At 43.9% G+C, this 71,841-nt stretch overlaps 1 long non-coding RNA gene across 1 annotated transcript; it reads left to right on the top strand.

Annotated features, from left to right (window-relative positions):
• The first annotated feature begins 40,039 nt into the window (after nucleotides 1-40,039).
• On the top strand, nucleotides 40,040-71,120 carry LOC116486275. Its single transcript, XR_004252941.1, has 3 exons — nucleotides 40,040-40,124; nucleotides 41,007-41,128; nucleotides 70,959-71,120. It is a non-coding gene; the product is annotated as an uncharacterized LOC116486275 (long non-coding RNA).
• The last annotated feature ends 721 nt before the right edge of the window (nucleotides 71,121-71,841 follow it).

The raw sequence follows: 71,841 nt of genomic DNA, 5'->3' as shown, positions 1-71,841 counted from the left end.
CGGTCCCAGCATCTCTTCACAACACCACCAGAGAACAAAGCTTAGCCTCTGATTTTGCAAAATGCCAGCTTCCATCTTCACTCCTCTGCTGTGACTCAAGTCTGCTCTGCAAGGACAGTGTCTGAGGCTAGGAAAATAGTCTGGCTTGTCCTATCTTCAATGTGTTCATCCCTGAAATAGCCCTGTGGGTAGGGAACTGCTACATCTCTAGCACAGAGCTGGGCAGCTAATCACATAGGATGTCTGTGGCAGAGACAGGACTCAAACGTGCATTTCTCCAGGGCAAAGCTGGCCCCTTGCATGGAGGTGGCTTTTGTGTCTTTGCTTGTTGTTCTTGCTGAAACTGCCATTTGGCCACTGAGAGGGGGGAGAAATGCTCACTTTTGGACAGCCCTGCTCACAGCCCTCCTCTGAACATCCACTTCAAAGCGTTTTTGTTTTTTTTTTTTTCTTGCTTAGTGTGTCTCCCTCCTGCCTGTTCAGAGGCAGCGCTAATACTAACACCTCTCATCAGACGTTCATCTGTAGGTCGTTTTTTGCCAGCTGAAGCACGGGTAGGTTGCACAGATCTGCTCAGCAAACAAGTGTTCCCTTCAATTGCTGCCCAGGCTCTGGTCTGGCTGTTAGCAGCTGGCTGTTGGGGTTGTGTTTTTGTTCAGCAGAGATCCTATTTATAGGTGGCAGAACACATGCACGTCCTTGTCTGTGCTGCTGCAGATCCTGGTTAATCTCCCCCGCTACCAAAGCCTAGCCTACCAGCCAGCATCCTGTGTCTTAAAATTAGCGTGGGAGAGCCGTAGAGGGTTTTTTCTTCCTCCCCCTCTTCCCATCACTATCTTGACGCTTTGGAGCAGGCTGATAACGCAGAGACAGGCTGCTTGTCTAAAAGCTGGGGGCAAATCTTTCCCTCCCGGCCAGCCCCTTCCAGGTTACGGAGGAAGCGATCTGTGACGGTGTGAGGAAATGTCATTAGTTAGCGAGCGCTCCTGTGTCAAAGGATCCCATCTGCAGCGAGGTATTTAATGAGCCTGCGCTACACCCCGTGCTTTACCCAGAGGAGGGCAGAGTTGGATTTTGTTTGCTTCTTGAAAACGAGATGGCAGGCGAGCTATCCGTGCTGACAGGAGCCTGGCAGCTGCCTCATTCCTGCTCAGGGGCTGGGGGGAGAAGAGGGTGCTGGTTAACACCCCGCAGAGGAAAACCTATCCATGTCTGCACACTTGGTGCTGCCGGAGGGATGGGGAGATGACCCAGTGCCTTCCCAGTGCCTCCAGACCCCCGAGGAGCCCGTCTGTGGCACTGTGCTCTTTAGAGGCGCTGCTTGCTCCAGTCACTCGCGGCGCTGCTCGTGCCTAAAATGAAAGCAGTGATCCTAGCACAGCGCAGAATGAAGGTCCTAATTGCAGAAGGGGAAACAAAGGTAAAAAGAAGTGATTGCAGCACACTTCTAGATGATGCTTAGCAGCAGGTTTGTCTTCTTAACTACTTCAGTGGCTCTGATGTTTAAGGGATTATGAGGGGTTACGGAGGAGGCTAGGGAACCAGCCCCCCCCCTTTCCGTACTTGTTTCTTGCAGGGTTCACACAGCTCTGGGCTGCTTTTCTCTCCTTTTGTTAGAGAAGGAATTTCCCCGATCTCGCACATCTTCACTGCTCCCTTCCTGACTCACGCTGCTGTGTTTCACATGTAGAGTGTCATCATCTCCCATTGCTCCTGGCCCTAGCAGCTCCTCTGCCTTTACAGTCACGCTGTAAGCCTTATTCAGCACTTTCTGCACTGCTGGTTACACTATTTTCAAGGAGTGTTGCAGCGTTTTAGGAACCCCAGACCAAATGAAGCCATTGGTGACACCTAAATCTTATTGAATGCCATACCTCTGGCCTTTGTAGATCTGTTTCTAGGCTGTAAAGACTGTCCTCTGATGTGTGGCCTGAAACTGGGACGAGTGTGGTGCTTCTCCCACCTGTGCACAAGAGTTTTCGGCCCACGGAAACCAAGTGTGAGTGTAAATATGTCTGGATCTTACCCTGTCGTGGCTAATATATGGGCACAGGCCCAACAGCTGAGCATCACTCCAGGCTACACTAGAAATGCAGCCATGGGCCCATAGGTGAAGGAGTTGTAATACAGGCTGGACACTTGGCATTTAGAGGGTTTTCATTCTGTTTAACAGGTTATCTCTGTTACCTGGTCAGCATTTGCTAAACAGGGAGCACTGGGCAGTTGCATCAGCCTGTCCTGGTCAGGTTCCAGCTTCTGCATGGACAAACTGTGGAAGCTGAAGGAGTTCCTCTGTGCAGCCCTGAGCTCTGTGTCCTTGCTGGGGGCAGGCCCCAAGGGATCTTTCTCTTGTTCAAGTGATAGAGTTTTATTTGTGGCCCTGACGTAGCAGCTTGTGTCTTTGTCTGGGTGTTCATTTTGAAGTACATGAGAGAGATTCCTGCAGTGGGCAGAGATCTGCTTTTGTTTGTGAACAGGGTACAGATTAGCTTGGTAATTAGTAAATGTGCAAGTGTACTTTGCTTGCCCAACTCAAAATGACTTCATCCACAAATGCTTAGGATGACAAGAAAAAAAAAAAGCTGGCAGTCTATCACTGTACTTTAGAAAAAGTGACTCATTACTGCATGGGTTGTCAGCGGTATTTCTGGGGGTGCTCTCCTGATCTCCTAGCTGAGCTGTGTGTATGGGGCACGTGTGGGTGTGAAGTCTCTGCTCCCATGTGCTGTCCAGGATCTGCCCTCCCTCTGTGAAGAGTGGCTGTCTTTTCCAACAAGAAGATTCTGGCTCTGTCTCCAGCAGCAGCCCACCCAGTCCCTGCAAAGACCTTGTGTTATGGTGTTCCTGTGCTGAACAGGTAGGAGCTGAGATGGTACAGACATCAGCTGTTTAGGGAAGAAGCATTTCTAAACTGTTAGCCAAATCTTAGATAAATCATTGTCTGCATGAATGGCTGCTGTTTTCAGCCAAAAGATATTGCTAAGTAATGTGCCCTCATAGAGGGAAAGAGAGAGATGTTCTGTCTGGCTGTCCTGCCCCGAAAACAATGCTGTTAGCTGCTCAGACAGAAAGCACGTGGATGCTTTGGGAATAACTAGAGAGCAGCAATGCTTTGGTAAGAGGATAAGGGAAAGAAGTCTACTGCAGAGAACAGTGTCCAGAGAAATCCAATTATTAACCAGTCTTAAATAGTAAGGCTGTCATAAACAGGACCTGAAGACAGGAGACAAAGAGTTGGAGCAGAAGAGTCACTCTTTTCTATATTCGAAGTGTTGTTTTCCTGAAGTTAGGAGACACTCGTGTGATGCACATGGCAGAAGTAACAATGATGGTTCACGTTGTTTGACATTCATGGGTACGTCTGTTTTAATTCTGTCCCAGAAGCTGTGCTGTGTGGCTGGGAAAAGAAAAAGACAGTTCCTGTTCTGCATTCTGCAGAACAACCTGGTTTCTGTCCCTTCATTCTCAAGCAGTCTTTTGACACACAACTTGCTGCTACAGAGAGTTTGAAAATAGGCTCGATACGTGCCTGTGCTGGGAGGTCTGTGTAAATTTCAAATCGTTTGGGAAATGCCACGTTACAGGTATTCTTAAACAGGTTGAATCAAACTGTGGATTTTCAAGCTGTACGCAGGCAGATTTTCAGTGCACCTTCCCTGGGAAGACCTTGAAAGCAGGAGATGAGGTGGGTTCGTTGCAAAGTGTTTAAGCAGTAAGCTGGGCAAAATGGGGGTTGCAGCTTCGGTGGTGGAAGCATGAAATGTAGCCCGAAATCTGTGGCCTCACAGCCATAAGGTGGCTCCCCAGTGCTCCTGGCTCTCCTGCAGGGAGCAGCAGGCCCAAGCTCCTTTAGATCAGGTTACAGAGGGGTGGCGTGGGCAGCTTGGCTTGACATGGCTGTGACCATGAAAAAGCACTGTTTTAATGAGAAAAATTAAGCTAAAGCAGGAAGATGAGCCCGGGCCTGGACAGCGGTGCTGGCTGAAGAGGAGGCAGAAACTGCTTGGTGTCGGCAGCTCTCTCTGGAGGACCTGCATTTATTTTCTCTCTCCGTGCAGGGCTGGTAACAAGTGACTTTTTGCTCAGCTAAGTGACCTTCAGTTTGGAGGTTGGGTTGGAATTTGGAAGTCACTAAAAGTTTGTTTCTTTCTTTTTTTTTTTTTTTTTGTATTGTTTTATTCCACTGCCCTTGAATTTCTCGTAGGACGCTGCTGTTGTGGAGCTGTCTCTAGAGCAACCAGAGGACGTTCTGTGAGGCTTGTGCTTGTTCAGACAGCTAAACTAAATTGAGGGGAAGCTGTGCTCTGACATATTGGGGTGATGATGATGTTCAGATCTTATCAGAAGGCTCACTCCTCCACCCCTATGGGAGTCGATACAGAAAGCAGCCATGTAGCTAGACCACAGACTGGAGTGCAGTGTGACTTGGGGGTGGGAGAAGCACCGTTGGCACCAAACTAACCAAATTCCCTTCCCGTGGGCCCATGCAGGCAGTTCGTGACCATGGGTTTTGAGGAAGAAACCACGCAGTGGTCGGTCTCGGTGTAGGGAGGAATTGCAGGCAGGTGTGGGAGCGCTCCCAGAACAGAAGTGAGCACCCAGTGGCTTTCAAATCAGCCTGAGCTGAATTTCAATGATCAGAAGATATAAATTAAAATTGGAGCTGAAACTTCAGATCGAAATCTTCACTTTGACTGCCTGGTTTTAATTTAAATGACTTGAGTGTTCCTAGTGTTTTGATATTGTCAAAATCATTGTGCGGCAACAGGTCCCAGCAGATTACAGGAACACCTTGTAATATTGTGTCTATTAAATTAAAGCTTTATGGTAGCAGGATGTGGTTTGAAAAAAACTCTTTGAGGAGTTTGGGAGCAGGGAGGAGGAAGTGGGCTGCTGGTTCCTGGGGGGAAAGGAAAGGCAGGTAATGTCGGCGGTGCTGCAGGCTCACTGGGAAGCTGCTGCATGTCGTAGTGTTTCCTACTGGGAGCCCTGGTGGAAGTGCAGAACAGCAGAGTCCTGCTGGTGCTGCACCTGCAATTTCCAAGAAGAAATTTCCAAGAAGAAATCGATGCCACCTTCCCAAATGGTGCGAATGAGGCCATCCCAGGCTCGCTTCCCTGCACCCCCCTGCAGCACCTTTCCCAGATAACAATCTCCGTGCTTCCTTTCAAGCCTCCCCACAGTGTGCCCAAGTGATGCGAGTGATGTCCTGAGCTCAATTCCACCAAAAGGTAGCCCTTTTCTATTTTATTTTGAACTTTATTTTTCCATGTGCTTGCTTCTTCTCTCCATCCCCTTGGGTCAACACCCCTGGACATGCCCAAATGCTGGCTGGCATGCGTGGGCTCCTGCCTAGAGGCTGTGCTGCATTATGCTTGGACTCCAGGATCCAGCAGGAGGGAGAAATGACTGCACTCACTCACTAATGCGGCCTTTTGGGTGAAACAGGGTTTTGCTTTAGACTGGCTGTTGCACGCAGATAGCACTACCTGTTTGTGCAGCTGAAATGCTGGAGAGGCCAGCTCTCTAAATAGTAGAAATAAGGACCTGGATGATAATTGCCAATTTGACATCTATCCAAGCTATGAAGCACTGCTGAAGTGCAAGACCAGAGTGCCCTTCAGGAAGTCATTTAGTGCCTCACGCGGTTTTTAAGCAGGATCTGTACTTAAACTCTCCTGACAGATGAGTTTCTAACCTAAAGCTGCGCAGGGAGAAGGATGCCAGGACCCCCTGAGTAGCCCATTCTACTGTTTCATTAAACCTACTGTTGGAAAGGTTTTCCCCCTAATGTGTAACTAAATCCTCTTTCCTGCAAATCATGCTCAAGGTAGTGTGTGAATAAAGTCACGTAAATCTTTTGTTTAAAACAAAGACACCCCCCACACACACCCCTTTTATTTCTTGGAAGTGTTATCATCCCTCCTTGCTTCTTTCTCCAACTACAACAATTGTTTCAATCTTTCCTTTTCATTAATGGTTTTTAAACCCTGTCAGCATCATCGCCCATTTCTGTGTTTCCTCCAATTTCTCTACGTTTCATAGTTTGCTGCACCAAAGTGGATACAAGTACCGCGCAGTTGCCAGCATGACATGTAGTGATTATATCTACTCTGAATGCCTGCAGCACATGCTTATGAAATCATTGGGAGCATTTCTACATTTATTTACAGCTTCGTTCTTTCAGGCTGGCATCCTTACAGCAACATTTTAAATTGGAGGAAAAAATAGCAGAGCTTTTATCCCTAGATAAAACCTCTTCCTCAATCACCTTATTTCAAGTAACTATCCTAATAAAACTGAAGTGAGTCTACATCCCTTGTGTGCTGTAAAGCGTTGCTTAGGGCTTGAACAAGGCTGTCGCTGTGCAATTAGTCTCTAACATGTTAAAAAGGAAATCCTGATGTACTCTTTTCCTTCTGCATCGATAGATTAACCAAAAAAAATCTCTCTTAGCAAAGCTTACAACCGTGCGTACCTTTTGTGTGACACTTGAGGGCAAAATTACTCTCTGCTTCTGGTGAGTGCTTCATGATGTTCTCATCCCACCGATGTCCGGGCTGAGCATTCAGAGTAGCACTCAGAGACTCCTCAGTCGATAGGATCGATTGTGCACCTCACAAGTAAGCTCGCCTGCTCCCGGGCAGCAGAGGTCAAGCTGGTGTGTGTGCTGTGTGCAGGGGCACTGAGGGGGGATGTTAACTGCGTTGGAATTGGACTTTGACAGAGTCAGCAGCCCAACCTACAGATCCCAGGTAGAGTTAAATGTTTCATGGGACAGCTGAAAATGGGCTTTTGGGGCTCTCCCCTCGATGTGTAACCGGTATTTTGTTGTTCAGTCCCATGGCTGTGAGAATGTTTCAGCAGGCACAGAGCAGAGCGCTCTGCATGGCTGACCCTGCTGTGCCTACACATACACTTAAGGCATCACGCAGAACAAACACTAATACCGTACTTGTGCTTCAGCTATGGGTCATCTGCTGGCAATTTAGGCTGCTTCTGCCACCTCTGCTGTCCCTGTTCTGGTCTGCAGAGCAGGACTGCAGAATGGGAGCCGTGTGTCTGAACCAGCCATTTGGGTAGTTAATTCTTCTTCTGGCACGTTGCTGTGAAACCCACCAGGCCCAACATTTAATCGTTAACTTTATCTGCAAGTTAAAAATCTTATATTTCTGCATAGACTCTTTTAGATTAGTGATGCATCTGCCTGTTACATTCTTGTTGTGTAACATCCTTTACCTCGTGCTTTATTCTGGGTTTTGGTAACTTATTTCAGCAAATGCAATTTCTGTAACATGGAAATGTCCTGTTACTACTTCTGTGTTTTGTTCAGATGCTGCTTTCTGGGACATTCTCCACTGCAGGTGGCTTTTGAAACTTTGAATTCAGTTAATGTCAACTTGTAGTTTCCAGTTAAAATAGTTTTAGGTCTTCCATTTCTGAAATGATAGCAGGGTTTAGACCGACTAGTGTTAAACACGGACTTGCTAAGTGACTTCCTACACAGGTCAGATGCATTCAGCTTGAGATGTCTTTCAGCAGCCTTTGTTGTATGGTCTCTGAGCTTTAAAGGAGCTATGCAAGCTCCAGGGGAATCTTACCATCCATCAAATTCATACTTCAGCTTTAGGTTTGGTTTAGGTTTGCTTCAACTCTGCAGCCAAAGCAGCTGAACACACTGAACTCTCTTCTGTAAAGAGTGAGATTACCAATTAGGAACACTTTGAAATTAAAAGAATGGTAATAATCGTCCTTCCTGACACATTCTTATTTTTCTCCTTCTGCCTGAAGCTTTTATGTGAAGTTGTTGAGGGTGTGCTCTGTCCAAGTTTGCATGTCATTAATGAAGATATTAGACAGTGTCAGCCCAAGTCTCAGCCCTTGGCATATAACACTGGTGCCTTGCCTCCAGCTGAGCGTTGTGCCACTGCTGCCAGGGCTGTCACAGCCACTCAGCCCATTTGCAGTCCACCTCACTGTACCCTTATCTAACCTGTCCTTGGTCAGCTTATCTGTGATGATGTTGTGGGATCTTCCCTTTGGGCTGTCTTGAAGACAAGTGGCATTTGTTGTCTTCCTCTCTTCAGGAACCCGTGTCAGTCGCTGCGACCATTCACAGATAATTAATCACAGTGATGTTAGCCAGGTCCCTCAGCACACGTGGTCACAGCCCATCAGGCCCATGGATTTATGCATGTCCACTTTAAGTGCTCTCTCTAAGCTGGTCCTTCTCCACCAAGGCACACTTTCCTCTATTACATGATTTAGAGTTGAAATCAAAGCGAACTCAGTAAATGCTGTAATGTCACACCGTGTGCCGACAGAGCAACGTGCTCTCCCTAAACTGTTCCAGAGAGACCTCAGCCCTCATTCACAGCTTCTTGGTGCACGTAATTAGCAGCTTACGAGGCTTTCAGAATAAAGGAATGAAAGGTGTGGCATGTTCTTTCCAACGTGCAAAGGTGCAAATTCCTACTCTGTCCAAAAGCCTCTGCGAGCAACATCACAGAGCTGTTCTACACAATCCTGTGCTTCAAAAAGACGGCAAAAAGTAGGAGCGTGGTTTCTCATTGCACCAAAGTCAGCCTCTGAAGGACAGTGCTGCTCAGTAGATGGGAGGCTGAAAGATGTAGATGGAAGACAAATTGTCTGCCTGTCTACATTCATTACCAATTTTGAGGTAAAGCTACTGGGATTGCTGTGATGATGAATGATTGTGCTATAGGTGTAAGTGCTTAGCTCATGAGTTTTGCACACAAATATAGGCAGTGCATTAAATATATTGTTTTTTTGTTTTTTTGTTGTTTTTTTTTTAAGTAACATCAAATTAGATGTAATTACCTTGCTTCTATTGAAAGCTACTGCCAGGCTTCCAATGCATTGCTTTTTTTTTTTTTTAAAATATCTCATTACAATGTTTCCTGGCATTCATTGACACTTCTAAATTACTAGGAAGAATGTGATTAATCATTCACTTCCTTATGCTTCCTACCAGACATACAGAGATCATTGCAGGCAAGTTGAAATAAGCCATTTCCAATTTTCAAAACATGCTGCAACTAGTGGAAATGTAGGGGCAAGCACCCGCTTAAACAGTCTATCAACAGATTGCAGTACAAAAGGTAACTCGGTATCGGAGTGCGGCAGAGGATCTGATGACTAACAGTTGGTGAGTTATCTTTGAGGAAGGATTTCTCTGTCACCGGAGTCAATAAAAACCCCGGGTAGGAGTTAATGGAATTCATTTTTCAGTCCAGCAAAAATGCATCTCAAAGCAACTCGAGAAACCAGAGTTCAAGTGTCAGAAGCCCCGAACTCTGAGCCAAACCTCGAGAGCTGACAGTCCCGTGTTTGCACTGGGATTTATTTGAGTTTGCTGGATTAAATCAGAATTCATATCACGTAAAAGTTCTGTTCAGGCCAAAAAGAAACCGTAAACCAAAGAGACAAGTTCAAACTACAAAGATCAGAGTGTTCATCTTTATCCTACAAATATGGAGCATTTGGAAACTGAACTTCTGTTGGATTTTCAGAAATAGTTACCATCTAACGCGTCTGCGTTATATCTATTTCCTCAGTTTTTGGAAATGAGAGCTTGCCCCTGAACTGCTGCCTGTAGGGACAGAAAATGTCTTCTCAAACGCTTTGTCAACAAAAGCCTAAATTGGCTCCTATCTCCGTCCATCCATGCTACTTCACAAACTTGCATCACCCCTGGAACGAAAGCACCCCCAGCAGTCAGCAAGCAGCAGGCAGATGTGTTTATCGTGCTGCCCCACGAGGAGGGGAGGGAGCGTGCTGGCCAAGAAACTCAGGCAAGTGCGTAGCCTGATTTCTTCTGAAAGAAAGAAACGCTCCTTTTACGTCCTCGTAGGAAAGTAATGTTTTTCTGTTCTCCTTCTGCAGTCTCCTTCTCCAGAAACCAGTCCTAAAGAGTAGAGCGCAGCATCATGACTGGACCTCCAAGATTTACAGCTGTGGCTGTATGATTATTTTTGAGGTATTGTGTAGATGAACAACAGTAATAAAAACCCCCTCCTTTTCTCTTTTTAATTAAAAAAAAAAAACTTAAGTCTTTGTCGGTTAAACATTATTATTATGAGTAGTCCTGTCACTGGGTTTAACATGGCAATCAGCTACCGTGCTTCCCCCTAGATCCTGTGCTGTAAGGAATCCATGCTGCAATGCACACACATCTGCCTCAGCAAAGGCTTCCAGCTGAACACAAGTGACAGGGTTCCTTTTAAGTTGGATGTGAGCTTTTTTCCCCTCTCCCTTCCCTCCCTACCTTTGAAGCTCTGGCAGCCTGGCTGCTGGTTTGGCGCATCGGTAATAAGGTCTCTTTACCATTTGTGTTTAAACAACGTCTTCTGAGCTGCTGCTACATAAACAAAGGGGTACATTCACTGAATGCTTCCTGAAGACCTGCTTTCTCACAGGTAAATGGGGGTTGGCATTAATACTTGCAGACTAACAATACCTTGCTTTTTTGGGTGTGTGTGACTAGTTCCTTCTCATTAGTGCTTGATTATCCAATCTCATTAGGTCTCGGAGGTAAAACCTGCCATTCTGATGGCAGTGAAACCAACCAGAGGAGGGAGAGTGTCTGTCCTCACCTGGTAACTGACTGGCTGGGGAAGTATTTCAGCCTGCTTCAGGCTATGGGACTTCGACTCAGCTTGTCGGAGGCATTTGGCCCAAGCCAGTCACACCTGCGCTGTGAAGGCTGGCTGCGGAGCCTTGGCAGGGCAGTAACAGGGCACGTAGGCTCCTTGTTTAGTCCTGTTGTAGCCCAACTACGGTATTTTTCTTAGCCTGCACCCTTTAGAGTTAAATCTTCTTCCTTTATATACCTGATCATAAAGGAAGGTAAGTGCTTTAAGTGCTGCAAGAGTCCTAGAAACAGATCCAAGTGAATTTCCATATGGGGGAATTCCAAGGAATTGGGTCCCATGGGCTTTTTTTTAATATTATTATTAAAAATATATGTAATTTAATTGCAGTGTTGGCCACGATTCCTGTCCATGGAGGGCTGACTGTTGCTGGAGGGCTGCCTATCGGACAGAGCAAACTTGGGATCTGTTTGTAGTGGCAAAGGTAAAATAAACCGAGGCAAATTCCACGTTTGGCTCGTTGTGATGCCTTACTCGGGGATAATTACAGAAGGAAGACAGGAACGAAAGCTTCTCTCCGAAAACCCAATTCAAAGGAAAGCAGGGTGCAATTGGGTATCTTTTCTTCTGTCCCGTGCCTCGGCTGCTGAAAGCACCACGCCCTCACTCACCCGGCGCGGTGTGGGGAAGGTCCTATCACAAAAATCAGCTGTGAGCAGCCTGCTGTGGGATGCCGTGCGGCGTTAGGTATGGTTTGGGGTGATAAACACTACGGAGATATCCCAGCGTGGCTTCTTCTCAGATCTCCCTGATAGCGGTGCATTCCCTTGCATGTTCTGCTTGTGACCTATTTTTGATGAGTTTCACATCTGTTTTAGCAGCTCTGACAAGCAGAAAACAGAGCTGTTTACTGAGCTCACAGCTGCTGCTAATACCGATGCAACTAGCCAGAAACGAGTGCTTTCTTGGTTAGCTCATCCTGTTGAATGAACCTCTCCGCAGGGTTTGTTGCAAGTTTGTTTCAACTGGAATGCTGTCAAAAGTCCCCACATCTGTGAAATTCTCATACTTCAGCCTTCCTAGAAACCCAGAGACATATACACCCTTGCTAGTTCCAGTAACTTTCTTGTATTTCCCGTGCCCTGACCACATCGGCTTCGCTCACAGGTAGCGAAAACGCAACAACCCATCGTAAATAGGACAAAATTCCTGGTGGTGTTAGTTAATGTTAATGCTGCTTCCCTCTTGGAAGCATGAAGGAAGTCAGTCTCCTACCTAGGTTAAGGACTCCATTCCTTGGGGTGTTACAGTACCCTTTATTAGGGTATAGCTTTATTGGGGTAGCTGAAGTACCCTATTGTTCGTACTATCTCTGTGTGCGGGTGAGGGTTAAACTGGTAGGAACATAAAATACTTCAGTGAAATGTGTTTCCTTGCCTCATCTTCGGTGTTCTCGGCGGCTGCTTTGCTCGTGTTGCATAATTCCTCGGTGAGGCTACGTCCTTTAGGGCTGAGTTCCTGGCCCTGCCGTGGGCTGAGTGCCTGTGGGCAGCGGGGTACTCCTGCACTTCATTCCTCCATGCATTAGTTGCTTGTGGAACGCTTGTTCCTACAGATCAAAGAGATTATCAGACCTCTGGGGTTTAGGTGGAAGAAGTTGCAGCTGTGTGAAGGCTGGACACGTGTGTTGTTTTTTTTTGTTTCACATTTAGGCACTGATTAATAGCCCGGCACTGCAGGGAGCCTGCGTGCACTGCTGGAAACAACCAGAGGTTCCAGGCTCTGCGGAGCAATGAGCTTGTGGGCACGTTGCTTCAGCTTCAGCTACACGGGCTTGTGCCTGGAGGCTGGCCTTCCTGATGGGGAAATAGTGGTTGGAGGCTTTATTGATAATCTCCCAAGTATGCGTGCTTTTTATAAGTGTAATTCTCGAGCCTCTCCTTGGATCTCAAAAAACGTTGAAGCTTTTCTATATCTTTGTGGGATAAATGTTGCAGGTTGTAACCTGAATTACAGACGTGGAAACAAAGGCACAGAGGTTATAAAAGATTTGCTGGAGTCACGTCAGTGCATAAGAGACAAAATCTGCCCCAGAGCTTTCTGACTCTTACTGGTGTCCTACTCTTCAAATTTCATATTTAGTTCAATTTGGGAGCTTCTGCTGTCACAGTACCTCACAGATAGCTTTTATTTCTTAATGGCTTTTTTTTTTTTTTCCATTTCACTTTCAGCTGCTAATGAAACATATCTTGAATTTTCTTTGAAGGTTGTGATGGTGACTCTGAAGTATTTTGTGATCCATACCTGCATTTTCTTAGATGATAGTGGAAAACACGATGACCATCCTTTGCTTTTATTTTGTCATCTACAGCCAAAAGCAGATATCAGATATTTGTTTGGACTGTTCTTAGACAGACTCAAGCATTGAATTGGTGATCTGCTTTTTAGTTTGCATTGTTCCAGGCCAGAAGAAAAGTGTTGTGTGGTAGCATAAAAACATCAGTTGGGACAGAAAACTCTACATGATTATTTACACCGTGACAGCAAGGGGAGACACTAACAAGGTGAATTCCCGTTGTAGGAAGTGCTGTTCCAAAAAAATCTGTAATCTTACCAGAAAGCCTTTTAATCATTTTTGGTACCTAAAAGTTGTGTATCTAGCTTGCCTTTAATACCAGAGAACAACCCTCTTTAGAGCTCTGTTTATTCTACCTGTCTGAAACACTTATCCTGGAAAGTGAAGTCTTGTTCTTAGGAGATGTCTGTTTCATTGATTTGTTGTAAGGGGAGCCCAGATGAATAGCTGATGCTAAGCTTCTCAGTTTTAGGTGGCAAAGCCTGTCCATCACGAATCATCTATAGTCTGTCGACCTGACTATAAGGCAAAACATAACAGTGGTAGAACAAATGGATGTGCAGCTGCAAATGGGCAGAGGTGCCTCATGTTGTCATTACACAAGTCTTGGAATTGCCTTCTTGTGAGGTGTGAAGAACTAGAAATGAATCCAGTCAAGGTAGCTGTCTGCGTACCTATACATTCCTCACCGACACGTCGCTGCTCTGAAATCTGAAAGGATGAACAATCGCTACAATAGAGCAGCCATCTCCTTCCATGGAGAAATTCAGTCACAGACTGGCAGAGGTGGGAAGAGACCACAGGAAATCATCTAGTGCATCCTACTGCTCAAAGCAGGCTTGCCCAGAGCAGATTGCCCAGAACCTTGTTCTGAGTTTCTTCAAGGATGGGGACTCTACAACCTCTCTGGGTAACTTGTGACACAGTCTAATTATCCTCAGAGTAAAAAAAAAAAAAAAAAAAAAAAAAAAAAAAAGTTTCTCTAATGTTTAAATGGTGTTTCTCGTGTTTCAATTTGTGCCTGTTGCACTAGGAGAAGAAGAGGCAGCTCTAGGTGTGTTCCAGCAAAGCTGGGAGGAAGGAAATAAAGTACAAGCTTGCAATAAAGCAGGGAATTCAGGAACAAAAATGCTGAATTTCCATGGCACAGTACAAATCAGCAGATTCTACAGACTGGAACAGGGGAATCCTTCCAGCCCCAACTGAGATAAATGAGGTAGTTCACACCTTTCAGAACTGCAATTTAAGGCAGCCTGAAAAGCGATGGAGAGAGCCCTCTGTCAGCATATGCTCGGTGCATGCTCTCAATTTTATCTGTATGTGTGAGAGCAAGACAATTGCCTCGTTTTTTTAGAGGCATGCTGGGTTTCTCCAGCACAATTCTGTGGCAGTGGGTGAATTCCACAGGAAAGCTTTACAGCCACAGAACATACAGAGTCTGGAACATGGATAAACTGGTTGGGATAAAATAGAAACCAGCAAAACCTCTGCCAAGATCTGAAGTGAAATGAATAGAGGTTCAAAAAGAGTTCATTCAGTACGCCTGGCTCCTTGTTTCCATCATTTAGGAATAATTATATTTTTGTCACTAACATTGTTTTTAAATGTCAATAGAAACCAGACAACTAGATTTGTAAACCCTGCCCCGTCATATTGAATGTATTAGGTTTTCCACTAACAGTCCCTTTTAAGTAAGGGTGAGGAAGCATTAAAAGCTCACTAACTCTCCAGAGTGAGGAAGCTATTGAAACAGCTCGTTAGGCTTTATGACAAGTAAGCTGAAATATAATAGGCCTAGAGCTTTGTGAAGGAGCCGGCGAGCCGTGGTTGAAGAGAGGACAGTGCCCGAGAGTTTGAAGGCCAGATGATTTGTGCATAGGGGATGTTGGAAGGTTCACAGCAAAATAAACAAATGGGCCTACCCACAGGCGCAGTGTTCAGCTGAGACCAAAATGCTTCCTTTGCTTGGTTTCTAAACATAAGTTTAGAGTTTGTCTAACCAAAGAAGGCGTTTTCACTTAGCATTTCTTCCTCTCCATGCTGGGGCCAAAGAGCCATTTTCTGTTACCTAATTCACCACATTTGTTCTGAACCCAGCTTTCCTTAGCCTTGTAACTAGTGAGACTGTGGTCTTTCTGTTAGTCCCGAACAGCATGTGATTCCTTTCTCGCTCTCCTAAATGCGATCTGTTAACTTTGTCCTACCCTACTGTTTCTGTTCTTATCCCTCTGCTTTGGTACTCTGCTTAAATGTGCCTCCTCCTTTGCACCTGCCATTCATTTAGCCGGAATTCAGAAGATTTGGGGTCCTGATGTCTTCTGCTAGAGCAGCTTTGGGTACCTAGGGAAAATGTAAGCTTGTTTCTGGCAACACAGATCCAACTAACAAACCAGGCATTTTTCATGTCCTTAGATAAACCACCGTGGTTTTAGCAACAGGATAAATAAATGGATAAAAGCTTGTTCCTAGCATTTATGGCTTTGAAGGCAGATTTGAGGATGCGAGTTGACTGTTACTGGATGCAGTGGTTCTTCTGTGGCTTTTGCACACCTCCTTAAGCTGTAGCTCAGAGGTGTGTGACCAGACCCATTCACACTAGCTGAGGACTGAGAGCTCCCCAGGAATTTTCCTTAAACCAACAACAAAAAAATCCAACAGTGTCTCCAGTGGAGAGATGCACTGTAAGGAAAATGTAACTAAAGAGACAGCTTGGACTCGCTGCGTTCAGTTCCTGGAGTTTAGCTGCATATAATTCATGGACCTGTCAAAATGCAACAGAGCTTAAGTTATCTGCCACTTAAAACCTGAGTTCTAGAGGCCCTGAGCACAGGTATCACCATTAGCATATGTCAGCTCGAGAAAGAGTCCCTGAAAAGTACATCGGGAAGCTGTTACAGCTAAGGAGTTGTTATAGCTGTTGACGGCTAGCTAGAGAATATTACATTACGCTAACTCAATTTTTCCCAAAGGACAGGAATATTTTACGCTTATTTCCTTTTTCACAGATATGACAGATCTGGGATATGTAAAACAGAAGAGAATAGGGAAGCAGAAACATTTTGAAGATCAGTGTTTTGAAATCCTAGCTTTCTAATACCTTCTTAAATTATATATTTATTCTCTCTTCCTTTTACATAACATAGCTGGCTGCAAAGGAAGCGTCTTCCCTGTAAGTCTATAGATTACCAGCGTTTGTTACTGAACTTTCCAGATCATCCATATCAACATAAAATCACTGCAGCACCTTAAGCACATCACCAGGCATTCACCAAAAAAAGGTTAGTCCTGTCTCCCTGTGCAAGCACTGTTTCTCTCAGCCCCTGCAGACATTCCTCTCGTAATCCCACAGTCCCTGAGCAGTTCAGAATAGGCCGACTCGTTCCAGTCCCACCAACATATTCCTAGATGAGTCAGGGAGGACATAGAGCCTTTATGTAACCCTGCTAATGTGCAGAAATGTCACTGTCCATGAACAATACCAAATGACAGTCAACAGATCTTCATGTGAAAAGGCACAATAAGGCAGGAAAGCAGTGTTGTCACCAGCCTTTATGGAAACTAGTCTGATCTGCCTGCTTTGTTGTACCACATAAAGCTCAGTCTGAAGGATGAAAGGGATTCATGGAAGAAAAACAAACAAACAAACAAAAAGAACAAAACTAAAATGTAACAAGCTTAGTCCAGAATTCAAGCAACCTGAAAAATGCCTATTAATCAAACCTACATTCCTCCAAAGCCCCATACTGCGGAGCCTAAGGAACCATCCTAACAACACAGGGATGGATTTCTGTACTTCGTGTTCCTATATACCATACTTCTTTGCATGTTTTCTTTTTACCGAGCACTTTAGCTAGAAAGTAGTTGTGCTGCTTCATTATGTGCTGATGGAACAGCCAAGAGTCCCAGCTTCAGAAACTGCATTGCTGAACTTGCTAAGCATCGTATTCTCCCATCTTATGGCTCAGGAATTCATATTCTGATACTGAGCCACTCACTGGCTTTTCTGTAATCACAGTTCTGCTATAGTAAGTTGAAGTCTGTGAAAATCTTGAACTGTCTTTATATTTTCTTTTTCACATGACATATTTCCCCAGGCTTCTTTGAGAATTGTATTTGCAGATAGTGAGGCAGTCTCAGAATAGCAACTTACTTGCTGATTGCATTGTAATCATCGTATGCCCATCACAAACTGCATAATCCTCACTTTACTAATACTCTCTTAGAACAGAAGTTGGAGTCAGGGAAAACTCCAGTGTAGCTAAACTTGGCAGTATCCAATGTGTCCAACAGATGCCAAGTGGAATGTTCTGTAATAAATCATCTCTAGCTACATCTTTTCTAATATAGCGAGTAAAATATATGAATATGTCATTATGTTAGCAAATGCATACTGTGCAAACCCAATTATGGTTTCTAGCCTCTAAAAATGCAGGTGGTGTATGTTAGTGCTGAAGGGAATGATTTGAGAAAGAAAGAATTTAAAACTGGAAGTACTGTAAATTCAGGTTGCTTAGTGTAAACTGAAACTGCTGTTTGTGAGAAAGTTTTCATGATCTTTTTCCTTTTCCTTTTCCTTTTCCTTTTCCTTTTCCTTTTCCTTTTCCTTTTCCTTTTCCTTTTCCTTTTCTTTTTCCTTTTCCTTTTCCTTTTCCAGTCTGCTGCAGACCTGTTTCTTCCTCTTTTTACTGCTGCTCATCTGTGGGGAGAACAAGACCTTGGAAAATCAGGAAAGCAACTTGTATTTCTGTAGAACTTTGTGTAGCTCTCCTTGGGACGTAATTTACAGTCTTAAATACTCACATATAAAGCAAACTGTTTTCAGGAGGTAATGGGGCTTAGATTAATCAATGTTACTGCACGTGTTCAAATCAATACTCAAAGGAAATATAAAAAAAATATATTTTTAACTCTTTAAAGTACCCAAATATAGTGTAAATAAAGCACTGATCTGCAAAACTTGGAGAAGTATTTCCCTCAGCAGGATTAAATGAGTTCATTTGATTTTCTTTGAAGGACACAAAACTAGCATTCTGGCCCTTCTCTGATCTTTTTCAGGGTATGATTTTCAAGATGAAATTTGTTCTTTATAAAAAGAAAAAAAAATGAATGGACTCACAACTAAAGATTAAAGTAATTTTCTTTATTTGATGTGCAATGATTTGTTTATTTTTCACACAGATAAATTTTGAGGTAAAATGATATATCTGCTTCCAGTTTCTCTTCTTAGGGATATTCAACAGTAGAAAGCGGATCAGAAAGAACTTGAAGGCTGGGGAGGATGGGAGGGAAAATGAAGTGAACTTTAAGGTCAGTGTCATAAAGATACCAATCTAACCCGATTATTGTCTATCCTCTGGAGAGGGGAAAATCTTACAGAACTGCATTAAAGTTGGGAAAAATGAGACGCTGAAAAGAAGAGGAAATTGTGGTACTCTCTGAGGTAGATTATGTTGTACAGTTAATAAATGATCACCACTTAAATTCCTTAAAAAAAAAAAAAAGCATGAGTTGTTGAGTTGTTGATGCCATGTAACTGAACAAAAGGCAAATACAAAAAAGTCTTGCATTGCATCCAAAGAAGTGAGGTGGATTATTACTTAATGTGCAACTGGTTTCTCTTTCATGGAGAAACAACCAAAGGTCCTACGCTAACAGGAATGTGCTACTTACAAGTTTGCAATGGTCTGTTCTGTATCCTAATGACTGCTCAGTGATCTTTTTATGGTGATGGCATTGTAAAATTGTGATTGTGCCCCACCAGTCGTCTTTAGTGACTCTACAGCTTCTCCTCCCTGAGCACCCAAGGTTATTTCTAGGCTCACATCCAGCTCAACAAAGAGAAAATCTTTGGGAACCGAAGAGCAGGTCTGTCTTTCTGTCATTCTGTGTAGCTGTCATTTTCTGAGTCGGCACATTTTGAGCCTGGCTGGCTGGTTCATGCCCTGGATGCTCAGCATGTCTCTCCCTTGCTGTTGGGCAGTGCCTGGGCATTTTCTCTGTGGTGCTGAGACGTGGAAGAGTCAATGGGAGGGCTCCTTCACCTGATCTCTGTCACAGGGGCCAGGTGCAAAAGGACCTCGAATTTTCTACGGGGAGCAGGCTGACTTTTTTCCTGTAGTATGCTGGAAAAATGGTTACAAACCCTGTTGAAACATGCATACTAACAGCATTTAACTTCCTCATCTGTTGCAAATTTCAATAAATGCATTTAAATTACCAGTTGTTGGTGCGCTAACTACACTGTTTTGTCTTTCACCTGTGCTTGGATTTGAAATGCAAAACTGCAGATGACAATGCTAATTTTGCCTACTTTATTTGTGAAGTAGCATGTACATTTCTGGAATTTACCTTAAATGTTAAGTATAATATTTAGTGCATCTGTTTGCCTTAATGATTAGAGGGACAGGTGAGAGAGGTACTGGACTCAGTACCATGGCTGCCAGCTGCTTTGATGGGGTGCTTCAATGGGCTAATAATAATACTTTTGGATTTCTTGAAAGTTTTTGGTGCAGGATGCTTGAAAATGATTAAGTAGAAATGTTACAGTACAAGCCAATGTCATCTCTTAGCCAAGCCTGATGTGAAGAAAAATGGCTTACTTGCTGCTACGCTGCTTTGAAATGTGAGAACTTAAAATACAGGCATGAGTTTACTTTTCCTTTTGTTAGCCCGAGAGCTTGAGAAATGTGCAGAGCTGAGAACACAGACTTTTTTTTTTTCCCTGTAACAACTTAAGGTTTCGAGCTTCTGCCGACGCAGAAGGAAATACCATTAGGTAGATACAAGAAAAGCCAATATTCCACGTTATTCGTGCAGACAACTAATGTTTGAAACTTGCATGAACTGCTTCCACTTAAAAGCTGTCAGTCACGTTGGTTATAAAAAGCCCGGAGCACTTAGGGGCTGTCAGTCATTTCTCGAAGAGAGAGCTGACATCTTAACATTTACTTTGCCAGTATTTACCAGAGGCAGAAAACCAAAGGGTGAAAATGCAAACGGAAACACACGTTCTCACCGGTCGCATGGTGCAAGGGAAACATTTGGATCAGGTGTTGTAGTTGCTCACCTAGGAGCCTCCAGTCCTGAGAAGATGTTTCTCTTTTGCTCCGTAAATCGGACTGTTGCAGGCTGGCTCTGTGCTGCTGAAGGAAGAAAGGCTCTTGCAGGCAGTGGCTGTAGAGTCTGCAGTAGCATCATCGGGCAAGGAGATAGGTTGACTCTGGGCTATTATGGCTAGAGGAGCAGCAAGAAACGTGCAGAAGACTTAAGAAGGGCACCTTGAAGGGCATCCACCTTTCTTTTTTTTTTTTCTTTTCTTATGCTAATAAGGATGTGGGTGTTGTGATTACCATAGACTGATGATATTTTCTCTTGCAAGAAGGGGATTGGCAGGGAAAGATATAGGTGGGACTAGTTAATTCAAATATGTCTTCTACTCTTTACACGTAGGTTTCTAGATGCAGTTATCCCTGGACTGCTCTGAGAACTGGTCCTGGTGCTTTGGTGGAACTGCAGCTGTTGAAGCACTGCTCAGCACCTCTGGTCATGACCGCTGCAGAAGGTCTCACTGCAACAGTAAGTGAGGTGCAGAGCTGCTGTGTACACTTATCACAGGCCCAAATGCACTGTGCTACTCAAATGCTGAGCCCTGTTTCATGCAATACCACTCTGAGGTGTACACATGAAGGTGAAAGTGATGTTGTCCTTGAGGCTGCCTCCAGAAATTCAGTGAGGTCTTTTACTGGACCTGAGCAGCAAGTCTCATATTCCCAAAACGTGTGCTTGAAGCAGTCCATCTGTGGCTGGTAGCTGTTTTTCTGATCAGACTGTCAGTCTATTAGCTAGCTCAGCCAAATACAGCAACTAAGGAAATGCTGAGGAACTCTGCTTTAAATACTTACTGCTATGAGTGCCTTGTAGAGTCTTCTGGAAGGTCCAGTCCAGCAGTGAGCAACTTCCCCCATTCACTCTTCTTGGACTGGTGCAGCCCACCTCTGCAGCATGTCATTCTCTGGTGAGTCCAGAGGTTTCATTCCCTGTGCACATCCAAATGTTAATGGTCTTGTAGTCCTGACACACCCTCTGGCTCAGCAAGTCATCTTCCATGCAGGGTTCCTCAGGTAAGGAGTATGGATATGGAATAAGGATAATTATATAATATAATACAGATAAGGAATAAGGATACGGAATTGTGCCCCAGATTAAAATCCCTAAATGAGGTTTCTGGAGACATGTGTAAGTGTAGATACTTGTGTATAAATTCTTAGAACCACAGAGTCATGTTCCCATTCAGATTCTCACTGTAGTCAATGAAAGTCCAATCCATGCAGATGTTGGAACTAAATGCTCTAATTTACTTTGGAGTAGACACCTCTCAGATATCAGCCGAATAGTTCTCTAAGCATCACTGACTATCTGGAGTAGGTTTCCCGTGGCCATTATAGGAATTCAGATAATTACTGCATATTAAGTTGCGTAATCTGCAACCAAATTCCACCCTGGGAGCCAGCTAGTGACTGATCTCTGGGGGACTTCTGCACCAGGTTTATAGCCTGGACTTGAAACTCATGTTCCCACATGTATGGAACTACCACATTTTCTTTAGTAGTAGGGCTGTCTGATGTGGAATATGCATGCTTTAACCTTCCTGCATCTTTAGCTTGGATATAGGTAGTCCTACAGCTCCAGCAGCCCAGAGTTCACTTTGGATAAGTAGAGCAAGTATTTAGCAATTATTTTTGATCTGTGTGTGTGCGCGTATGTATGTATCCGAGTTGTATATTAAGCAGCGGTATGGAAAATATCAATTTAGGTTATGGATATGGATAAACTAATTACCTGTCAGTCGGGAAGGTCTTGCTGCTGAGTGCACAGAAATGCCTACATGCACCTGTGCTTAAGGAAGCTGTGTCACGTCACAAGCAGATTACAGTAGGGTTCAGGTAGTACAATGAGATCAAAGGACGGATACCAAGGAAAAAGCATTTTTCCACCATTTCTTCTATGCCATGTCCCTCTATCACCTTATAAATGCGTCAGTACTGTATTCTCCAGTACTTTATTTTCATATTAGGGATTTCTTTCTTCCCTTAGGGAGACTCTTTGTCTTCCTTTCAAGGGTAAATAAAGAATGCTCTTCACCATAATATATGTAAAAAAAAAAAAAGGAACAGAAAACATCATGTCCCTATATACAGCTTGAATACCTGATAGATGTTTACATCAATTCTCCGCTTAAGTCTTAGAACCAAAAAAAAAGAGAAAGGCCATGTTTAGCATGGATCAGAGGTCGAGGGTAAAGGAAAGTTCAGTAGTTTAATATAAGAAAATTTGGAGTGAAGGTAGATTGAGAGTTTTCCTAATAGAAACATCTACTAGTATGGGTAATAGTCTCCTATGGTCCATGTATGTGAAGAACACAGTGCAAAAGAGAGCTGCTGTTCCAGCCTCTTCTCTCCTTTGCACCCTGTGGTCCATATCTTGGGGCCCTCTCTTGTGCTACTGTTGAAGTGCATGGCTCACAGGGTTAGGAAAACAGGCCACAGCTGCATGCACTGATTATCCCTCTATTGGTACAAAAAACTAGAAATCTCTTGAAGTTGCAGCTTGGAGCTCTACCAAACAAAGAGATGATTGCAGCTGAGCGTGTCGAGGACTTGTCTGCCTCCAGCCTGCTGCATAGGTGTGGGCACCACGTGTCATTCCCTGGAGGGCCGATTCCTTGTCTGCAGATCGTGAGCTGGAGACCTGTCCAGCTGCTGCACTGGTTACTCTTACTGGTTGAATGCCAGTGCGCAGTGTGGGGGATCTAGAGGGATCTTGGGATGAATTAAACACAAATTCCATTCATTCCTTCTTATCAGAGAATTTGAGGGTTAACTTGTTTTGTGCCTTAATTTGTAAAAGTCCAATCTTAAGCAGTTGGAAGAGACCTAATAAACTCAAGTCCCATCACCTCAAATTTGGACTGTTTAAGGTAAATTTCAGATCTTGTCATCAGTTCCTTTGGAAAAGTGGATTATTCTAACCTAAGGGAACAGCTTCCCTACTTTTATCTTACAATCATAACTAGAATACAAGAGGAACCCCACCAAAATTATCCAGGCGAAGGAGAACAGTAACTGACCTAAAATATTGACTTTGTTGTGGGAAAATCATCAGCTATCAATGGCTGCATGTACTTAAGATGACTTCTATCTCTGAACAGCATCCAAGCATTTAGACATGATCTTAAAAAAGATACTGAAATGACTTCTGAAATTGTCATTGTGATTTGATGGTTTTTGAGGCTTAACAGGTTTAGGTAACATACCTTTAGGAAGGCCTTTTTCCTTACAACTCTGGATGTTATAGGAAAATTTACTACAATTCTTGTGTGCCAATAATAAAAAGGGTTAAACTGTGAAAAAAAATCCACTGTAAAAAGCTGATTTTGTCGTAAAATGACTAATGGCATGGAATTCTAATATGCATGGGGATTTGAGAAAAGCAAACATTGAACATATTACCAAGTATCCTTGGAGCAGGACACAAGGCAAGTGCAGGTATTCCTTTTGCAAATTTCAGGCAACTTGCAGGACTGTTGCAAGAAGGCAGAGCTGAGTGTTGCTAGTGCCAAGCATTTACGAGTCGGGTCCTGAAATGTCATGAGCCTGGTTTGGAGAAACAAACAAACAAACAAACAAAAAAGTAAAAAAAAAAAAGAAAGTTGCAGTAATTTCTGGCTTAATTTTATTTGTCTTTTGACGTATTTGTACCTTTTTTTTCTTTTTCTTTTTTTTAAGTCTTTAGGCTTTCCACTTTCTAGTTTTCTCCACCACAGCATGTTTTCTTCAGTAAGAGCTGAGATGACTGGAGCACTAAATGACTTGAGAAAAAGGGTCTTCAAGACAAACACTGAATCCTGTGAGATTCATAGTGAAGCTTTTGGTGTTGGCAGCATAAAAGGAGGGGGAATTTGCAAAGGCTCCCCAGAGAGAGGGGAATAAAGGGAGAGGGAGCTCTGGAGGGCCACCCGGAGAGTTCAGCCAGGCTTCTCCTCTGGATCACCGTGTTCTGCACTGGAGCTGCTTCTCCGCTGGCTGTAGAGAAAGGTAGCTTTTGTGAATAGCTCTTCGAGTGCCACATGAAGAGAGGCTTTTAATGTAAGGAGCTGCATGTGGCTGTGCTGATTTCCAACAACACGGGGGCTGTATATCTGCCCTGACCGACACGCGGCGCTCCGGCCTCCCCGAGGGGCAGCGTTTGCGTGTGCACGTGTCCGTACTGAGCATTTGCTGCCGGATACCTGCCTGAGTTTGGGAAAGGGGTGATAAACAGGTTTGTGACAGCCCGTTTGATACGCTGTGACGCTAATAGCTTGAAGGAGCACTCGGTAGGTAGAGAAGCGCTGCGCGGGGTTAGTCAGTCACCAGCATGCTCACAGCGCCGTGCCAGCAGTGGGCTGCGAGTTGGAGCCAGACAGTTGGTGAGCTCTCCTGTAGGCATCCAGACAAGCCTGCTCCGAGATGACATTTGCTTCGCCACAGATCTGTCACGGCTCATTTTTCACAGCCCTGTTGAAGTGGCTTATTTATTATCGTCTGTTCTGGTGTTATATCCTGGACACGGGAGAACTGTTTTACCGCGCCGCGGTGCCAGGAATTCCTCGTCGCTGCGCAATCCGACGCCGGGAGAGCGCTCGGGGTAAGGCTGGACGCTTTCCTCAAGGCTGGTGCTGCTAAGGAAGGGCACTCCAGCTGGAGCTGACGAGGCGGATCCCAGGCATTGCAGCACAAGTTAGTGGTTTGGTTCGTAAGTGACCTCTGAGCGAGGAGGTACCAGATTTGTCACACTTCCACGAGCCCCAGCTCTGGAAATCAAATCCAAGGCTGTAGTCAGTAGAACAACTTGACCTTGGATTTAGGCAGCCCTGTCATTAGCCCATGCGGGATCTGTCGGAGTCACGTTATCAAGAGCAGCGGTTCTCAGCTGTGCTCCCCGCGTCCTGCAAAGCCAGGCTGCCTTAAAAGGTTAATGTTTTAAGGCACTGGGGTAGCCCACAGTGCATTCAAAAAGCTGACAGTGATCCATGAGCAGAGTGCTGGGGAATTACTGCCACTGCTGCCCTAGAGCAAGAAGTTTTCAGTGCTGCTGTTAACAGGAAAATGAGCTAATCTGTTTCAGGAATGGCAGCAGAACCTGGCTGCTGCGTTTTCCAGGCTTACTGAATCATTCTTATAATCTTCTTTCCTTGCCCTGTATCAAAATAACTCTCACGGCGCTTGAATGCTTTAAAACCACGTTTTTAGGAGAGCCGCTCACCTTTCTCTGGGTCTGCTCTTCTGATTGGATTTGTGTTGCTATGCTGGAATAATATTTCCCCAAATCCGTATCAGTATGATCAATTAAGTTAGTGGCTAAAATCTGTCATCCAAGTTGACTCTCTGTTGTTATGAGGAAGGAATCAGATTGATTTTCGTTGGAACCAGGCTAGTGCAAAATGTCAATTGCCATGGGAAAAAGTATCCTGCTGTATGTGCTGCAGAAAATGAAGCTGAGCCCATGGGGGAACACTTACGATCAGTGCATGTAGGTTTTAAAGTGATCCAGCACAAGAATGCATTTGTTTCTAATTGTTTTTGTTGTCTGTACAGGGGTAGAAGCGGGCGGTGGTGTGGCCCTGTTGTGCCTTGCACAACCACATGCTTGCAGTTGGAAGAATTTGAATGAAGCAGCAGATAACAGCAGTCCTTTCTCTAGCCTGCAGTGAGGAGGTAGGACTGATGGATTGCACGAGTTTAGGTGGAGGGGAACCAGTGCCTGTTCTCCTTGGGCCAACAATTGCAGCCATTTCACCCTACTGCTTCCCCCACTGGGCCCAGTTTAGCCCAGTCCAGCAACTGGGACAACACAGGGTGGGACCTTTCAGGGAAGAGGGCTTCACTGCCAGCTTCCAGCTGCTGACACAAAAGCCCATCCCTCCACCTAATGAAGGACAGACGGACAGAAAGGCAGACAGGGGAGGCCCATAATGCTTTTTTTTTTTAAACCTGAGGTTGTGTTTTATTCTTGCAGTGGCAATAGCAGGAGGCTTTTCTGTCAGAGTAATCAATGGTGGGGTTAGAGCAAGAATTCAGCTAGTTAGCTAGAATAAATGACCGGGGGCTTGAAGCAATGAAGGGCTATAGAGTGTTAAAAAAATGGGCAGAAGACTATCTAAAAAAGTGTTGTCACTTGCTGAGAAGGTTGCTTTGCCAGCTAGTCTAAGTCCAAATATTAATGTTGTTAGTATTTTTTTTTTTTTTTTAAGAAACTGTAGCATGAATGGAAAATTTATGGAAGATTTTGAGGCTTCTCTATTTTTAAATAAAATGGAGCCTTGTTACTTCATTAGGGCATGCAAAGTGGCTAGAAAGAAAACTAAAATTAATCTATTATAATCCAACAGAATACAAAAGTGAGCATAAAACAATGATAGGAAAAATGAACCCAGATCTGCTGCTGAAGTCTAATAAAAGAAATGTAACAAGTAACAAAGGAAGCTCATTTTACTTGTTTTTGTGAAGTTGGTTGGATTAGCAATGTTCTGTGAAAATACTGTACCTCGGGCAACGGAGTGCAGGTTTTTCCAGAACGTGTTTAAATGTTCTCATTGCTCGTGTGCTACTAAAAAGGGAAAATTATAACACACGGTTCTCTGAATTCTAACCTGATGTTTTAATTCACCAAAAACAAGCGTGGAGTTGTTCAAAGATTTAATCTCTGCTGTCCCCGTCGTTGCACAGAAACGTGCAGTTACCTGACAGAGAACCACAGGAGGTAGGTGATGAGCTTGTGCCAGCCTGGCTGGGCACTCTGCATTATCCTCCATCGCCACCAAAGCGAGCTGATGAATCAGAGCAATTCTGGGTTTGCAGCTGTACAACCAGGAGCAGAAGTTGGCCTGTTGGTTCTTAACAGAGCTGGAGTGTGTTTATCTGTTAGGCAGGCTTCCTAATGAAAAAAGAGAGTCATTATGCATTAGGACAGGCTGTATTAATTATTAATCTCTCCTCCCACATGATGCAAGCAGTCTTTTATGAGCGCGTGGTCTGTTTCAACCAAATTTGACACTGGCCTGGGACGTATTAAGTGTCTGTGAAGTTCTCAGAAGGAGGTGGCTGGGAAGCAGTGAGGAACTGCTTAGGTTTGCAGGCTGCAGGACCCAGAACTTGGTGCGTGGTAGACATCAGAGCATCTGTGCCAGAACAAAACCCCGAGACAGGTGCTCGTGGGATCTGCTGCTCGTGGAGCTATTTCTCTGCAAAGAAGAGAAAAAACACTTGTTGGTCCAGGTGGATTCTGCTTCTGCTCAGGGCTCTAAATAATTTTGTGTTTGTAAAATAGTCTTACAGGTACTAACTGATGCTGACAGCCAAAGTGGGTATGCTACCAGTGGAAACAGAAGCAATAAAAAACATAGCAAAAGTGCCCTGCATTGCCACGTGGCCAAAAAAGCATCTCAACATGGTTATAAGATGCTGAATTTAGTAAAAGTGCTATCTGCTGTGACCCTGCAGTGATTCTCATTTCATCAAGCAAAACCCAAATGTACGCATTTCGTTGTTTGTGTGGCATTTGTGTGCATGGTGGTATCTCTGCAGACCAAAACCCACTCTGATTAAACCTGTTGCTTGCAGATTCAGTGGTTTTAGCTAATTTCCTTTGTGCATTAAATTGCAATACCTTTCTCTTGTATTCAGGGAGCAATATACTGCTTGTGGCTAATTTTAACATCTCTGTGTTCCTGTGCACAGGAAGCTAAAAGATTCTGCTTTCTTGGCAGAAAACAGTGGTGAGTACAGATCCTATTAAATTTGAGTCAGTATGGTGATTTCTTTTGCAAGGGGAGAAAAAATGAGAAGAAACAATCGTACAAAGTCCACACGTAAAAGATTATCTGTTAAAAAAAATCCTGGCTAGCTGATGTACCATGGTCTCATTTTCAAAAGCTACTTAACCTCCTGGGTGTCCAGCAAACCTCGGACACCTTCAAGTGAGGTCTCGCGGTGTGGAGCTCCCAGAAGCTTTGGGCTGAGTCTAGAGCTGCCATTCAGCCCTTCAGCTCCCCACACAGGGATACCAAAGCCGTGGTCCTTGGGCCAGATCTGCAGTCCGTACCCTCCTGCTGCCTTTCTCAAGGGTCCCACAGGTCTGTCAGGGTCTGATGGGGATCCGTGTTGGTCCTGGTGGCCCAGCTACAGCAGGATTTTTCATCTTTTTCTGACATTAGTTTTGCGCAAGGTTGTTCTCATAGCCCTGCCTCAAAGTTTGCATTTACTTCACAGGGCAGGGAAGCATGTCACAAGCTCACACTGATGAAAATGGGGGTGGTGTGTGTGTGTGTACAAATTCTCGTGTCATTTCTGCTTGCTCTGCTGCTATTTTATTTCACTTACTCTTCCCTGTTTCTGTTTTTATCGCATTCCCTGTCTTTTTACTCTCTGCTTTTCTACTTGGTCCACCTTTCCTAAATATCCATATTAATTCAATCAGCAAGTAAACCATTAAATGAGGAATCCTGCAGTTTGAATACAAAACTCTGATTCATACAGGAAGTGGTTTTTTCTTTGTTTTAATGAAAACAGGCTCAGCAGCTCGCAGACACACACACACACACACACACACACACAAAAGCACATGGAAAATGTGTGTAATCTATTTGTGCTTCAGCTTTGAGGAAAATGTTTATGTTGTGCCATGGTTAATACAAATTAAATTATTGTTAAATTCCCAAATGATTTTTTTGTTGTTTGACAGTGGGATAGGCCCATGCCTTTTTTTATTTGTAGGAACAAGCAGAAAACAGAAAATGGTCTTACTGAAATGATTTGTTGTTTTGGTTTACAACCATGAAAGGGAATGGCATTTGCTGGGCTGCATGTGTCCCTGGCTGTGGGCAGCACACATTTCTATGGTTAGGATGTAAGATTATTCCTAGAAAAAAAATACCGAGTTGTCTTCCAGCCCTTAAGTCAGGCTTGTGTGTCGGACGTGTATGAAAGTGGCTAATGTGTGCCTACAATAAGCTTGACTCTTCCAAAAACTGATAATCATAAGCACACTTCGTTACATTTCCACAGAACCTCCAGCTCTCTTTTCCTTAAAGCTTCTGAAATTTGCATCAGATTTATGAATGAACCGAATACAAATGATCTGCAAGTTAAAGGACAGTCTACCTGTGCTACTTCCAAAGCTATTAGCCTTGCTTAAAAGAGTAGCACTTTTCAGATGTAAAATATTGGCAGGGGTTAGGACATAAATGCACTGTTTTTTCCCCTCTTTGCTTTGTGGATCTCGGATTCAATTATGCTTTCTGCGAGGCTGTGCAAAGTTGCATTTAAAATTCAAAAGTTCAAGTACAATTTATTAGGGCTGATTAGTTTCTGTTCAGGAAACATGGGTACCTTTTCAAAGCTATTTTTATCTTCGTAGTAACTGCGAGATTCACCTGTGGCTTTGGAAAGAAAATATAAGAGCAGTTTCAATATAAAAAAATTGAGGAAATGCCATTTTTCAGGAAGAGAATAATCTAGGCTCCTTACTTTTTCCTACCTCTGCCATCCATCCGCAATGAAGGAATTATTGGTGATATGGAGAACTGAAATGCCTTTTTCATTTACAGGGCATATAGCCACCAAGCTGAGGGTCGAGGTGTCTTTTAGATAAATAAAGCAGTGAAGAAAACAAAGAACTACTGATCTGTAAAAAATCAGAAATACTTAACCAAAGGTGAAAGCAAGCCATACCACAATGCTTATTTCTTGCCAGAGATCCTTCCACACCTGCAAGTCACACGGGGTAAATAGGGAGGCTTTGTAGTGTGACCCACAGGGTCTTTGGGACCAGTGTAGAATATTAGTTCCAAAGTCATGAAAGATTATTTCTCTCTAGAGCAATTCCTAGGACTTCATTTTGTAGCAAAGTTTGCCAATCAAAAGCTCCAAAATCACAAGTCCCTCTTCCTCTGCTAAAAGCCTGAGATTTTTTTGCATGCTATAAACTTTACTTTTTTTGTTTTGTTTTGTTTTTCCTCATTACTTCTGTCTCTCTCTCTTTCTCTTCAGTCACACAACTAGCCAAAATTTCCTTTTCAGTAAGGTCACTGAAAATTTCCAGTTAATGTGGTAACTTATGATTTTAAGAAAAATTAGTTATGCAAAAATTGGTTTCACAGGAAAACAGCTCCTTAAACTTCGGGGTTTATTGTAATCAGAAAAATATCTACAATTCAATTAGTGTTCAGGAAATATATCCTATAGTAATAGGGATTTTTTTTTTTAATTTTGTTATGAAAAAAAGATAATTCTGAGCACGCAGGATTTTATGGGGTAATAACTTGAGAAATTAACTTAATCTTCATTGCAATGAGAAGTTTAAAATCAGCAAGTACAGGATGAGCATACAGATTAAGCAACACCAGGGAAAATATGAAAGGCTTACAGTTTTAGCTCTATATTTGCTACTGTACATATGGAACTAAGAGACTGCAAATCACATGGGTTAATGAATCCAGTCCTTGCTTCTGACCTGCAATTCTCAAAAAAAATATGCTTTTGTCTTAGAGAAGCCTCTGTGGGATATACTAGAATATATTACTTTGCTTGCAAAGTTGGAACCGTGTGTTATATTCATGATTTTCTTTCTTTCTTTTTTTTTTTTTTTTCTTTTTATTCTAGTTTTCTGGAAATTTCAAATTTGCCTTTACATGTTTATTTAAAAACATATTGAAAATAGCCTTCTACCAAAATGTCATCTCTTTTTAGCATTTTAAGGAAACTTCAATGTTCTTGTTGGGTGTGATTATTTTTCTTCTTTTTCTGGACTCAGGTAGTGTTTTATAAAATGAGAGCGAGGTTGTTTTCATTTCTTTTGTTTTCCTCTCTCCCTTCCTTCTGCCTATACCCTCCCTTGAAATTCAGCTAGCAGAACCGAGATTTTTGTCTCTATAATCATACATTGTCAACAATGACAAGAGGTGTAATTACCTTCATAATCAGATTATATCATGAATCACAATCTCTCAAATGTTTAATTTCATTGGCTGTGAGTCCAGACAGCTACCCACAACTGCCAAGTACATAAATGTTTGCCGGTCTGTTACTTGTTTCCATAAACTCAAGTGCAACTAACTTGTAAAAAGTATTAGTCTTCTGTTCAGGAGCTTTAAAGAAATCAACATTTTTCTATAGCAAAGATTCAGTCGCTCTGAAGTCATCGCGTGTGCACATATCAGCCTTGGATTTCAGCGGGGAAGGATTTTTATTTTTTAAACTTGGTTTGGGTTAAATTCTTGCTATAAGCAAAGTTAAAAGTACTGCCACTTAGAGGACAAGGGAGCATGAGAGAACGCAGCTTGCTGGATTCGTCTGGACCAGACTGAGAGGATTGGATAAAGCCTAATGAATTAAACAGGCTTTTGAAAAATCACTGGTATTTTAAATAGCAACTTTGGACTTGTTCAACTGCTCCAGAGACTTAAAATGGTGTGGTAGGTCACCGTCAGAGACTTCAGCTTAAGAATAAGGGTCAAATCTTGGTGCTGTGGAAATGAACAACAAAAGTCCCTTAGATCCCAGAAAGGGGTCGTGATTTAACCCAGAGTCCAGCTTTTTCCCCTTGCCAAAGCAGACGCTGAAACACAAAACAATTGCCGGAGAGAGCAAAGGAGAAGAGAGAATTTTCCATTCTCAAACAGGCATTAATCAAACAAGCCATTTTGTAAAGGAAGACATAATAAAGAAGGCTTACTCACAGTTAAGGGAATTTTTATGTCCCGGGGTTTGTCCAGCTTTGCCAAGCTAAGTCGAAAACAAGGCGGGAGGGGGGAGAAGGCCATAGAAAGAAGTATCTTGGCTACTCTGAGCCAGTGCAGAGAATGAAGCACCTCAAGTTCTTGAGCTATTTTTAAAGAATACGTCCAAAGAAGAACATCAGAAAAAAAGCCCAGAACTGTAGTGAAAGTGTAAGTGGACCTAGATCAACGGGAAGTTTGCTGTGATTCTGACAAGCTTTAATTTGCCAAAACTGTGCTTGTACTGCAGTAGTTTCCCTATATCCCCACAGTGCAGATGTCTTCAGGAGTAGGAGGGTTGCTCCTCCCATTCCAGTTTCCTAGAAATGAATGAAAGCTTAAAGATTTCTACATGCAACATTATTTTTTTTTTTCCCCACCAGCAGACCTATTTCTCAACTGGAATTTTTCATTTCCCTCTCTGTGCAGAAGTCTTTTACAGTTCCTTGCCGCTGGGGGCAATCTAATACAGATATTGACTTGGCCAGCACTGCTGGTTCTTTGCAACCACCGTCCTGCGGAGTTCATTACAGTTCAACCATCTAACTTAAAAGAAAGAAATGGTAACTAAGGCGAGATTAAAAAAAATAATAATAATAAAAAAAATAAAATAAATACATCTACTCTGTTTCACTAGAAAATGAGGAGATGTTTATCTCTGAGTAAGAAGGAAAGATGATAGCAACTTCAAGATTTAAATTGATCCAAGTATATGATGCTAAAGATCCTAAATGGTTTCAAATTGCGGAAGATTATCTTGTAATTTGTATATATTGCTTCTGTAGGCTGCTGAGGAAGCTAATTGCGATACATCCTGTGGTTAAGTTATCATCTTTCTCAATGACTGAAGATCATAATTTTATCTTTAGGTGAGTTTAATGCTCTCCGTCTGTTACGTTCATTTGTATGCTGGAGCAGTGCTGACAAGCCTCCTGTTGTTCCATGTAGCATTTGTGTCAGCCAACCAAGTTAGGGGAAGATTCACCTCTATGAAATTACAACGCTGGAAATGAGCTCAGCCTCCAGAGAACCACATTTCTTTTTTTCTTTAAGTGTGGCCAGTGAATAGCGTCTGAGGCTGGAAAGAGGCTCTTGGTCTGCGTTCACATGGATCCTGACCGACCTGACTGCTCATCTGCAAATAGCAAAGCAGGTAGAGATGAGAGATACCAGCCGTGGGGAAAGCTGGTTGTTGTGATGAGCAGCATTCCCCTTGCTGCATGATGACTACATGATAAGAGCAGCCTACACAGGGCAACTGTCATGAAAACGGGAGATCTGATCGCCTCCATTTGCTCTCACCTCAGCAGCAGGAGCATGGGCCCCCGGAGGAACAGCTGCACGCACCAGCTTTGTTCCAGTGTTGTATTTTATTCTTTAGCTAACATAGCAGATACTGGCCAGGTCAGAGGCACTGCCAGGGAAACTTTTGTTTCCTTAAGCAGAAGGGTAAATGAAACACTGGAAGGGTTTCTTAATTCTCAGATGTGTTTTTTTTATATACAGGCGGGGTGCTGTGAAAGACCGTGCTAATTCTGTCCCTGTAGCATCCAGTTGGATAGATGGGGAGTTGTGGCAGAGCTCAATATATTCTTCTGCTGCCACGTTCTCTTCTTTTGAAATGCTCTCCTAGCTCTTCTACAGCACAGATTTGGATCTTTTGCATATGAGGCTCTTTTCTTAGCTTGCTAAAGTGAAAAGTGCGTGGGGAATGACAAAAGGAAGATGCATGTAACCACAAAGCAAGGGCAGGAGCAAATTATTTCCAGCTATCTTAAAAAGACGTGTAGGTTTGAAAAACTAAAAAAAAAAAAAAAAATAATAAAAAAAAAATATCTAGGAATGTATGGCTGCTTTTTGTAAGTACTCACACTTAAGTGATTTATTTCTGACAAGCCCCAGATGAAACAACAAGGTAATCCTGGCAGTTCTGGTCATAGGAAGGGTGCCTCTATAATGGAGCGGTCTGAGGAAGAAAAGGTAGGAGAAAGAGAAGAAAATATCTTAGCAGACTTGTGTGCGGAATTAGTTTAGGGTAGATATGAAATCATCTCAGATCCTCCTGGATCTGAGTACAGCCTCCAAAAATGTTTAGGACTATTTGGTTTGGATTTCGGCCTGGCTTTGGGAGACAACCTGGAGCTTCATCCAATGCGAAGTTTGCCATTATTCATGCTAATTAAAGGACAGAAGTCGGGGCTTGTTGCTTCTATTCAGCAGCAGGAGACGAAGTGAAGGAAACCCTTCTCAATGTTCTCTTTGGAGTCAATAATTAGATCTGGTGTCAACACGCTTGAGTAAGCGTCGTGTTTAGGACAGGAATGTTGCTGGGCACCGGGTTGTGGGGATGGGGATGGTGAAGAGGCGGTTTCCAGACTTGCGGGCTGCTGGATGATGAGGTGTAGGCTGGGGATAGATGTGGGATAAGGAGATGGGAGATGGCCAAGGTGCTAGCTCTTGGTATGGCTGCTGGCTGTGCGTGGCACCCCTGTTGGACAATTTGAGCGAAACGATGTACCGGGGCGGCAGGGACGTGCAGCTTTTCCATTTGAGGGTGAAAACATGCTCGGCGTGGCCATCTTGCTTACTCCTCTCATTATTAGCTGCCCTTCTGGCTGCGATCTGCTGCTTAGGTTGTGACATGCCTCGTCGGTGCTTGGAGGGGAAGGAAGCGGCGCGATATGTCTTTGACTTTACACCGCATGTTGCAGAACGCTGCAGTTCACTCTCACATTTTATAAAATCAATTTCCATTCTGTCATGGTATTTCACACATTCGCATTCTGAATAAGTTAGAGAATATTCTACAACTCACGAAAATAACTTTAGTTTTAATTTTTCCCATTACATGAAGGAACCTATCCATACTTGATCTGTTACAGATGGAAAAACTACATATGGAGAAGTCAGATCTATTAATTAGTTTATAAGCACAAAGTCCCCTAAAGAGTGCCACAGATCCATGTGTTATTCTTAAGAGCTGTCTGAAGTACTTGCACTGAATAATTTATTTCAATTTAGCCCTGTTTCTGCTGTTAATTATCTAAGATCAGACTTTTCTTTTTGGGACTTTTTTTTTAAACCATTCTACACATTACCTAAATTCACTGAAATGCTCTCTGAACATATTTCAGCCTGCTGATGTATTCAAACCATCAACACTCATTGACTGTTCTCTGTTGTCTTTAAGGAATGATAGGATGATTACTAACTTCTGTGGTTTTTAATCCTTCAGTCATTAAATCCTAGGAGGAAGGAGAGCGGGGGTAGCAGAATTGGATGATCAACCTCCTGGAAACTCCCAACAGCATTATTTTTTATTTTATCTTTGATGACTCTTTTGAGGCCCTAGCTAAGGGCCTGGCTCTGCTGTGCTAGGCCAAGCAGCATCTTCCCAATGTTGTGGAGCTCTTTTGTGTTGGAGACTATCTGGTAAAACTAAACAACAAAAAAAAACCCTAAACTAAACTAAGTTCTGCTAAAATCTGTGCGTTTTTGCCACCGTATGTTTTATTCTTCTAGCATCACCCCATGAAATGTTGCCTCCCCTATGCTGAGCAATGTACAAATCATGTTGGACATGCTATCCCAGAGTGTAGGGTCAGATCTGGTGAGGGTCTGTAGGCACTTCGAGATAAGGGATATTTGCTGTCATCCTCAAGGGCAAAGCGAAGTCACTGATGGGATTGCCAGGAACACTGGTTACAGCTTTAGCTATCAGAATACCTTTTAAAACCTGTCCCTTATCCAAAATAGAACAGAAAAGCAAAAAGAACTGGAGAAAAATGTCTGCAACCCTGTTTTTCCCAGAGGGCCTCAAAGGAGAAGGTGACCTTCCCAGAATTAGATAGAGAACCTGAAGCAGCGCTGGACTTTGAACCTAGGTCTCCCAGCGTGTTGCCATAAATACAGGACACAGAACTGCGTTTGGACAATGAACAGGAAAATGGGTCAAAAATAAAAATCAAGGTAATTTACAGGTGTGTATGAGAAAATACTTGCAGATGTGTCCTCTTGTTCATTCCTCTCTGTCAGTACTATGTGTTGCATTTGCAACTCTGTAATAGCTGAAAGATTTAAATAGCTCCATTTGATTTATTAATTTATTTAGGTAACTCCCTCTGGTGCAATTCATGTAGTTGTGCATTTTTATATTCCAGTAAGTCAGCGAAATGCAATGTGTCGATGCCCAGCTCGAATGTAAGCAAATAAACACTGTGTAGGGACCCACTTCTTTTGATTAGGTCACGCTTTAATTAAGTTTTCTGTGTGTCTTCCTACCTCTCCCTGGACGCTACGGCCAGCAGCAGGCTTTTAGTACCGCCGCGATTTGGCACCGAGACTCCTGGGCTACCGCCAGGCCTTGCACACAAAGGCTGCCTTGATAGGCTTGTGATAAGGGCTCAGCGGGAGATAAGGGTTACGCTTTGGCCCGATGGCTCGACCTTGCTCTCGTTGAGCCAGCAGCAAGAGCCCAGTGGATCACAAGGAGAGCGGGAGGCGGTGATGCCTTTTCGTTCCCCAGCGCTGCGTGGAGGCAGATGGGAGGGAGCGCTTGTGGTGCTGCTGAGTGCAGTTTGTTGATACACAGGTGCCTGTTCGTGTGAGAATCAGGCCTTCTTTTGGCACGGCAGCTCTATGTATCCGTGTTTTGTGTGTGAACGCAATGTTTGTCAGGCACCAGTTTGGCAGCGCTGGAGACGGCGGCTCTCCCTGCGCTGGGTGTCTGGCTTGGCGGTGCTGAACCGACGAGCTGCGTTGCGACGCGTGCCAGTGTATCAGAAGGCAGGTCTGAGACATGGGTGCGTGTTCCCCAAGCCTGTTAATCCTCTCAGGCTGTAGCCACACAGTTGAGTTTGGTATTCTCATCACCTAAATTCCTAAATGTACTTCTGAGGCACATTCCCTTCTAGCGCAAGCTGCCCAAACATCTGTGGCGAGACTGAGGAAAACATGGAGAAAAAGACCCGGAGATGAATATTTCAGCAGAAACGTGGGAAGGAATGCAATGTAGCTCACGCAAAACCTTCTGTAGTGTATGCCATAAATTAACACAATATAAATTTATACATATTTACACCACATAGACTAAAATATATAAATCCTCAATACTCAGCCTTCTGTAGTAGGTGTAAGCAAGCAGTCCATATGCTTAGCTGATTTCTGGGGAGCTCTAGGGAACAAAATGTATCTTTGTGGAACTTATGATATTAAGGAGATTATAAACTAGGGTAATCAGTGCGGCTCACAAAATGGGTTGTCTTTTCTGCAGGCTGGAAACAAGCAGCAAATTCCCAATTTGCTATCTAAGGTTCTAATTCAGCCAGGTGCTAAAATACACATGTAACGCTTAAGCGCATGAATAGTCCTATTGATGTCGAAGGCCTAAAGATCAATCCATCGCTCGCTGGATTTTCCTGGCTTCAGGCTCTATGAGTCTATTTTCCTCTCGAATTTGTGTACTTTCGTTGCAAAATACAAGCTTGTAACATCTCATTAGGTACCAGATGTTTCCTTTTCCACCATTTACACCAGCTATTCTAAACCAGTACTATGTATCCCTCTTTTGTACAGCTTTGCAGTGAAGAATCTGATCTCTAACATTTGTTCTGTTCCTGCTGTTTTTAAATGAGAGAGAAAAAAAAATGGGTATGTGTTTAAAGTATGGGACCTGTAGTCCAAATGTCAGGATTCTCTTTCCAGCAGTACCATATTTTCCAGGGATTAGGGGAATTGCATGATTCATGAGCAATCTTGTATGATTTTTGTCTGAAATACTGGAAAAACTTCTACTTCACAGAGGTGCTAAGAGAGAGAAGGTGATGGTAACGGGAGAGTAAAATGGATGAATTGCTTGTAAGCTTTATGACAAGCTGTCCTGACCCATGCTGTTTTGCACAGGGACAGTGGATTCATTTGCACCCTCTGATTTTGGCCAGCTATTACTGGAGGAGCCTAGATAGCCTTTGGGGAGGGAAAGAAGCCCTTCCAAAGCACTGTAGGGTTTTCTAGTGCTATTGTATCAGCACACCCTCCTCTTCCCATCAAGGTCCTAATCCCCCAGTCATGTGCAAATGGCTCCAGAAGTACCTCATCAGGCCCAAACCCACAAAGCCACACCTCTGAGGTGGTGCACCCCAAAGAGATGCTTAATGTGCTTAATCACATGCACAGAGGGGTACAGCCAAGGCTCAGTGGGCTCTGAGGTCTTAATGTCTCTATACAAGGACTGTACCTTGCTCTGTGGCTCTACTCCACAGAGGTGAAATTTCATTAAATATATGGGCACAGAACCTGTAACTGATCATTTTTGTTTTCCCGATTTCTTGTGGACATAAGTGCTTGGCTGCAACTGGGAAGGAATCAGCCAGAGGGGTCAGGAGACAGAGCAATCTGGTCTTTTGCCCACTTAGGTCACCATATCTACAAATTCATATTGAGTCAGTGTCATGCTCTCTGAGCAGTCCTAGGGTGGTGTCATCAGCCTTTGACCTCCTGCAGAACTACCAGCAGAGATGGCCACAGATGTGGAAGTTCTTGCAGGACAGAGACTTTATCCGTGTCAGTGGGACTAACAAGTTGTTTTTATGTCAGTGCTTGAATGAGGTGTCTCTGGTAACGTGTTTTGGTCAGAGACTGACCACTAGAGATCAATTTACAAGTCCCCTTGCAAATAAAGTGGTAGGAGTGGATGAATTTGATGCATTGTGTCTAACTGTGAATGCAAACTTCTTCAAAGGAAAGTAAACAGCACCCAATGAAAATGCAAGGAAAGACTACGGTGGTACGTCTTTTAAGTATATTATGGCAAAGCAGTTATTGCTTATTAAAAAAGGAAAAAAAAAAAAGGAATTATCTTTGATGTCACTTCAGGGGTATTAATGGAGTCCCAGAGGAACGAATTTCAACTCTGCAGTCCTGGGGTTGGGCTTCCAGCTGGCCGAATACAGACAGGTGCTCAGTCGGAGTGTTCTCCTTACTGGAACAAACTCCCCTTGGAGCGATTCCCATCTGGCCCATAGGGAGAATCTGACACGGAAAGGCATTCCCATAAGTGACACAGCATTAAGCGTCAAAGGATAAGATCTGGCAAAATTCGGAAACTCTCCCTTCCTCCTCCCATCCGCTACTTCCCTTCTGCTCCCCATCCCTTGCCAAAACCCACTCAGAAGTGTTTCAGCATGACTTCTCTCTTACCTGTGTTTTTTTTTTTTTTTTTAAGATTTGCTCTTCTGTCCTGAGGGAAACAGGTGAACAGTATGGGTTGACATGGAAGTGTTTTTTACAACTTTCCTTCAGTTGAGTTCCTCCCCTTTGTTTTGCTCTGTACAATTATTACCGTATGATTTAATTGCAGTGCCCTTTTTTATCCGTCAGCGCAGGCCAAGCATGCTGGAAATGAAAGGCAGCGTGTATCCTTCTGAAATCACTAATTGTAGTACTACAGGTGAGCTGAATAACAGGCTATTGTAAATTTGGGTCTGAAGTTCTTTGCTGTTTAAATTGGACAACAGCAGGAGAGAGAACAAAAGCTATTTCCTACCTGATGTTCTTGGAAACCTGTTCCCAATTCTACGTGGAGGGCTGCTGCTGTACTTGAATATATTAAAATAGGGGCACAGGAATGACATTGATACTCTGCAGTGGAAATAGCTGTGCCTTTTGTATTCTCTTTCCCATTGCATGAGAGTTATGATAATCTGCTTCTTTCTCTAAATGGAAACCCTCCAGGGAAGTTTTGTGTACTCTAAATAGCATCTCTGTATGATCAGAGACTTGGCTTCATGTGCATGTAATGCATAATAGATAAAGATACAAGAATATAAATGCAGATTAGAGGTTATTCAGTCAAGGCGAGCCTGTTTAGTGGAGGGTCATCGTATAAAAATGCCAAACAATAAATTATTGCTGCTACCATTTCTGGCAAATCTCCCTGTTTTTGCCAAAACTTTGATATAATTCTGAACAGCAAATGGAATCTTTCTCATAAGTACCTATGTCTAAAGCATTTACTCTCCTTATATGTATACTCAGCAGATAATCACATTCACTTTTCTCTCTCTATTGCATTGAATTTCATATAGCAATTTTAAAGCGATCTTAGTGCTGAAAATAGTCTGCCAATAGGGATGAATGCAGACTTTCAGAAGAATACTTACATCTTCAAAACAATGCATGAACATTAATTGATCAAGCCCATTAGCAGCACTGGGATACAAATAAGTAGCATTAATCTGTTTTCTGTGTTCACTTTGATGGAGAAAAGGGCCCCAGCTTAGCCTCAGCACAAAGAGATTCTTCTCAGCTTTGATTTTAGCAGGGCCAGTGGCTTCTTAGTTGGGTAAGTATGTTCTTTTTTTTCCTGTTTGTCGAGAGATGATCAGAGAATTGTCTTTGCGCTTGTCTTTGCAAGCTAGCATGCATGACGCTCAGATGAAAGCTGATAGTACATTAGCCGGGTGGACTAATTCTTTGTGTACGTGCTCTGACAATTCCCTTTTTACTGGCAAGATGATGACCCAAAACTGACTCTCCTGCAGAAGCATCTCTGTCATCTTATTGCTACTTCTGTCTTTTTTGTTTATACAGGGAGTTTTATTTTTGTTTCCGTAGACCATATAATAGAAGAACCATTGATGTTCTTTCATTTACAATATGTTCAGGGCCATACAATTATGGAGGAGTAATGGTCATTCCCTCTGGGAAAGTGAAAAGTATGGTACAGTTACTCAAGAAACAAGGAAGAGGAGAGAGGCTTGGTTGTCACTGTCCTTAAACACCTTTCTCCTGACCCAGTTGACGTTTCAGAGGGAAACTGTGGTTACAGCAAGGAGCTATTTACTGTTTCTGGATGAGAGACTCTGTCTATAATAGAAAAATAAGTCCTTTTATGACCAATTGCAAGGCAATGCACATCTGTTCCTGCAGCAACAGTAGATGGAACCATTTTATTTCACCCTGAGTATATGATACAGATTCAGGCAAGCAGTGAACGTGAAAGTATTACCCAGGGACACTGCACACTGAGCTCCTGTTCCTAAGGCTGCAAACGTGCAAGTCCTGGAGTTAAGCACACCAGGGATCTGCCTGTAAGTGTACAGTGGGCTGGTTGTAGAGAGCTATGTAAGTTGCTTTGAATTTTCTTTGTTTAAAAAATATATATATATAATAATAATAATAATTTTTGAAGTTTGTAATCTCATGAAAACCTGTCGTTTTTCAGTTGAAGTTCCTTCTGGTTTTGTGGGAAAGCTCGCAGAAGATGACCTAGGCACATCCAGCACGAAGCTTTGTCCCAGCCATAATCTCGTCACAGAGACCTGAGTTCAGATTTTCCTCTTTTCTGTAAGAAGCTTTAAATTCTGTTTTCTGTTTTGTTTTGTCATTGTTGTTTGTTTGTTTAATAGTGCTACCAAGCTATCAGCCATTGCTGGCTGAAGAGGCACGTTCATTATATTTTCTGAATTTGGTGGAAAGAGAATAAGTAATAATAAGTGCATCAGTAACAGTTTTGTGAATAGTTTACTGAAATAGCATATCCATTGCTAGTTGGAACTAGCTCATGAACTCAGTGTACATTTGCAAATTCGTTGGAATAACAAAAGCTATATCCATTGTTGGATTTGCTACTTGCTGAATTCCCTGCCTACTTGAAGTCTCATCGCACTTCATGGGTGATTTTGTGCATGGCAAGATTTTGCCTTCTCTGTCAAAGCAGTTTAAAAATGAAAGAGAGAATCCAGAATGGCCATTAAATCTCTCTGTAGCTGCAGAGACTGTTGCCAACACATCTAGGAGGCCAGACTCTGCCTTTAGACACAGTTCTTTCTGGCCTCTTTAGAAGACTATGACTTGTACCTTAGAGAAGAATTTACTAGTGAATAACCGCCTCTGCCATCCTCCCTGAGGCTACGGCAGATTTGGGCACCAGAAATTGTGCATTTGTAAAAAACCAGGAGCAGACATGAACGCTAGCTGGATTTACCATCCAAAGCAGCAGACAAGAATAAGTAGGGTAAGTTCCAGTTAAGAGGCTCTTAGCCCCAGCACAGTCTTGAATGATGAAGTCAATTACGGAAGCGAAGGTTTATTCATGAGGGTATAATCACCTTGTGCTTAAATCAGTTTCGAAGGTGGAACTTCAGCTTCTAGGTCTCATTGTAAATCTTCAAAAGAACCTACCTCTCTAAGCTACTGCCAGTTTTCCTATTGTGTACATATATAAAAATCTCATTTTGAATCTCGATAAGCTCTTGGCTTTAATAATGTCTCAAGACTGCAAGTTTCATAGCTTATTTATCATGCACTCAATAAAAAAATTCCTTTTGTTGGTGGTAAATTCGCTGCCTTTCAGCTTCCTTGAGTATCAGCTTGCTTTGTATTGTCTGAGGAGATAAAGGGGAACACCCCACTTAACCTCTCAACATCATTCTGTACTCCCTTTTCAAGTAATTTTCGTATGCCTGTAATACTGTGTACCTTTTATAAACACTACCTTTTAAGAGAAAATAATGCCATCTCTCAGTATCCCTATAATGAACTATCTCTGCTACATTCCACTGCCTAATAGCATTGTGGTTTTTCCATTGAGGGATGCCTTATTCGATCGTTCTGACAAACTGCTGTTTTCTTGTAGCAAAATTGTTCAACATAGTGTTTTTACTGTTTTGTCAATAAGCAAAGGAAATAAAAACCTTATGGGATTTGAGCAAGAACATTCACACTCCGTATGTGAGCAGCGTTTGAATTGGAGCGTGGTGGGGAAGCAGAGTGTAGTACGCAACCTGTTTACTGAAGTGCCTGCCAACAAAGTGAGATTTTATTCCCATTTGCTAGGATCTGACTTTGGGCCCATTTGCTCTCTCCTTTCCTTTCCAACTCCCCCCCTTCCTCCCGCCCCCCCAATATCTGATCCTAGCAGCTTGTTCCCTCATTGCTTATTGCTGGTTTGGGGCTCAATTCTTATTTCTTCTGAAGTCTTCATCCTAAGAGTGGAACTACAAGATGAAATTATGCGGTATGTGCTGTAGCAAAACGTTTCCAGTAAGAACTGCAGATCCTGTGGGCATCAGCAGGCAACTGGGAGCTCCGCCGAGGGGAAGAAGTAGATCTCTCTCTCTGAGCAGAGTACTAGGGATCGTTCTGAATTTAGGCCATGTCTGCAACTAAATCTCAGCTTTTTTGATGATGAATTAATGAATGGTATGGAAACCTGAACTGAATGGAGCTATTCATTTTTCTAATTGTACGAGGTGAAGATTGAATGCAGGAAATTTGATGTTGGTTCAGGCGAAGCAGCCTTATATAATACCTGCTAAGCCTGTGGAGCACATTGCCACGAGCCATCTGCAGCTGCTTCTAAGGACAAAAAGGCTATGCAGAACTGCTTTCGATATGATTTAAAATATTTGAGAGGACTGTGAGCTCAAAATGGAGTGAGCCTCTCATTGATTAGCTGCTGTCCCTATGTGCTGTTCATATTCATTAGCTGACCACTTCAGGGAGCATCATGCAGGGGTTTCTGGCCACTTGTTGGAAGCACACTGAATTAAATGAATTTTTGTGCCAATTCTCTGATACAATGTTTGCATTTCCCATGCTTGCTACCAATTGTGAGTTCAAACAGGTTCGAATTATGTTAATTAGTCTATTTTGATGTCTGCGTTGCCTATCTGTAGCGACTGACACAGCTCCACCCACCTCTTAATGAATATGTTAATTAACCCCTATGAAGCACCTAAATATGGCTCCAGAGCCAGGCAGATTGTGACAGCCGATGGCCCTTCAGGGCATAAATGGTTTCTCACTACGATCAATATTCTCCACTGCTTAAAGCGCTTCTTACTTTTTTGGACTTCCACTCACTTAACTCTCCCTCAGGCGGTTGTTTACAGTACTGAAGTGCAAGCCGGAGTTCAGATAGGGTAGCCTTAAAAGCTGCCTTAATGACATCTATAGAAAAATCATCTAACCCAGCTTTCATCTTCAGACAGAAGGTCAGAGTTCGTGGGTTTTGTTCGTAGGCAGTTTCCATTTCGACCCCCTTCTCCACCCTGCTATCTAGCCGGTGGGTTAAAAAGGTTGCTTAAAATATCCGGTTTCTTTCTTGATGCATCTGGAGTCCCAGATACTCTGGGGATCAAGAAAAGCACAAAAACAATGCTTCAGCTCTCTTAGTTCCAGATGGACCTGTTTTCTGATGCTGTTTGTTTCAAGTTCATGGATGAACAAATCCTGTTCCAAAGCAGTATCTGTGCTTAGCTTCGAGAGGGACAGTCAGGGCCTGGGGTCAACGTGGTGCCATCAAGAGTCTTCTGGGTGGGCTTCAGAGTAGCATGCCACAGGCTCCCTCATAACCATCAAAAAGTGGGCTATGTTTTGGGCTTCTTTGGAAGAAATGTCCCATTTCTTCCCCCTTTCACCTAAATCACACAAGTCAATATGGGCAGGGTGGGGTTGGCATCCTTCTGACCAGAATCTGTGCATGGGAATCTTAGATCATTGCCTCTCTTTGGTGACCTCACTGAAAAGTTTCCAACATACTCATCTGATTCAGCTGCAGAATTCCTGTTTTTAGAGATGACTTAGGCACACTGGAACTGGAGCCCCAAAGACAGAGAAAGGCAGGCTAAATTTTTATCCCTGTTACTACAGTAGATCTGATTTCTCCAGAAAGCTGCACGCTCGATAAGTAGCTCCAGGTAGCTTCAGCTCTAGGGATCCCTGTGTGGAGTTGTGCATATGTCACGTGTAGCAAGCCAGCTGTAGCTCACACACTTCTAGGTCTTCCCTCTGCTTTGTGCTTCCTTCATGCACTCAGTTTTTAATACCTGTTGAGACTCTAAATTCAGAAACCCTTGGTAAAGCTGTGGAAAAGTCTATGGGGCTTTCTCATAGCACAAACCTGTGTTTCTGTATGATTGGGATGTTCTGGCATAATCGTGGTGCATTCCTTCAAAATGGTATATGTAAGAGGTACAAAATAGTTTTCCTGGATGTTCCTACATAGGAAAGTCATAGGACTGGCAGTACTGAAGTTATTGACTCACTACAAACTACACTACTTGACTGTGTTAGCCCAAACCAACCACTCTGTCATGGGAGAAGAGGTGTTCATTAATTTTCTGTGCCACAGCAGCCCAGGCTTTGAACAAAGACACTGTGTACACTGAACCATGGAAACTTACAGGCTTAAAATTAGATGTTATACTATTGACAATGATTTTTTGAGGGGTGGGGGTACCAAGTTCAGGTGAAACAATTGTAAAAGTTGGTGACAGAGAAAAGGATCCAGATGCGTGCATTTTTAAAGTGCTTCTGTGAACCTGATGGGCCCAGGAGTTTTGGTCATTTTGTGCAGAGCTGACCTTATGTCTGAACTGACAGCTAAAGGTGAAGGAGCTGTTGATCCATCACGACTCAGACATGAAATAAGATGATTCATTCAGGACAGCTGGAAGCCAAGAAGTGCCAGTGAAAGGAGCCAGGCTTTCTTGGCTGATATAGGTGCATTAATCGAGGAAGACGTGTTTGCTTTAGGGCATGACTAGTTAAACTTCAAGCTACACAAGATTTCTCATTTGGAGGAGGGAAGGGAGTGTATTACATGTTTTCACAGAGGACAATGGAAACCTTGTACCTGTGACAGACTTCTGTGGTATTGTTTAGAGCAGGGAAACATAAAGACCTGGTTGTCTTCCGTGTACTGTTGATGTTAATCTCTGGGACTTTCTGTGTGGGAGATACTTTCAATGCTAAGGAGCAGACAATGATTACAAGAGTTTTGGCCAAATGGACCTATCTGGGCAAAGAGAACAAAAAAAAAGGACATAGGATGAGATGGCGGTGGTACTGGGACAGAGGGAGGGAGGAAGGAAGGGAGGGATGGAGCCTGGGGAGTCCTCTGTGGATTGCAACAGAGGTAGAGCTTTAATAATCCAGCAAATGTGTGGGCAGACTATTTACAGCAGCAGTTATTTCTCCTTTGGTGCTTCCAGCAAAAAAAAAAAAAAAAATACTGTATGGTTAAAACAGCAAAGCAGAATGGAAGAAAACTGCATTTTGCTCTTTGGAGAAACTGATAGGGTATCATCGTAGTCTTACCTACTGGCCAGTTCTTTCTCACATTCAGTGTTTGCGTTAAGATGACAGCACTTAAAGCAAAAGACATTGGTAAGGCTGTAGTGTTAGGTCAAGAAAGATGCACCGGTGTGAGTACCAGAACAAGGACATTAATGTTTGACCTTTGCCTCAGGAGAGGAAGAGAGTGAGTGAGTATAGATCAGGTGGTCAGCAGCAGCCGAGCAGTGCCAAAGCCAAACTATACCCAGTGCGGATCTATCTGATGGAGAAAGACAGTGGAGCATTATTTCTATGTAGAAGAGAATCTAACAAAGGCAAATGTTAATTCACTTGGTTATTTATTTATTTTTATTACAACTAAGAAGTTCCAGACCAGATGATGGCTTTGTGCAGTTTGACAATACCTCTGACCACATTTAAAGTGTTTTAAAAGAATGCACCTAAAATCCTCGAGACATGTCTCATCATTACATTATTCATGTGGGGTATGTTGTAAAGCCACATGAGGGTGAGATCGTTAAGAAGCTCCAAACTGAATAATGAGCCTAGATGTAAAAATATTCTGAAAATGATCTGTATTAACTCAGAATACCAGAAGTTTCATTTCCATCTATACCGAAATGTGTGTTACTCTTGATACCCAGTTCCGCGTGCCCTGTTGAATCAGCTGTGCACGCAGTTATATCTAGGAGAGATTTTGTTATCTGCAATGAGTTTATTTGCAGCTGATCTTGTATCCTTAATGCAGTCTTCCAAAGAGGGGGGAAAGAATTTGTGCACAAGTCAAAAAGCTGCTCAGCCTGAAAGTATGTGAGAGTCCTTTCCGTATAAGAATATGTAGGAGGGCATACTCTCTGTGTGTGGCTCGTTCTGTAAAACAGGACTGTTGTAAAAACTCTTTGCATCAGATAAACGAATCCACCTATTCTGAAGAGTTACTGTGAGATGTTTAACAGAGATAGTGGTGTGAGTCTTGAAAAGAAAATTCAGGCGAAAGATCTGATGCTGAGGGTGCTCGCGTTGAAAACAAAACCTGTATTTTTTGTGTGTTTCTTCTGGCTTTCACTGAAAGCTTGGATCCACGCAGATCTGAAGGTTTTTCATGTGTTTAATGTCTTGGATCTTTCAGCTTCTGTTCAGCAAACAGCCAGATTTATACGCACACAGAGATAGGTCGCAGTCGTTTCTGTGACTTCTTTGGAGTCTGTCTGGGAAGCAGGGTGGTCGGGCTCTCCGAAGTGCTTAAAGAAGTATTTATTAGTAAGGAAAGCAACAACTCCAAACAGAATGAGTTATGCTCCGTTTTTCTTTGTCTCCAGTAAACCACTTCCTTTCCTGAAAGCATCAAAACAGCCAAAAGGCACTAGTGACCAAACAACATAATTGCAAGTAGAAATAATTACAGAAACTAGAAAGCCTTCTGAGACTTGTAGACATGGGGAATGTTGCTGAAGGGAAGGTCCGTATTCCCCATGTTTGGAGATGTTTGACATTCTGGTTTTGGCATAGGCCTGTCCTACTTCTAACTAACCAGTTTGCTACTATTTTCTTTGGATATTTTTCCTGAGTGGGCTTTTTCACTCTGACTCATTCAGGAGAAAGCAACTAGCTCGGAGTGTGTGAAGGCAGACTTCCGGGACAGCACCAAGAAAAATTATATAAATCCTAAGCATACTAAAGGCCTGTTGTCTTTTAAAACCCATATAGCCGTTCTCCATATGGAGCAATGCCTACAACTTACAACTGATATTTTTTTGTGCTGCAGTTAGAGAATATATTGCGAGTTGCAGAGAACAGCTGCTATTAGTGCTGCTCGCAAAAGAACAGGGAGAAACGCAATTCAGTGGCTAAACGAGAAGTAAATTAGGAAGGTGGGAAAACTGGGAGTTTTTAAAAAATCCCATTGAAGTGATTTTGTTTTTTTTTTCAGCTAGCAGGGGGGAAATTATTATGGCACGTAGAGTAACCCCAGAACCGAACATTTTAACGCTGGGCAAAACAGAGAATTGAGTAATTTCCCTAGCTTTTGATGGCTGAGCTGATTTTGTGCTATTCTAAATGGTGAATGCTATATTCAAATTTCTTTTCATGCCTTTTCGTTGTTAGATAGTGACCAGATATGCCTCTCAGTCGTTTCGTCAAGAAAATATTCCTGATTTTTACCTCATCATTTAAATTTACATAGCTACTAGTCTCCAAACCTGCTGCAAGCATCTCTTAAATTTACTAACAAAATGTTAAAACACAATATTGAATTACATTTAGGTAATGGGCTTTTGGAAAAGAAAAATGTCAAATGAATCATGGCTTCTGCATTTGTTAGGATCCTCGTAATTTTGGGAAGCCCCCTTCTGGCTACCTGAATGTCATCGAGCAGTGCACATTCACTGGAGGAAGTAAACATACTGGTTAGAAGCAAATGCAGGACAGTCCTTGGAGTCTTTGTTGTATTCACCTTAAAGTTCGTACAACTGGGGATTGTGTGACTGGGAGGAAAAGCAATGATTTTAGAAGTTTTTTCTTTTTTTTTTTTTTTTTTTTTCTTTTTTCTTTTTTTTTTAATTATTTTTTAAAGGATGTTCCTAGGCCTCATAATTCTGTTGAAAAAGCCCTGAAATGTAATGTCCCTAAAGCCTCAAAATGAAAATGGCAAAAGTCAAGAACTCAAAAAAAAAAAAAAAAAGAAAAAAAAAAAGAAAAAAACAAACCTCTCCTAATTTAAACCATTCTCATTATCTGAGGCACAGAGTAACTCATGCTTGTTGAGTGCTCGAGATTGCTGGCTCTGAGGTTTTCTAGGTTGTATTTTTGGGTAGTATTTATGCAGTGAATTACTTTACAGCTTGTTGGGGGTTTTGGAGGTGGGAGAGTTGTGTTGTTTACATGCTGTGGATTGATTGGGAACAGTTTCCCGGAGAATATTCAATATCCGAAATTTCAGCTGGGTTGATTAGCTGTGAATGCTTGCATATGCCGTGTGGCGTTGTTCCAGTTCCTGGATTGAATGAGTGTAACAACTTCAGCAGTCCGGATTTTGAAAAGCATGGATGGTGTCTGGGTTCCCTCAGCTCCCTTTGGCAAAGACAGAGGGACAGGTCACATTTAGGGACCTGGGCAGCCCAGGAGCTAGGAAAGCCAGTGACACTTCACTCTTCTTTTCTTGGCTGGCTGTACAGCTCTCCCAAATGCCGGTTCTTTTATGGCACGGGGAACACCTTGAGCAGCAAAAGTGGGAGCTGCGCCCCCACTGCTTTTTTCCAGGGCTCACTCAGCTGTCGGAGGTGAAGCTCGAAGAGTGAATTTAGACAGGAACAACAGTGGAAGGGTGGAACTAGGGAGAGGAGCGATGCTGAACACCGTACGTTTCTGCACAAATGATAAAGATTATACTTCAAACCCTTTGAGCATGCATTATCCTTTGAATGTAGAAGGCTGTATTTGTTTGAATTTTTTACTGTCACGCTTTGGTGTGATTGGCAGCATATCTGTTGAGGAGAGACAGAATAACAGCCAGGGAGAGGTTTGGCAGGTCAGAAGAGTAAGCAAGCAAAGCTGTCCAGCATATGGAAGTCTGCAGCATCGCAGCAGGCAGCCGGGGACAGGCGCTGCTCTCTTAACTTCCCAGAAATCCAGAAATCACTGGAATTCCTTCAGTCGAACAGAAGAGAAATTTGGCCCCAATGGGTGGGACCTAGCCATTGCCATCAGACTCTTTGTGGATGTATTTTCTTTTTTGGGGGGTTACAAACATGTGTGTGGAGAGAGGCTCTCGGTGGTGGCACGGAAATGTTCTCTGAAATGGGGCAACCAAGAGCCTCTTATTAGGAGCAGCGATGTACTCCTTGTTTCAGCGCAGAGCTAGTTGCATTTTCTTTTGTTCTTTCAACAGGTTAGTAATTACTGTTGCAGTAATTAGGCTTGATGGAGAGTATATAAGACGATAAATGGTTATTCTGTGCAGTAGTGGGGGGATATTTGGTGCCAAGCTTATTATTTTCAGTCAAAGCTAATTATCTCTATTATAATACATGACTCTCTTTCTTGAATTATGAGTGGGAAACTGCTGAATAGATTTTTTTCAAAGTGCCCTGAACCATGGAGAGAAATGAAAATTAAAAACAATGAAAAGCTTGTTAGACAATGAGAAGACTCATCTGTAAAGCTATTTCTGACAGATTTTTTCTTTCTCTCTCTCTCTCTCTCATCTCCGCTTATATAAATATCAAATGCTTATCAGGAGAGGAATGGTTGCGTTAGCCGCGGTGCGGGTACAGAAGTTGAGCTCAGACGCTGGGGGCACCAGGCGGGATGCGGTGCGGTGGCCCAGCTGTGCTGCCCGGGGCCTGGCTGACCCCTGCATCGCCGGGCCGAGCAGGGGATTCGCAGATGTCCCCGCCAAGAGCCTTTGCAAAATCCTGGCTGCCAGGAATAGCCATCTGTTTTGCTCGTATTTACGGCCTGCCCTGGAAATCTGGACCGGGGAGCGGAGAGCAATGTGATGTGGGATTATGCCCGCTGGCTGGTGTACCTCCGGCAATAAGGTCAGCGGGGGGAGCCAGGTTCTGATCCCGCAGGGTTTGCCTACGCTACGGATGCCACCCAGCCATTTGTGCACGATGCAGTTGTCCCCTCCTCCGTTTACATCGTGGTTCCCATTTGTGACAGTGATCACCTTTCCAGCCTTACCCCGCTTGCAGCTTCGCCCCGAACCACGCGGTAACCTGACACACTGACTGGCAAAACCCGTAGAAGTGCAGCCATCCGTTCCCCAGCCCCATGTCCCCCGTGCCTAAATTCCCTTCCCATGGGGTTTTGGGGTGCACAGCCCCACTTGGTCGGACGGAGCACCCACGGGCTCGCTGTTTGCAGAGGGGTCGCTGGCAGGCGCTCGTCAGGCGGAGTACGGTGATTGATGGGGCCGTGGAGAAGGCAGCTGCTTGCTGTTGAATGGAAATACTCCTCTGTTTAGAAAGGCACAGGGGAGGAAAAAAAAAGTTTCTATAGTTTCCTGCTTTCTATATATACTTTTTCCTAATTTTTAAAAGCTGTTATTTGAGTTGAATTCAATTCCCTACAGAAGAGGCGCAGCAAAGCTTTCCTGTGTGCTTACAAGACAGCTTTCCCTAGAAATCCTGTAGCGTGCTTTTCCATGTTCTACGCAGCAGATGTTGGAAGCCAATTGGTGTCATGTGTTGCCTTCTGCGGTACTTTAATGTGCGCTTTTCAGAGACAAGCAGCACAAAGAGGAGCCGAGTTATTAAGATGGATAAAATTTTCACAGCGCCAGTATTTGCCTGTCTTTGGTTACTGCCAGGAAAACCACATCAGTCCCGCGCGGCGGTGCTCATCTGCAGTCCCTGCTAGGAGCTGCTCGGCTCCCCTTGGTAATTCCGTCCTTCGCACTCATTTTTCCAGTAGTCCACTGTGCCTCGCAAAAGCTCTGTTTATGGACCATATAGGTTTTATACCTCATATAAACTCCAAGTCAGACTCCCTTTTTCTGTGTGTGTTACTGCCATTCCTGCACAGAGCTGGTGCAAGCTGCTTTGATGCTGTCGGTGTCATTTACTTAAATTCCCGGTGCAATACAAACTGTGTTTCTGAGTTGAGCCTGTTTGAGCACAGGGAACCTACCCTGGCGATTTCTATGGCCAAAGTTCAGTGTGTTCTTTTACTGTCTCGAATCTGAGTTCAGGTTAGCAACAGCTTTCAAGAGCCACCTCTTGCAGATGAATGAGCAGAGCCATAGCAAAGGTGTGTTACCAGATCAGATGGCCAGTGTCGCTGAAAGTCCAGTTTGATGAATGTGCAAGTTACTAACAGATCCCACTAGGCAGTAGCCAGACACTCAGTAAGAGTGGCAAGGAACTAAAAAATGATAATAAAAGCAAATGCTATTCAAAGGTGTCGTGTCAATTATTTTTGCAATGTTAGTATCAATTTAGGTAGTCACCGTGGGAGGTAGAGTTCACGTATGTTACTATTTGATAATGGTTATTTGCATGAAAGTGGGTTGTAAAATAGGGCTCTGGACTGGCTGCAGAGCTCGTGGAAACTCTGTATGGGCTACCAAGGAAGCAGTAATGTCTAAAGTTAGGACAAGATAGTCAGCTATGCTTTAAACTGCATGTAAATCAGGACATTAAAATATCTGTCTGAGATGCAGGAGAAACACGAGACTCTTGACTTTCACAGGGCAAATATATGTATAACACAAACAGATGAAAATAGGGACAGTTTTTGCATAAATCAAATGCGTGTAACGCTCCCTACTTCATCCTCAGGTCAAAGGATCAGGAATTTAGTAGCTAACGAGAAAATATTGTAAAACATGGTATTAGTTGATTAGATCTGTCAAGAAGCAGAACTCCAGACTAGGAACTTGCAGTACCAGCATGCAGGAAAATCCATTAAAGCGTACATACCAGTAACTCATAACCGTAATCTTGTATAGATGTGTCTGTAAACGATAACTCAAAAAGCCAAACTAACCCATTTACAGCTGCAGGCATCGCAGCAGAATAGCTTGAGATGCTGTTAGCCTATTTTTGTTTTATGTCTCTCTTTTGTAGCTGCAACTTAACTGTTTTAAAATACATCTCTGCGGGAATTGATGGGTTTTATTATGTACATTTCTGTACTATAAGAACAAGAGTGATCAATTTGTGTTTATGCTGGTTGTTGTGTGTTTGGCTGCATGACAAGGTTGCCATCAACCGAAGGGATGAAGCATGAGGTAATGACTACAGCTTCAGTGAGGACACTCGTCATACCTGCTTTGTGCTTGGACTGATCCGCAAGTACAGGGCATAGCCAAATGTCGTGTGTGTGTGTGTGCTTTCATGTTTACAAACGGGCAAGCTTAACAAAAGGTAACCTTAGACATTTCTTAACAATTTTCCTCACCTCTGAAATCAAAGCTACTCGCGTTGTGCTAAGCCACTAAGTATCTATTGAGAGTTGTAAAAAAATGCCATGTGAACTAAGTACAGCGAACAACTGTTACAAAGGGATTTAAAATTGTTTTATTTATTTATAAACTGTAAGAAATTGAAGTTCAGCCTTCCGCATATTGTTTTTTAAGAAAAAGCGTGTATCTGCTATCCTTACACGTTCCTGTTCTCAGAAATGCTGGCAAATCACCTTGGGCCTGATTTGCATGAGCAAGCTGATCTGTTTTCAGCCCTAGCACAGGACAGATGATACTGCATGAAGTTGCTTATACTGCTAGGGCAGTCCCGTGAGGGAAAGGAAGAAGCTGTAGTGATGATAAAGAATATTTATGTTAGTCCAGTGCTGTGGGTACATGTTCTCTCTTGCATATTGCCCAGCCGGCCAAAAAGGTTACTACCAATAGCCCTCTTCTACCTGAGGACTTTATTACCCACACCAGAGGTTACTGACCTCTCTAACCTATGGCTCAGCATCGTGGGGACCACTCATAAACCTGCTTTAGTCAGGATAAATTGGCTGAGCAAAGACTAAATGTTTAAGCATCTTGAGTTCACTTCACTCATTTTGCCTGAAACACGCTCGCTCCAGCAGGTCAGCTTGCTGTAACCTCTGGCAAGGGGGAGAAGCATCTGGGAAGATCATCTTTTTCAGCTGGCATAGCTAGAGCTGAAAAGGGACTTCTATCTCTGGCCCTGTTCCCTTGTAGACATGCTCTGCACATGACTAATTCAGTTTTTAAAAGAAACCCACAGAACATTTACCCGAGGAATTCTGCTGCTGCAGCATCCCTGCTAAGAGGAAGAATGACCTGCAACTTTGCCTTGGTCTGGGAGGTGAGAGATCAGGTCTGGCTAAACATCAGGAAGCACTTTACTGTTCAGGTGGTGGAGCACCACCACAGGTTGCCCAGAGAGGCTCTGGAGTCTCCTTCCTTGGAGGTCTTCAAAAGCTGCCTGGACGTGGTCCTGGGCAGCCTGCTCGAGGTGGCCCTGCTTGGGCAGGGGCTTGGAGCAGATGACCTCCAGAGGTCCCTTCCCACCTCAGCCATCCTGTGATTCTGTGTGATTCTGTATCTGCAGTTACTGGTCTAACCCGGAGTGGAGTGGCCTGGTATATTTAAGTTTTATTTAGTTAGTTTATTTAAGCATTAATTCAGGAAAGACTTTTGGCTCCCTTTGGGGGACCATGTTATAAGCAAGGCTGATGGAACCAGGCTCAGAGCTGCTGGAGGGCTCCTCCTCATGCCAAGGCAACACCTGGCACTGCTGCACCAAAGGCTGGAAGGACAGAGGCTTCCCTGGGAGTCTGCAACATCTAGGGTAAAGAGCAGGACTGCTGGCGGAAACACAAGACAAATTGCAAGCACTCTTGTTGCCAGAGATGAGCAAAAAACCACCCAGGTATGCTTAAGCTTTCTGTTCTGGGCAACCGTGCACATCCAAAATGTTGGGGTGGAAACAAACCCTTCAGCCTGCCATGACTGTGACAAATACTGGGCATGTTCTGACATCCCCACAGCCATGCTTATGTCCTGTGCTGGATCATGGCACTGGGTCACAATTACCGTGGGTCTCAGTAATTTGCTTGCAGGTTTACCATTGCTCTCCCACTGCTGTGACCCTCACATCTCACAGGCTGAGTGTTTATTCAGGATTTCCTGAACTTCTGTTCACTTGGTCAAGTAATGGTACTTTTGTTTTATAAACAAGCAACCGTGTCTTTATTCCACAAAGTCAAACATACAGAATGATAGCAGCCAGTGAAGAGGTGCAGAAATTAGGTTTTAGAGAGTTGGAAGTCACCTTTTAATAGGATCATGTGGTGGTAGTATTAAACTGCTGTGGTTACTAAAAGCACACATTCTATAATAATAAAAAATAGGCATAAAAATTATCATACGAACCCAAGAGTTACTGCTTATATAAATTATAAAATTAAAAAAAAAAAAGCAATAAGTATTAAGAACTCCTAATAACTCAAACAACAGAGTTGTGCATTTCTGGATGTGCTGGAGATTTTCCACAGATACTTCCTATGGAAAGAATTTATGAATCAAAGTACAAGAGTTGTCCAGGGAAGATTGGTCCCACATGGATACTGTTGCTGTTTTAACTCATCCAGATTTTCAAAACTATTCACTATGAACAGATTGTATTCATAAGTACAGGAAGCATTTGCATTTAGTGTAGCTAAATTAGCTGAAGCAGAAATTAACACACTCCATGTAATGTTTAACCAGAAAATAGAATAGTTGTATGGTCCGAATAAGACATTTAGAGGGAAAAGATACAGCAAGCCAAGTTTTGTTCTCGGTCGGCGTTGCCATAAGATTGCAGCAACATAGTTCAGAGCAAAACAAGGCCAGATGAATTTACTTTCTACTTGCATTGGCTTTCTTGTGAGTTATTATTTCCTATTTATGAAGAAAGAGGATCTGAAACCTGCATTTTTAGCAACATGGAAAATGGCCAAGACTATTTATTCTGTATGGAATTACTTAGTATACGTTGGAGGGAGGCGTTAGATGCCATTTATCAATTTTTATTTTTATTTTTCCAAATCAAGCTACCTGGGTATCAGCAGATTTCCATTCTCCCTTTCCTCTCCAAGAAGTCAAAAGCAAAAACATCCTCAGAACAACTTTTGACCTGAGACTGTGAGGTTGTGGCCAACCTCAACTCTTCTAAAAGTAAATAGGGTTAGAAGGGTTTGTGGATGCCTTTGCATTCTCAGGCACAGTTATCAGTTCACATCACTGAAACTCAAGATTAAAAACAAGACTTGGAGTTCTCTTTTAATTATCTTCCCTGGCATAAAAATTTGCAACCAGCTTATCTGTACTAGAAAGGTTGCACCTGCTTACATTTATTAGATAACACACCTACGTGTGCATGGGCAGAGATGCTACCGATGTTTCATCATGTTTATGCAAGAACTTTTTATCCAGAAATATCCTGAGTACCACGCTACTGTTGTTTCCCAGCTACATCCTGGACAGATTCAGTGAAGTGCGTCATGTTTATGAACCAAAACTTTGCAAAAGTAACTACATTCCAGGTTAGAATTTTAGGAGTTAAGCTGCTTGTTTAAGCGGTGTTCCCGTCATCACAAAGTACGCTGTTCAGAGTTGTAGAGTGGTGTGAAAAATGAGGCTGAGTGGGTCAAGAGAAAAGAGTTCTGGGGTGGACTGAAGATTCCTTGCTCTCCTGGGAGAGGGGGAATTCAGCTCTGCTGAAATTCAGGTCCTCACACACCCTGGAGCTGATCCCAAATGAATGGCCCTCTTGCTGATCTGCCCAGGGCAGCAAATTTGTGTCTGGTGTCTGAAGGCCTTCATCCTTTTAATTCAAGGGGATATCCACGAACTTGTTACCATAGCCTGAAGAACTTATTTTCCACTGATTTCTGGGAATACTAAGCAGAGGCTGGGTATGATATTTCTATTTTGAAGTTTTCCTGGGGTAGAAGCAAATGCATTTCTCCAGCAGTGCCTGGCTCCGAGCAGCGTGCCTGTCTAATTTTCAATGCCTTTTGTCCAACACTGGGCATTTTCACTCAGGACAGAGCATGCCACAGACTTTCTCTTTAGATCTAATCTGGGACATCTTTGGAGCTACGTGGACACAAGCATATACTAACTTAATAGTAAGGGAAGTCACAGGGGTACATCCTCTCTGATTTTCACACCCACCCTGCGAGCTAGAAGACAGCAGCAGTGCACAGTTCTCCTGTGGTTTGGAAAACAAGGCCACTGGTGTTGAAAGGACCACTGCAGCGTGTGCTTGCACAGACCCCAGCTCACACTCAGCATATCTTGTCAAAACAGGGATCTTGCATGTTGGTGCAGCACTGTGAAGTGTGTGCTGCCAGTTGCAGTATGTGCCCTGAGATGTATGGAAATATTTCAATTCCTCAGGTTTCTCACTCCAGCGTCTATCAAAGAAGAGAAATTGAAAGCCTGATCTGGTCATTTTTAACTATTCTTACCACAGAAGATGCAAGTAAACCATCTACCTTTAACCATCGGTGTTTTAAAACTGTAGACCCGTCCGTGTTTGCTAACAGTTGGGGAAGAAAGTTGATCTTTCCTGAAAATACTGAAGCAGATGGGAGCAGTGTGAATGCCAGAATATCCCTACAAATTCTCCTAACATGAAACAGTTTTGGACAGTTCAGGACATCTGGAGTGAATATGGGAGAGGGAAATGAAAAATTTCTTGAATGTACTTAAAGGCTGAAATAGAATCACAGTGGCGTAGACATGCAGAAACCCTGAATGAAATACACACATGGACATGGCAGAATGCTTAAGAGGAAGTCAGCCTGCTAGGAGCAGAACTATTTTTAGTCTTTTAATGAAGAAAGCAGCTGTATTTGAGAAAGCCAGTCACTCACTACTTGGAAAATCAGCTGGAACTCTTTCTGGGTCCTGATGTTCTCGGTTGCAAGGGGAAAATCTTATGTGTAAGCTCTTTCAGCCCTAGAGAGCCTTAAATGGCAGTCATCGTGGGTTTTGAAGCGCAGTTGGGAGCTTCTTGGGAACAGACTTCCCAGACTTCTGCTGGAGCCCACGGTCACCCCGCGGTGTTCAACCCCTCCAGGAATGAGCGGTTCTGCAGGACGCAGGGAGGATCCAGCCAAGTCCTCGGGGACGTGCATTGAACGCAACGCTGAAGCATGCCTTTGTGTGCTCCGTGCTGTTCTGCTTGTTGCACAGCTCTGATTTCTGCTCTTAATTTCCCCAGGGCTTTCATGTGGAGCAGCAGTCTATCCGGCTCGTTGTAAATCCTGGCTTTTCTTACCTGCGCAGTGTTTGTGCTAGGTATGGGGACGGGGCACGGCCACTTCGTTTTGCTGCTCCAGTGAAACCGGAGCAGAATTGTGAAAACTTGCTCTTCTTTGTTATGTACCTTCTTTGTAAGGAATGGGCCCTTTAGTAAGACTTTTTTTTTTTTTTGGTATAAACTACAGAGATGTCTTTTTCTGTCACATTGCTGAGTTGAACAAATGCTCAAAGAGAATTATGTGCGTTCTGGCTGTGACAGGAATGGACAATAGCTCTCACAAGGTCAAATCCAGTGAATGTGCTTGCAGAAAGCAAAGGAGACAGCTTGAATTTCGGCTGGGTTGAGAAATAATTTCTGAACTAGTTAAAGTAGATGCATCACAAAAGGCTGAATCCAGAGGAAAGGGATTTTATGCTCTGACCAAGTGTCAGGAAAGCGTGACCGAAGTCATTTGCCCGAGGTGGCCTGGCATTTTCAATGAGAGGATGGGATTAGCGAGGAGGAGGAGGAAATGGTTTTGAAAACCTACTTCTGTGGATGATCTATCAGTTTCCATCAGTGGCCACTGGCCAGGGCCTTCAGGACCTGGACGAGAGCTTAAAGAAGAGCTGTGGAGAGGGCTCCAGGACCTGCAGGTATCCCTGCAGGTTTGACCAATTCCTTCAGTCGCTTCTAGCTCCCAGCCTTGCGTTTGGTTTGGTTAGAAATACATCCTCTGCTTGCCTGTTGTTAAGATTTCATACGTGAAGTGTCTTATACAGTGGGAACCACCTCATACGTAGGTACTTAAACGTTAGAAAGCAGGCAGGAAGGGGCTGTAAGTTACGGGAAAAATGGTGCGATCTCTCCTTTTTTAGTAAGACTCCCAAGGATGCTCTCAGCCTCCTTATTTCCTCGTCACCCGCCGTATGCCTGCGAAGGGCTATCCTGCTTCATATCTCCTGGCACAGTTTCCTTGTCTGATCAGCCCCTAAATCTGTTCCTGCTTGAGCAATGAAGTTATAAAAAATACCCTCCGTTACACGTATGGAAGACGGGGAAGGAGGATCAGCCCCGCTGAGCCTCACACGGGGCTGTTAGGTGCCCATTTACCCTGGCACACGTCGGGCAGCTCAGGGACAGGGACAAGCAGCCAGCGGGGGCTGGAGGTGCAGGAGTCTCTTTGCCTGACCCGGGGCAGGCAGAGCAGCACGCCTGACCCCAGCCTTTGTTTTCTGCCACAAGTACCTGGAGTTTTGAGCTGGTTTCAGCAGAGGCTGCTTTGCATAAACCACTTCTGTTTTCCCATTACTCACACGTCCCTTTGTTAATAACATAATGTAAATAATTCTGGGCTGGATTTGGCATTCATTTACACAGGTGTAACACTAAAGCAGTCGTAATTGGTTTCAGTGTTCCCAGCCTTCTCGCTGGCTGCGCTTTCTGAAGGGGTTTACTGGGTTTTGCTTTTGAAGGCTTGTTACCATAATTCACCCATCAGTCTGCTGCTTTTAATGTTAATTCAGTTTCAGAGCTCGGTAGGAGGCAAGATGAAATGTTTCAGGCTGCGTCCTAAGGTTATTCTTCGGGTGGACGGCGTTTTAACTGGATGTGATGGGCATCGGCAAAAAGATGTTGGTGATATTTATAGTCCTCAGGAATCCATATAAAAGGGAAAAAAATGATTATCTGGATTCTGTATAAATACCACATCCAAAGCACACCTGTCTTCTGCCATGTGGGCCAGCTAATTGGTTTTTGATCTATTTTTACTGTTCTTAGCTGAAAGGCAATTTTTTTTTGTTAAGTTTCACAGAAAACTCTAGAGCTGTTTTAGGGTTTTGTAGCTGTGAAAAATAGCCACGGTTCTGTTTTTTAAAAAGCATTCTCGAGGAATAATTACAATGATTGAGCATGCTGCTTAAAAAAAAAAAAAAACAAAAACCAAAAAAAACCAGAAGCGTGTACATTTTTCATAGCTACACAACTCTAAAACGGCTTTGTGGGTTTCTTCACATATTCAGGAAACTTAAAAATAAAAAGGAGCAAATCTATCTCTGAGCTTGGCAACAGCTGAAGTTTATATTTCACAAGTATCTGAAAATGGGTTCCTCCCCATTTGCAGACGCAGATGCCAAAGTTTTAAACTGACAGTGCAAAGTTTATATTGCAAGCTTCGTAAAGGAGCAAAGCAGCACTTTTTTTTTTTTTTTTTTTTTTTTTTCCCTGCTCTGCGCCAGTCCTGCAGCTCTGCATGGCTAGCTGGAGAGTTATTATTATTGTTTATGAATTCCTTGCCTCGCGGTCGTGCATAACAGCAAGCCGGCATTGTTGAATCGGGAACTGCAGACATGCAAATAGCAGAAAGGTTGCCCCTGCTGCTTAACTTCTGGCAGCATTTTGTATGCCGTTCCTGCCTGTATTAAAACACAGAATGCACTGAATGGGCCAAGCCCTGAAATCCTTATTTGGTTATTAAGAGGAGAGAGAAAGGGCTGTGATTCATTAGGACGGGGATGAATAAGAGGCGGCGGAGAAGGTCTGGGGAAGGTAGTTGGGGAGCTGCCGTTGCCTTGTCTCATGACCTGGTGAGACGAGGGTCATTTGGGCACGGCGAGGTGGCTCCTCCAAAAGTGCTGCATGAGATGTTCCTCACGCTGGGGCAGACACAGGAGCAGCGTGAGGAGGTGGCTGCTGCTTGCGTGGTGCCTCCAAGCACGCGTGTGCAGGGCTAATCACCTCCTGCTAAATGCTTGCCCCGGCAAAGGCGACTTGGGTAGAAGTCGTGGCATGGGATGCTCCTGAAACCAGCTGTGGAGAAAGATTATCTTTTTAATCTCCTTTTTAATGAAAGGCCGGAGTATCTGGGGTTATGTGAGCTCAAACAAAAGGGGTGCGGGAAGGGGAACAAAACTGCTGTTTGAGCATCAGACCAGGTCACTAATCCCGCTGCAGTGTTTCGCCCGGAGCAGCAGGAGTTACAGATGTTTGCTTGCATCATCCCAGGATAGTCTCTGATGATGGTGGTTTGGGTTGTTGTAATCCCACAGAAATTATGCTTTGGCTTCAATACTTCGGCTTGCCCGGGCATGACTGATCATTATCTGCTCTTCAAGATTAGCAGAAAGTGCCTGGCTAAGCGCTGGGAACTTGGTGGTAGAGGAGGGTGAATCTGGGGGCCGGGTCTCCAGGAACATTGCATTAAAAAGCTGGGACGTTTGTTCCCCCATGGCCACCAGTGTAAAAGAAAGCAGAGGAGAGCCGAGCTGGGGATATATTCATGTTCTCAACTCACTGCACAGGCCACCACGGCCCTGGCAGGCAGCATTTCAGCAAAGGGCAGTGAGTGCTGCAAACAACGTCGGGAGGAGAGTTTGTTCCCTTCTGCCTGCTTTTTAGGTTAAAAAGGAGGTGATGCTGGAGGGGTAGCATCCACGAGGTGCTCCCCACATCTTGCGTCCTGCAGACCTCCAGGGTAATTTTAGCGCGAGCCTCCCCGAGCACCGTCCAGCTCGTCTGTTTACAGAGTCACAAAGTCTCCTCTCATTATTTTGCAGAGATCAGAGGGGACAAAAGTTTAAATATTAGCTCAGCTCTTCAAACCCCGTGCAATGCCAGCCTGCTTGGCACACAGCGTTGAACCGAGTGATAAGATATTCAGCCGACTGATGGCCCTCACGGCATGGAAAGAAGAAACACGCTGATAAATTTCGATGCAAGGGGTAGGAGGAGCAAAACCACTCCGAAGTTTTATGACAATTGCAAATCACAGAATCTGCCAAAAAACTGTGCTTAGAGTACGTCGTTGCCCTCCAGTGAGCTCTGATTTCCCAGAAACTTCTGGAGGATTCCTAGATAAGTGGTATTGCAGATGAAGTATGAAAAGAAAAAAAAAATATCTCCAGCAAAAGCTTCGTGTGTGAAAATATTTTCTGGTGTATAGTTGCATTTTTGTCCACTAGATGGCTTTTTCCCCCCTGCCTGCGACCTGATAGGGTTACATTTGTTTGATTCAGATGGCTCATGTTATCTGTGGCTTAATTCAGACACTGGTAACTGGTAAATTTTGGTCAACATTTTCTAATTAAATATAGCACGCAGGGCTTATGTAGCCCGTGATGTAAATTTTCCTGCTTGGAGCAAAGTCTCCTGTACGTTGGCACAGAGGAAAATTCAAGTTAAGATGTTTTTAGCAAAAATGCTTGCCAGCAAACAAATGTTTGCTGATGATATGAAATTAATAAAGACCACAGAGCACATTCTGTGGTTATTAAGTCTTCAACACTGACATTGAAAAATAATGTAAAATCTTCCAGACCTTGTTTTGGTTTGGCTGGGGGTTTTTAGGAATCGGAAATAGGGGAGTTCCTCCCCTTACCCACCCAGCCTGTAGTATAATATTAATTAATGACGTTTGGAAGCAAATTTAGGTCCTGCAATTATTGTAATTAAGTGGGACAGATGGGACAGAATTCTGCATTATGTGGCTTAAGCCGAATCAAATAGAATCAAAAAAAAAAAAAAAAAAAAAAAAAAAAAGATTAACTTACATTGAGGAAAGTCTCTGAATGATTGTGGGAGTCCCAGCGACTGCTGAGATACCAGCAGGGCTATGGCTGTCCTGTTGAGTAAGGTGAATAAAAAAAAAAGACAGTGGTCAAGAGAAGAGCAAGTGGAGCACCCTGGTTTAGTCAAATGCGTGGTATTCAGGATATGAAAAAAATATACATGTAACAATGCATCCCGACAATCAATTTTCTATTACTTTATGATACTTGTTTTCATTGAAAAAGCATAACATGGCAGAACAAAAAGAAATATTCACCCTGCTGATGTTCACCGTTTCACTGGACAAATCTATGGGGTTGGTGCAATTTTAGATCTGGAAAAAGTTCTCAAGAAATGGAGTTACACCTGCAAGACTGATTTAGGGACCCACGCTCAAGGAAGGCAGAACAGCCTCTGTCACAAGCTGCTATTAGCGTCCTCCTGAAAAGCTCAGCCCCTTGCTCCTACCGGCTCTTGGGGTTTGGGGGATTCCTGCAAGGAAGTGACTGCACGGCCCTGCTCGGAGATGCAGTTTTTCAGTTCATTTTATAGCCCACGTGTGCCTGTTCAGGGTGAAACTCCCATTTCTAGCTGCTGAACCAGAGCAGGCTTTTTTTTTTTCCTGTCAACTTCCTGATAGCCACGGGGGAAAAAAGAAGTGTGTTCTCATTTCAGCATCCCTCGCCCTCCTCCTTGCTTCTCTGAAGAGGAAGCCAGCGAGCTATTTCTGTTACTCATCCTTTCCTCCAGCCTCCTTTCTTCAGGATCCTTATCTCTCGTGAATCATTCCAGTGCCCATTCCTGGCCCCGGTTCCAGCTTTTACAAGCTTCAGCATGAAGACAGGGGGCTTGCTGGGCTTCCCTGCGTGGCATGGGGGGCTCACAGGAGACGGGGACCATGCCTTGGTCATCTCACTCAGCGGGTGCTGGCTGGCAGCGCGGGGATGGAGGAGCAGCACAGGCACGGGAGCTGTTTCTCTGCAGATTCAGGAAGCCAATGTTCTATCAGTTTGCATCAGGTTTGAGCTTGGAAAGGTTATTTTTGCTGCCATAAGGCTTAATTTTTATTTATTTATTTATTTTTTCTCAACGTAAGCTTAGATTCTGTGGGAATCCATGACTGAGACCAGTGTCCGCACTTGCCAGGGAAATCTTGCAGCTGAAAAGCTTCTGAGTCAATTTTTAAGCCCCATTTGACTAATACCAGAAGGATTAGCATGCAATTTTGCTCGGTGCCAACACAAGAAAACCTCCTCTGCTTTAAACTGAAGGGTGCATACCACCTGGACACTGCTCGGCTGAGGTGAAGAGGATTACGATGTACAAAGTCCAGGTACACTCATGGCCCTGGGGCATGGAGCACGTCAGGCTGAGCCAGCCATTGTGCTCCCTGCCTCCGGAATGAATGGGATGGAGGGACGTGCTCTCTTGGCTCATGAGGGAGATGGCACAATTTGACATCCTGAGGGGTAGGAGGTGTAAAACACTAAGCTAAGGCTGTTAATCCGGTGGTCAGCTAAGCAAGTTGGTCAGAAATGTCAGTGGACATTTAGGAATTGGAAATAGAGGACTCCAAAAGCCTCTCAGCTACCTTCTGCTGTCAGTCACATCTGTATAAATCTACTGACTTCCCTGCCCTTCCCATGTCAGGCCTATTCCAGTGCTCCCACAGGCAGAACGGAGGGGACAGACAAGAGGAGAACAAGGTGAATGGAACAAGGACGCATCCTGCAATCCTACTGTGTACCCTGGGTGCTCCCTTTCATGTGTTTCAACCATTTGGCCTGGAAGAGGGTGCTCGTTCTGGCCAACAGGAGCTGAGCAGCCACAAGAAATAAGTGGGAACACCTAAGACTTCTACAGTAGCATCAGTGCAATTGAGATGTTGCTGGGGAACACCTTCTCTTGGATGGAAATGCTTGTGCTGCAGAACACGCAGTGGTGACAGTCCTGGTTTTTCTCTCTTCTCCTGTGTAGCTATCTGCTGGCCATAGGCAGAAGAGACCACATGAAGTCCTCCAACTTCAAGTAGAGTATTCCAGAAATAATAGCATTGAAAAAAAAGTTGAGTTTTTAAATGGGAGCAAAGCCTTAGCACAATTTAAAAATCACCTGGGAGGTGATGTATGGGGCTCCTTTCCCTGATGCCACACATATTTGGCATACTGTGAAGCCTGAGCTTTTACTAAGTGCAAAGGTAGTTGGGAAGAGCCAGGTCATGCTGCTCTTTGAACTTCCTATAGCAGCAGATCCAAAAGGCAGTAAATAACAGCTTAGCACTCAGTCCTTACCTGTGCTGATCTCGTGAAATTCAGCACAGGGAAGCAAAGGTTGAACTACGCCACCTTTAATCCATCTCCAATGTCAGCGTTGGCCAAAGATCTCCTTCAACCAGTGCCAGTTCATTAAAGTACTGCAGCCCTTGCTCCAAAAATCTCAAGCTCGCTCACAGCAAGCCCTCAGCTGGAGGCGGGCAGGTCGCGTGCAGCCCAGCGATGTTCATTCACGGTTCCCCTGTGCCACCACACACCTCTGTAAAGGTTGTGCTGAGGTCCCCTCACCTCCACCAGCTCTGTGCATTCCCCTCTCTAGGTCAAAGAAAAATGCTTTTTACCACGCGGAAAACTGTCATAGAAACACAACTAACCCAGACAAAATCCTGCGAAGGAAATATAAATTCAGTTCCTCTTGTGCATCTGAGATACTGCTGCCAGACCTGTGCTGTGAGAGGTCAGGGAACAGCAAGCCGTGAGAGAACAAAAAATATCCAGTAACGCCAGAGCAAGAAGATGTGCACGTCCCAGGATATAAATTTGGCGCTGGACTGAACAGAAAATGATTTGCCAACATTTTTCTCTGTCTTTTCAGCTGAGACACGGGTTTACAACATTGAAAGCAGCTGTCCGGGTCTGAGCTGGGGTTGACGCAGGTGAGGAGCGGCTCTGCTGACCTGACCAGGCACACGAGCTCCGTCAGGCCTCCGGACTGGGCTGATCATCCTCTCTGCGACCTCAGAGGCCCTCCCCAGCCTGGACACCAGCCTATGGCAGGCACACAGCACACGCTGTGGCTGCCCTGCAGCATCCCACCAGCTTCACGAGCACAGCACCACCTTGCCGGGGTCTGTCTCCCTGTCTCCATCATGGAAAGACTGCAGCGTTTCTTCTCAGAGTCTGATGGGATCCCGTTTTGCTTACATCCTACTGACCAACCCCAGAAAAAAATGAGCTACATGTACCTGTTAGGAATTAGCATGTGCTGTTAGTTAAGCCTTTGAACGTGTGTTTAATTTTCAGGTGGATGCATAATTACTCTGTGACCTGTTTAGCATTTCAGATTCATTCCTTTCAAAGAGTGGAAAAAAAAAAAAAAAAAGAGGTTACATCCAAGCTGAAAAGAAAAAAAAAAACACAAAAGATTTTTTTTTTCTGTATCATTTTAAAAAGGTTTCTGAACAAATTTGTTTCCAAAGTAGTTCGCTCTCAGTCCTAAGAAGAAAACTGCCAGCAGCTGGCTGGGAAAATGCTAAAGTTAGGCTGCAAAGTAATAAAACTCACATGATGTGAAACTGCACAAAACCGAGCCTGTTCTAACCACAGCTAGATTTCCTTGTCATTTTGGAAAAAAAAAAACAAAACTGTGAAGTGTCTGGGGGTTTTCTGTGTTGCGATTTTTCTTAAAGGGATTTTCTTTTGGGAAGGCAATGGCAGAAGGGATTTTTGCAGGTTAATTTTCAGTCAAAGCTTTGTGATAACGGGCAAGCAATATGATTTTGGCAGGAAATTATCGTGTGTTGCATTAGAGAATGAGTTGTTCCCTTGATTATGTACCGAGTGATAGCCCTTTCTGGATTTATGGTTTTTTCTATATATTTGCATAGGAAGTCATTACAGCACCCTTTTACCTGATAAAAACTAGCACCTTGTTGCATGTTTCTGCATGTCTCACAGCTCTCTGGACAAGCTATTGATCAGGTAAGGCGCTCCCAAGGAAGAAGAAAGTCATTTTGTGCACTCCTGCATGGGAGATAAGCCTTGTAGCTATTCCACAACGAGCTGTCTCTCTGCTCTCTCTTTGCACAGAGCATGATAACTCCAGAAATCACTTGCTCCTTCCCATTTAAGACTTCCAGCCTGCTGCGTTACAGGGGAAGAAAGAAAAGAAGGAAGAAGCACAACTTTTCAAATGGAGGAAAGTCAGTTCCTTTTCCTTGTCAGATTCAAAAAAAAGCAAATGCTGGCCCAGCTCTGCTGTTTCCCTGATGATTTCAGTGCTAAAAATGATGCACATGTGTTATATTAGAGTTATTCAGGGTGTGCATATTCATTCAGATTCATATAACTATTGACCAGAAGCAAGGTTAAACGGAGCCTGGTTAAAAATTAACCATTTTTTTTCTTTTTCTTTCTTTTTTTTCTCTCTCTTTTTTTTTTTTTTTTTTTTTTTTTTCTTCTTTCCTTAAATTGCATAATGCTGTAGCACTCTTCAGGCAATCCTTCAGCTTTCTAGCATTAAGTCATCTCTGATGATGTGCAGGCTGTGCTTAAAGGCAAGGCAGCACATTCCGAACAGCTCCTGTGCCCGAGAAGTTTCATGCTTTTGCTTTAAACTGGTGACTCTCTGATGATCTTTTTATCATTACAGTGTGGGAACAAGCACGCATACTCATTTTCGCATTTATTTTCCTGAACACCATCTTTCAAAAATGTGCCTTTCAACATGCCTGCCTCCAATCCTGTGCCCCTAAAACAGCTCGGGCAAGGGATACAGGAAAATGCAGGAAAATTCAAGCGCTTCAGGAGTCCTTTCTGCAAAGAATACCTCTGCCTTGGAGCCTGCGTTTTGTCTGTCAGCACAAGGGAAGGTGAGGGGAGCATGTTAGGAAGCAATAATCCAAGGCTCGTGGTACATTTAAGTCCCGTAATTCTGAATTAGCTGCGATCCCTGCTGTCAGGAGCGCAGCGCTGAGTGAAGGTTAGATTTCCTCTCCCACTGTATTTTCATTCAGATTAATATTTAAGCCGCGCTGATGGTGCGTCCGGGAGAACAGTCGGTCCTTTTACAGCTCGGAGCGGTAAGAGGCCGGCTCTGCTGGCTGTTTGGACAAGGCGAGCACCTTGCTGCGGCTGGCCACGGGCCCCACGCTTTCATGGTGCTCACGCTCCCCATCCACACCAGCCCGCTCGCTGGGCACAGCTATCACCCTCCTCGCAGTGCCTGCTGCTGACAGTGCCTCTCCCCTCAGCTGAGATCGCCGCGTGTGACCTACTTTGAAAATGGTGTGAACCGAGGTTCACAAATTGTCTTGGAAGGGTGCCACGAGGCTGGTGTGCAAACATGCGCGGGCCGGGAGGCTGCTGTCAGAGCACAGCCGGCTGTCTCCGCGCCCTCCCAGATGCAGCGCGCCTTCTTTTCGCCAGCCCCGGCTTCACAATCCATCTTTGTGCTCTCGAGAGCCGCGTATTGATTCCCCGGGCAGGCCCGCGAGGTTAGAGAGCCCCTGGCCAATCAGCCCGCCCTGCCTTCCTGCTCCCCGAGCAGCTGAAGTAGTAACAGAGATGAATAAAGGGCTTCAGGCGGAGCTGTCAGCTGAAGCCTCGCCGTAGTAGTAGTAGTTGTAGTAAAAGCAGCCGTAGCGGTATCAGAATACAAGTCACAAAGGAGGGCTCGGCGGCGATGCCGTATTTACACAGTTCATCTGTTTACTATCATCTGCCCGTTTGTAGGGTAATGTCAACTTGCAATTACCAAACCTGCTTTCCACGCCAGACAAACGGCTGAACCTGTGTGTTGTCCCAAAATACTGATAGAGGAGAGCACTCGACAGAAAGGCACTGCCTGGAGAGCTGCAGCCTGAAAGCTGCACGGGTTTGATTTTTTTTTTTTTCTTCTTTCCCTTCCTTACATAAGCTCTGTACTGCAGAGGAAAGTTTCCACAGACTCAGAAGATCATATGCAGTTTCAAATCTACTTGAAAGATAAGTCTTTTTTTTTTTTTTTCTTTTTTTTTTTTTTCTCCCCAAGGCTAATATATTACATACCTACTTAGCAAGGGCTGCCTGTTATCTGATAAGATAATTAGCATCAGACACTAGGAAAAGCGCATGTACTTTTAAAAAGCAGCATTGCTGGGCGTTCACAGAGAGAGTTAAAGAGCGTGCTTATCAGAGCCGTTCCACGCAGAAGACTTGCGCTAGCGTTTGACTTTGGGTCAAGAAGTCCTTTATTAAATTAGCAATGCAAATGCGTTTTACTTTATACATGTGGAATTTAAGTGTGTCGGACAGCCTCCCTCTTGAGCACTTTGGGGCTTTTTACAGATTTACTGTGGGCCAAGAGCTCCAGCTTGGGCTCTGAGTATTTCTTTTTTGTTTGTTTTATCCTCTGTAAAGACATCTGTTCTACATGGCTCTCCACCTTGGCTGCGGTTCAATTTCCACTGACTTCCATGAACTCCATTATGAAACCCAAGTGCGAGCCTGCCTTTGCACCAGGACCAGCCCGTGACTCCTGAGCACAGGCTTGGGGCTTACGGTGCCTTCGGCCACCTCTCCTGCAGCACATGGCTCCAGGGAGCAGCGACCACCCTGAGGAAAGTGCACCTCATCCTCCAGCTCGTCCCTCCCCTGCTGACTGACAGCCACGAGCCCGCAAAGCCAGGCTGGAGTAGTTTAAAAATAGGGAAAGCTGAGACAAAGACCTTTATCAGCTCTCAAAGCAGGACAACGCCGATGCTCACCCTGCCTGATATGGGCTTTGCCAGTTGCTGAACGGCAGCGGTGATCCCGGGTGGTCAAAGGGGACGAGGGCAGGCCGTGAAACAAGAACTTGACATCTGACACTCGCCAGTCCTGCTGGCGAAGCTGCTGGGCCATGGGCAGGAGCTCCTGTCTGAGCACGCCAGCCGGATCCTCTGCAGCAAGCCCTTCTGGCCCGGCAGCCGTGATAATAAACACCGCAACCAGGCTGACATTTTGGCCAGGCAGGATCTGTCATAAGCCTCAGCTGGGAGTGATGGCTTTAATGAAAAATGTTAATAGACGAATAGCTTCCCCGTGAGTTGTTATTTCTGGTGTTGAAGGCACTGAGTTGTTCTTGGTGGTGGCTGTTTGCTTTTAATAGCATACACGGGGCTTTCTGGGGCAAGTGGTATCTCCCCATTTAAAAGGTGGGAGCAGGACTCTGAGAAATGCACGGTGTCCTTGTCACTTGCATTGTTCCCTATGACCCTGCAAGATGTGATGGCAGCTGGGGGAACTGAAGCCAGCGGAGCTTTCCCAGTGCCAGGCCCTGCTCCAGTGGAGGGGAGGAGCTCTGAGCCTACGTGGGTACAGATACCAAGACCCAGGGGTTGTTGTGGGTGGTAACATCAGCTGCACAGGAAATATTTCTCCTCAAAACACTTTTGCAGTTATCTGCATTGGGAGAACCAGCCACTGATGCAGGGAAGTGGTGGATCCTTCCCCTCCCTGATGAGCCCTCTTAGTCTGACAGGAGAGCTGGGGGCAGAAATGTTGCCTGGCACAGGCATGGACACAAAGTACTGCCACAGAACTTGCCCCTGCCAGCTGCCTAATTCTCTGACAGTACAGAAGGAGCCTAGTGTTGCTTTATGAACCTGTTGACGCTACTCATCTTGTCACATCTCCTGTGTGAGGTGTCTCATTGCACAGCCCCTACCGAAACATCCCAGGTGCTTAATATAAATCAGGAGAAGAAATGTAACGCTGTCTTTTCAGGTTTGGGTAAATAGGTACAGAAACAAGGTATTTGGGGCATACGTAAATGGAGATGATGTCCTCCTGCTTCGATTTGAATCTCCCATCACAGTTAATATCTGCTCTGGTGAGATTCAGTCATGCAGCTGTCTTTCAGAGTGCGATCCTACACGCTACCACCCAAACCCTGACTGTCCTCTGCTAATCAAGTTGACAAAAATTAATCTCTAACATCAGCTGTGAGGCAGCCAGTAACTTGATCACCGAGGTTTCAGGATAGCACAGCGTGCTGAGACTGTCCTTGTAACTTTGGCCAGTGCAAACGATTTTGAGGGCACAATCGCTTGTTGGATCACTCCTGATAGTCGATACTGTTGATCCTCAACCGCTGCTAACCTGTGTGAAGAAGCCATGTGCATCAGTGGAAGCTCCATGAAATCATTCTGGTCCTTCTAGGATGGAGCCAGATGAGACACAAGGAGTTGTTTTCCTCTCTTTCCTCTCATTTGCAATGGGCCTGTTGTATATGAATACCATAGGCCTGGTGTTTATGAATGCTTTCCCAGAAGTTGTATCTAGACGAGGTAATGTATTTCTGCAGTGAATAAGGTGTCTGTAGACTTCACTGCTTTCCAAAAGTGCCAAACTCCCCCTGTAAGTTATAGAAACACTCAAGTGCACGTGTAACCCCTGCAGGATTGATCGAGCTCTTTCTCCTATGGGGTGGTAAAGGAAGGAAAAGTGGGAGAGATTATTGTTGCTATTTTTACACGCTTGGGAGCAGCTAAGCGATCGTAATAATGGAAGTCATAAATTACTTCGCCACTTCACAGTGAGCCGACTCCTCGGAGGAATACAGGATAGGTGTTCTGAATGGCAGACGCTGCAGAGGAGAGGCCTTGCTCACATGGGAGAGGGAGATTGTGTGGATGAAACTGGAGATCGCTTCTGCTCCCCCCCTTAAATTCCTTTGCAGCAGAAGCAAAGCAGGCACGGCATTTGCAGTCTGCAAGAGTTTGGTGAAGGCATTCACACCTGCTACCTGAGGGATGGTTCAGCAAAAGGAATTCAAAAGTTTATTCAGTGGATTCTTTTTTCCTTTTGCAGTTCCCAAAAAAGAAGCTCATTCATATGCACTTGACAGCGAGAGGTAAATTCTCAGTGCAGCGCAAGGTGACTTAACCACACGATTCCCAGGAACAGCAGTGGGAATGCTGCAGCAAAATCTTCGTGCCCGGGTATGTGAAAATATCTGTAGTTAAATCCCAGGCCCTGTGACAGTGGGAATCCTGGTCAATGAGTTTTGTGCTGAGTGCTGAAACAAATAAAATCCATGCCACAGATCTCCTGTCTGCAGCACTGTGATTCTCTCTATTTTAGATTCTGTGCAGACTTCTTCCTGGTGCATTGCATTAATATTAAATTAACAACACACTACTCACATGGAACTTACATTCTAAAAAAAGCTCGCATTATGCTGTAAGCCTTTTATTACAAAATAATAGCAGTCGTGAGGTTAAAGTTTGTTCATACAGTTTTCTATAGAACATCTGTACATTTTTTATGGAGGATAAAAGCTACGTTCCATGTGTAGCTTAGTCATATGAATATAGATAATGAGTAGTTTATTGAATTTCCTTTTCGATTTTACCATTTGCTTATATTCATATAAAGTCCTTCCATGCAAAACATACCAGATTTCTGTAAGTGGTGCTTTCTTTTCAGAAGCACTAATTTCCCTGACAGTGTTCTGCAGAGGATGTGTCCTGATAGGAAAAGGACCTATTCCTCTAGGATTTAGCTCGTAGCTAGAGGCATAAATCAGAGACTCTCCGAAGAGGGTTGTAATCCACACTGGAGAGAATACAGAGAAATCGCTAGGTCCATATGGAGTGGGACCTTGAAAAGCTTTATGAGGACCACATTCACTGGAACCATTACCCAGTATCCAAACTATGGGAGCCCACGAAAGCTTCAAAACCAAAATATT

Source organism: Aythya fuligula, chromosome 2 (genome assembly GCF_009819795.1).
Source record: "Aythya fuligula isolate bAytFul2 chromosome 2, bAytFul2.pri, whole genome shotgun sequence".
NCBI classification, from domain to species: domain Eukaryota; kingdom Metazoa; phylum Chordata; class Aves; order Anseriformes; family Anatidae; genus Aythya; species Aythya fuligula.
The sequence above is the reverse complement of the archived record's forward strand: the minus strand, read 5'-3'. Positions and strand labels throughout refer to the sequence as shown.